Source organism: Solanum verrucosum, unplaced genomic scaffold (genome assembly GCF_900185275.1).
Source record: "Solanum verrucosum unplaced genomic scaffold, falcon-dt-bn FXZP01000234.1, whole genome shotgun sequence".
NCBI lineage: Eukaryota > Viridiplantae > Streptophyta > Magnoliopsida > Solanales > Solanaceae > Solanum > Solanum verrucosum.
Window position 1 is genome coordinate 1,593,210 of NW_026020440.1, and position 60,272 is coordinate 1,653,481.

Genomic DNA, 60,272 nt, shown 5'->3' on the forward strand with positions numbered 1-60,272 from the left:
TAAAATTGTGTGAGTGTACGTGGTGGTTCCCCAACTCATTACGAAGGTCGTCGAAAAGTTTTTTGAGAAAATAGTTTTTGGGGCTCTAGGGCGCCATATCCATTTGCTAATACACATGAAAAATCGAGAAGTTTGGGTAATACCTTAAAAAGGGCCTGTCAATACGGATATAGTCGTTTTAAAAAATTATGTGATTATATGTGGTGGTTCCCCAACTCATTAAGGAGGTCTTTATAAATGTTTTTGAGAAAACAATTTTGAGTGCTCTAGGCGTCATATCCATGGGCTAATACACATGAAAAATCGAGGAATTTATAAAAAAGGGTCTTTATATGCGAAAATATGCATTAAAAATGGTGTGAGTATACGTGGTGGTTCCCCAACTTATTACGGAAGCCCTCATAATTTTTTTTTGAGAAAAAAAAATCTTTGGGTGCTCTGGGGTACCAAATCCATGGACTAATACACACGAAAAATCAAAGAATTTGGGTAATTTCTAAAAAAGGGCTTGTAAATGCAGATATAAGCGTTAAAAAATTGTGTGAATATACGTGGTGGTTCCCCAACTCATTAAGAAGGTCCTCTTAATGTTTTTTGAGAAAAAAAATTTGGGTACTCTGCGGCACCAGATCCATGGGCTAATACACACAAAATCTCGAGGAATTTGGGTAATTCGTAAAAAAAGGACTGTAAATGCAGAAATAGGCATTAAAATTTGTTTGAGTATACGTGGTGGATCCTCATAAAAAAAAATTGAAATTTTTTTTAGATGCTCAGGGGCACTAGATCCATGGGCTAATACACACGAAAAATCAAGGAATTTGGGTAATTCCTAAAAAATGGCATGTAAATGTGGAAATAGGCATTAAAAATGGTGAGTATATGTGGTGGTTCCCTAACTCATTATGGAGGTACTCATAAAGTTATTTGAGAAAAAAAAATTGGTTGCTCCAGGTCGTCATATCCATGGGCTAATACACACAAAAAATTGAGAAATTTGGGTAATTTCTAAATAAGGGTCTGTAAATGAGGATATATGCTTTAAAAATGGTGTGAGTATATTTGGTGGTTCCCCGACTTATTACAGAGGTACTCATAGAGTTTTTTGTGCAAAATATTTTGGGTGCTATCGATGAATTTGGGCAAGTCCTAAAAAAGGTTCTGTAAATGCGGAAATAGGCGTTATATACGTGGTGGTTCTCAACTCATTATGAAGGTCCTCATAAAGATTTTTGAGAAAAAAAAATTGGGTGCTCTGGGTGCAGATCAATGGGCTAATGCACTCGAAAAATTGAGGAATTTGGTAATTCCTAAAAAATGGCCTTTAATGCGAAAATAGGCGTTAAAAATGGTGTAAGTATACGAGGTGGTTCCCCAACTCATTATGAAGGTCCTCATAATTTTTTTTGAGTGCTTCAGGGCGCCAGATCCATGGGCTAATACACACGAAAAAGTGAAGAATTTGGATAATTCCTAAAAAAGGGTTTGTAAATGCGGATATAGGCGTCAAAAATGGTGTGAGTATATGTGGTGGTTCCCCAACTCATTACAGAAATCTTCATAAAGTTTTTTGAAAAAAAAATTGGGTGCTCCGGGGCGTTTTTATCCATGGTAAAATACACGAAAAAATGAGGAATTTGGTAATTCTTAAAAAAGGGCATGTGAATGAGGAAATAGGCGTTAAGAAAATGATGCGAGTATATGGGATGATTCCCCAATTCATTATGAAGCCCATCATAAATTTTTTTGACAAAAAAAAAAATTGTGCTCCGAGGCGCCAGATTCATGGGCTAATACACACAAAAAATCTAGAAATTTGAGTAATTCCTAAAAAATGTCTGTAAATGCGGAAATAAACGTTAAAAATGGTGTGAATATATGTGGTGGTTCCCCAACTCATTACGAAGGTCCTCATAAAATTTTTTGAAAAAAAAAAATTTGAGTGCTCCAGTGCGCAAAATCCATGGGCTAATATACACAAAAAATCGAGGAATTCGAGTAATTCCTAAAAAATGGTATGTATATGCAGTTATAAGCGTTAAAAAATTGTGTGAGTATACATGGTAGTTCCCTAACTCATTACGGAAGGTCCTCATTAATGGTCCAGAACATGAGGCACTATATGAGACTGCTACAAATTAACATGAGTACTACTTTACACTCTTTTTTCGGGTCGGGCTTCTTATACTAATCCCAGCCCAGCCTCGGGAATAGTTGAACAAATGAGAGGTTGTCATGAAGGGGTCAAAGGTTGCTCAAGACCCCTTTTAACCTTGCCTGCTTGTATTATATCACTATTCACTCGCCTGTCTGACCTGTTTTCTGGTTAAAAAAAAAATTATGGCAAGCGTCACCCTTACCTACCTAGCATTACATCTTGCTAACATATTGCATGCATATTAACTTTGCCATTTAGCAATGGTGGATTAATATCCATAGTCACCTCATTTTATCACCCCCAGGCCCCAACTACAGAAAATTAGTATAGTTTGGTGTAAACATCATATAATTCGAAAGGGTAATAATGTACTAACACCTTACAACAACAATAACAACATACTCGGTGTAATTCCACGAGCGAGGTTCATGTATTGGAACATGCCTTGTGCAGGTAAAATATATCATTTTAGCAACAATACTAGGATTTGTAGATAGGAATTAGTTTGTCCTCAACTTCGAAAATTGAACTTCTTTTCCCTTTAAGAAGTTGGCATACCAGTATGCAGAAAGCTTTGGATACCTTCTTAATTCGTTGTCGTCCAAATCTACATAGTAGAGGCCATAGCTCAGTACATATCCACCAAGTAACTCAAAACCATCTAAGAAGCACCACGCGAAATACCCTCTAGTATTCGATCCATTCCTGCATTATCACGGAGAGTGAGCAAAAGAAAAGCTTTTACCAAAGCCAACAGATACAGTCAATAGCTAGTTGTTAGAGGGTACCTAACAGCATCAAGAACACTCCCAATGTAGGCATGCATATATTCTATCCTCGGCGTGTCATTTAGTGTCCCATTTCGTAGAGTCTTTTGACCTGCCAAAGCAAATCATTCTAAGCATCTGTAATACTTTACATTTCAGGAATTTGAAGAGAAGTACATAAGTAAGAATGTTTGCTGCCTAAAATCCTCATGTTAGCATCCGTTTAGTCTACCAACGGTGATTAATCCACTAATGTTGTATTTAAAGTTATTTGAATTCAATGGAACGACAAGCAGAAAATTATTCCAATCTTTGAGTACTTTAGCTCAAGAGATTGTAGGTTTTCTATCAAAGAATCAGCACCATAAATAAGGTCATTAGAAAATATCTGATTTCATCTTGCAGCGTCCCATAACTAGATCCATATCAAGGGACCGTAACACCTTACATTCGGAATTCAGAGGAAACTACAAACTTCATCATATTCTTAGAAAAACCGCACCATAACAAAAGCTAGCTGTATAACAGGCATCTTGTTTTATATGAAATGAACTAAAACATAGGTGTAAAAACTCAGAAATTGGATGTGCATAAATCAAAGAGAGGGACGCGATTGGCGAGGACTCACCATTTTCTTGAATGTAAATCGGCAGGTTTCCATAAGCTTCTTTAAGATACTCCAGAAGTTCATAAAGACCAGAAGGTATCACTGGATACTTAAGTCATGAGACAATATTTAAGCGACAGTATATAATCTCGAAATATCACATAAGAACTTATTTTATTATATTAGATGCCTCACCTGATCTGCTGTCAATGCCTCAACTGCAGAAACCCAAAAAAAACAAACATAAAATTAGCAAGCTCATTCATATCACATAATCCATCATAAGCAGATAACGAACTAGATTATGCAACTTACCGAGGACATGACTCTAGATAAGAAAATTTGGAGGCCGAGTATTGTCTAGTTCCCTTTTCAATATTGTTATTATTACTCTCCTACTATCTTACTCTTAGATTTTAGTATTACTACTTGTTGTTTCCTGTGCTTCAGTTGTCGTATTATTTTGTCAACATGACTTCTTTTGCTACAGTATTCGCTTTACATACTTGTATTTTTGTTGATATGCTTTTACTTAATCCAAGGGTCTATTGGAAACAACCTCTCTACCTTCACATCACAAGGCAGGGGTAAGGCTGCATACACACCACCCTCCCTAGACCCCACTTGTGGGATTACGTGGGTATGACATAACGGTCAGAATTCGTGAGCATTTAGTAAGAAATGGATTTCATACGTGAGACCTCTGCCGCCATGTCAGCACCGAAGTCCCTGCTATGCTTTTCAATGCTGGAAGGCCTGTCCTTCACAGATACAGTAATGTAGTGGTTTAGGCCTATGAAGTCAACTGAGCCCTTAACTAGCTTAGCTTCATATGTGGTGAAGGTTGGAATTCTTGCCCCGGCAGCCTTCTTCATTATACAGGGATAGTCTCCAAATACGAAAGGGTTCATAATCCTGCAGCAAAAAGTTAATTGTTGTAAACAAATATCTCACTTGCAAACAACAACATGCTCGATGTAATCCCACAAAGTGGGGTCTGGTTACCTAGGAGGTAGAGAGGTTGTTTCTAAAAGACCCTCAGTTCAAGAAAAAACAGTTCAAAGAAATTCGGAGAAGGAAATAATAACAAAAATGAAGAAACCACAGCAAGATACTATAGAAAGCATGACCAAACATTCTGAAGAGTAACTACAACAAAAAATACGACAATAGTAGTACAAGAAGTGGCAGATAGCAACAGAAATCTAGTAACAAGAAACTACATGAGTAATGCTACGACTACTAATAGGGAAGAAAAATACTTTACTTGCAAAGGCAGGATAAATGCATTTAACATGCTATCAAAGGTTACTTGCTTTAATTTACAGGTTACTAGTACCTTTATTTTAAATGACCCGAGAGTGTATGGAACGTTTACACTATCAGTATATAGAAGTTAAACTTTGATTGATGTGGTAGTTAATAAGGCAAGAGTTTATATGTGTGGCAAATACAATTAGCCAATGAAATCCTAAAACTTACCAACCAGTATAAAATTCATTTACTCGTTGTGCTGCAATTACATCAGCGGTTGCATTTGAATAAGGAACGGACCACATACCATATATATTAAATCCCACGAAACCACGTTGAGTGGACTGCATTTCAAAATTTCGCTGTCATTAGTAAGCACAAGTCTTGTAGTAAAATTGATCGAACTATAACCTCAGAGACTAAAATGCTAAATCATTGCGACTTAAATAATAATACAGATGAAAGTTATTTATTGCTTCTAGATTAAAATCTTTACCTTGTAATTTCTCCTGTACAATTTCATTGCAGATGAATGCGCAAGTAACGTGTTATGAACAACCATATATGGCTCAGTAGATGAATTCCCTCTAGAACAATTAACTGCAAAAGGCAGGGAACAACGTCCAGGAGGGGCGAAGCCATTATCATAACCTCCAATCGCATATGTATTGGCCTCATTAATGGTGGTCCAATACATCACCCTGTCACCAAATTCCTTGAAGCATACCTCTGCATATGCCGTGAAGTCCTTCCTAAAATCAAAAGAAAACTCTACTGTTGAAGTTAATCATATCCAAGTGTCCTTATACTCAAACTGATATATGAGTCTATCGACATTACACAATCTTTCGGCTTAACCAGCCTCCATATTCATCTTCAAGTGCCTGCGGTAGATCACTGTGAAATAGTGTAACGTGTGGTTGAATACCTGCAACATTGAAAGATATGAATGACTTTTTTAGTTTACCCGGAAGTGCAGCGTTTTGCTTTTCATTTCTTGCTATTATATGTAATCGACAAAATGTACTGAAATTTCTAAACGTTGGCATGGTCACAAAGAAATGTAGTTATGACCGTGGCTAATAAGTTCATCAATGTAATTGTTGTAAAATTGTAAACCCTTTGGATTTACAGGTCCTCTTCCACCTGAAAAGAGAACAAACACGGCATCAAAGGGGATGGAAATAAACAAAAATAATCTGAGGTGTTTTCATGTAGCATCAAGGGGCTAAACATACCAGGAATAAGTCTAGACCACGAAATAGAGAACTTGTATGCTTCTAAGCCAGTGTCAACCATGAGTTGGACATCGTCCTGCAACAAAAATTTGATGAACTCAAAATGACTTTCTTAATGAAAAAACTGATTGTATTATAATGCTACCAACTCCTTACAAAATGTAGCGAACAAACATAGTATGTTGCTTGGACTCCACAAAAATGTAGACAGCTGCACGTCTGATCCTCCAATAAAAGGTACATCTTTGGAGGTCCGAGCAACGTAGCCATAAACCACCAATAAGAAGACACTCGAAGGTAGCCACACCTAAGGAGCATTATGCTAACGTGTGAAGGACCTAAACTATGTAAGATCAATTATAAGATGCTTAAACAAATATAATTCAAGAGTAAAGCTTAAAGAGCCTGAGTCAAATGCTTTCTTTGGCATGTTGTTGAGAAAATTGAAAGATAGGAACTCGAAACTTAACAGGCATGTTATTGATTCTACATCTATAATTTGCGCGTTGTAACTGTCCATTTTATTGCTGTCTAAACTATTGAGTATTGACTATACCAAATTTTGTTATATTACGTTATAGCGATCAGTAAGAAGTAAAAGACTCAGATTAGAACAGAGTGATTGTATTCACCTTGTATTTGTGGTAAACATCACATGCTATGTCTCCATTGGCTCCACCGGAAAAACCTGGAAGCAAAAACTTGAAATATCATATGCCAATCTGCAGTTAATCTAAATACCTAATTCACAACATTTGTTTCCTGATAAAGAGATAAGTCCAAAAATAGTATATCCCCTTGATCAAATGTAGACCTATGGCTATAAGTAGTAGTATAACAATGTTCTGCACTCGGGCCTGTTGAGGATATAATTAAATAATAAAAGTGTACTTTCTCTAACAGCTTAAACTATTAGATGAGATGGTCATTCACTTTAACAAGGCCCAACTGAAGCGCGGACCAGGAGCACAAACATGAATGAACATGACTATAATATCATGTAAAAATATGACACAGAAGTCTAATTCAATTCCCAAAGCTCTCTCTCTCATAAAGGGAGGACTGCCTAAATCAATATAAACAAACCATCAATTAATCCATTCTCCAACTAATGCGAGACTCTAATCCACTCTAACAATGTGACATAGCTCTAAGTGACAAATACATGAAGTCAATCAGGCCAAAGCGAACAATACATGTCAACTATCTCTAGTTTCAAGATTATTGAAACAGAAACTCAGAAAGAGGTTGCAAAGCCAAATGATTCATTATTTAGGAGCATTACGAAAGTATTTCAAAGATAGGATTATCTTGACGTAGGGCCTAAATCAACCTAAGTTAAATGAAGTCTCTATCGTTCTGCTTTAAAAAATCAGATATGAAACTTCATACACCTTAAAGTTCATATGACAATACAGAAGCAGAATTGAAAAGATTTGAGAAACAAAACCAGCATGAGCAAAAGTGTCCCAAATACTAGGTGTCCTTCCATCTTCAAATGCTGCCCCTTCAACCTTTTTATTCAAAAATAACCAAACCAAACCAATCAAATAATGAACACTAAATCTGATTACTATCAAAAAAAGAAAAAAAAAAAACTTTTGAAACTGACTTGATAGGCAGAAGTTCCAGCACCAAAAACAAAGCCAGGAGGGAAGTCACCTCTGCTATAATTGTCCACACAAAAGACTGTCACCAGTAACCATTGGATAGAAAAAATCAGCACCAAAAAACTGAAATTGGATTGTAAATTTTGGAGCATCATCATTCTTGTACCCTCAATACTTCAGTGTCTTTTTCACTAGACTCTGAAACACCATATAGTAAAAATCAGATTTGTTTTTGTGATTTTTTCGCTCTAACTATTAGATGTTCTGTTTTTCTATATGAACTATTATCATTTATAACACATATTTCCTCCATCCCAATTTATGTGGCTCTTTTTGGATTTCGAGATTCAAACAAGTTTATTTTTTACTGTAAATTTTTCATACATCTTTTAGATATTTTGAATTGTCAATTACGTAGTTTTTACGTAGTACTTTTTACTTAGTTTATAAATATATAAATTTCATTTCACAAAATTTGAAGATTTCATGTGTAAATTGTTGATCAAATTTAAACTGTTTGACTCTCGAAAAATGAAAAGTGTCACATAAATTGGGACAGAGGGAGTATTAACTATCAACTGTTATCTTTTTAAATTTGAGTGATGGTGATATTTCAATTAGAAAATTGTTCTGTTTTTTTCTATTTGAACTATTATCATTTATAACACACCTTAACTATCAACGGTTCTCTTTTTAAATTTGAAAGATGATGATATTTCAAATAGAAAAATTGTTCTGTTTTTCTATTTGAACTATTATCATTTATAACATATCTTAACTATCAATTGTTCTCTTTTTAAATTGAATGGTGATGATATTTCAGATAGAAAATTTATTCTATTTTTCTTTTTGAACTATTATCATTTATAACACACCTAAGGTATCAATTATTTTCTTTTTAAAACTTGAATGATAGTGATATTTCATAAAAATGAAATTATTGGCGTATGCTTAATAAATAGATGCTAATTAATTAGGTTTGGTAATGAGAAAAGTTTCATCCACAATTGTCAAATTAAATTATCTTGGGGAACCACCTATATTGGATAGTGCACGCCCACACTATTTTATTTTATTTTCATTTCATTTTACTTGGCCTATATTTTTTTTTAAAAAAAAAAACTCTTAACTGGTATGAAATTGAATAAAAATGTTCGTCAATAATTTGATCCAAAATATTCATGCAACTAATAGTTTCATTCGAAAATATTTATGTTGTTAATAATTTGATCTAAAAATATTTCCATTTAGATCAAAAACATTTTTGCCTGATAAAAATTTTATTTTTTAAAAAATACATTATATTTTTATTTCTTGATCTTGTTCAAATTGAAGTAGGATAAAACATTTGCTAACATATTCTTTGATTTTAAGATTAATATGAAAAAGGGGATAACTCCATCGACTATACTTTAAAGATATTTTGTGTTTTAAATTAATGTAATAATTTTGGGAAAAAGGATAAATATATCCCCGAACTATCACAAATGGTATATCAATACCCTCCGTTATACTTTAAGGTTGTATATACCCTTACCGTCAATATTTTGGATCATCTATACCCTTAAGACTAACAGATTGACACATGACATCATCTAAATAACTAACCTGATTTTATTTATTTATTTATCCAAAAAATTTGAAAATCCACCCATTTTCTATAATTTACCCACCCATGGCCCAAATTAAAATACCATGGCATTTAAAACTAAAAATAAAAAAAACATAGCTTTTCATCTTCATTAAAAATCAAATAAAAGGAAAAAATGTTCTTCAATTCATTTTCCAAAACTCACAAACAGAAACCCAGAAGCATTATTTCAATCAAAATCAAGAAAACCAATTTCATTTTTTTTTTGTTGAAATCAATTTATTATTTATTGAAGGGGGTTAAGAAAATACTACCACCATTGATGGACTTCAAGCTTTAAAGTGGGACTACATTCAAATAGAAAATTTCAAGCTCAAATCAATTTGTTATTGTTGAAAGGATTTGAGAAAATACTATCACCATTGGTGGACAAAGCTTCAAGCTTTAAAGTGGGTCTACAATCAAATCGAAAATTTAAAGCTCAAATTGATTTGTTATTATTGAAAGGTGTTGAAAATATTTTTGAAATAGATGATGTACAAAACACCCAATAACCTAGATTCCTACTGTGCTAAATGAAGATGAAGATTTTTTTTTTTTTTGGCCAGCAAGCATAAAGCTATAAATTTAAAGAATTCGAAAGACACACAATTGACATAACTTGTCGGGGATGTTACATGTTGAAGCTGAATGGAATATGGAAGGTACAATGTTTGAAGTGAAAGTGATGAAAAAAGTAGTTTTAGTGCACAAGTCATCTTCTTTTTTGAAAAATGAGTTTTTGATTCCATGGTTATGGTCAAGGGCGGACCCACGTGTTGCTCAGGGGTTCACCCGAACCCCTTCAAAAAAAAATTACATTATATATATAAGGTGAATTTTCTGGATTTATGTGGATATATATATTCTGAACCCCCTCAATGACAAGGTGAAGGAGATAGCCCAGTGGCAGCTCCCTTCAAAGTTAAGCCTGACGTCCAGGGATCGAATCCCTGGGTTAACGTTTTTTTTTTAGTTTTTTACTTTCAGTTTTTTTTTTTGTTCCAGTTCCGATTTTAATGTTTTTTTTTAATAAAACGTGCTAAAATGTGATGTTAAACCCAAAAAATTCAAGGGTCCCAACTCCCATACTCCCATTCCTAAAAGCTGATAACTTTTTCACTTTTCAAATCCCTAAATCACTTTCTTGTTCTTCCCCAACTCAAAACTCAATTATTAAAATCATCTCCCATAATATTCTATTGTTGATTGTTTCATACTTGATACTTCATGCTTGAATCTCACATTCAATTCGAAATGAAAAATCAAAACTCATGCTTATTGCTTAAAAGGTAAAAGCCTTTTTCTCTTCTTCTTCTTTTCTTTCAATTTTCAAGAAATTAAATGGGTCTTTATTTTTTAAGGTTGTAGACTTGTAGTATCTCTGATTATCTGAAGTGGAGGCTCAAAGCTAAAATTAAAATGGTTGATTGTTTGTCTTTTCTCCAAGGTAAGCTTTTCTCTCAATTTTCTTGAAAAGTTCATCTTTCTTGATTGAATATTGACTATCTTCATTTTAAATTGTGAAATTTTTTTGATTGTTTTTTTCTATTCTTTCTTTGATAGTCGTAATTAGATTGATGAACCATTTGAATTTTGATGGTAATATCTAATGTAATTTGTAAAAAGTTATCTTTAATGCATTTAACAATTAACTATTTTGTATAGATTCATAGTCAATGGAGAAGTACTTTTTTAAAGTATCAAATTCAAGTTCTATTACTCAGAATCAACCTAACTGGGAAGAAAATGCTAATCATTTGGAAGTACCATCATACTCTTCTCAAGAATTTGATTTAAGTTCTTTAAAGGCAGATCCAGGTGAAAGAACTCAAATCTTGGAATTTCATCCAAATCACCGTGACGCTATTAGAAGAGCTTATCTCCAAAAAAAACCTTGTCAACCTCTATTAAAAGAGTTTCCACAAACAAACATTTTTGGAGATGTGCGTCGTTTTAATCATAAATGGTTTGATAAATTTCCTGATTGGTTAGAGTATAGTATAAGTAAAGATGCAGCTTTTTGTTTGTATTGTTATTTATTCAAGCAAAATAACAATCTTCAAGGCGGAGGTGAAACATTTTTGAGTGTGGGGTTTAGAGGTTGGCATAAAAAAGCTAGTTTGCAAACACATGTTGGTGGGCATACTAGCATTCACAATCAGTCAAAAAGAAAATGTGAAGATCTAATGCGACAACAACAATATCCATACATGCTTCATTTGAGAAACAATTTAATCAAGATAAGCACGGGTATCAGATCCGCTTAGCAGTTTCAATTGATGTAGTAAGACTTCTTGTGAAACAAGGCTTGGCATTTCGAGGTCATGATGAATCTAAATTATCACTTAACAGAGGTAATTTTCTTGAGATTCTTTCATTTTATGCCCAAAAGTGTGATGAAGTTCGTAAGTTTGTATTAGAAAATGCTCCTCAAAATGACCAAATGACTTGTCCAAAAATTCAAAAAGATATTGTAATTGCTTGCAAGATTGAAACAATTAAGGGCATCATAAAGGAACTAAATGGTGATTATTTTTCCTTATTGGTTGATGAATCTTTTGATGTTTCACGCAAGGAGCAAATGACGGTTGTTTTACGATATGTTGATAGAAGAGGATTTGTGATGGAGAGACTTCTTGACATTGTTCATGTTAAAAATACTAGTGCTTTATCTCTAAAAGAAGCAATTGTCAATTTACTTTCTCAACATTCCTTGAGTCTATCTTATGTGTGTGGACAATGCTATAATGGAGCAAGTAATATGCAAGGTGATATCAATGGCCTTAAGATGTTGATTAAGAAAGAAAGTAGATCGGCTTATTCCATACATTGTTTTGCTCATCAACTTCAATTAACTCTTGTTGGTGTTTCTAAAAGATGTCTTCAAGTTGGAGAACTTGTTCATTTGGTTTCAAATATTTTTAATGTTTTGGCGGCTTCTTATAAACGTATGGATGATTATCGAGAATCTCAGGAAAAAATAATTCAAAAAGCTTTTGATATGGGTGAGCTTAAAACGGGTAGAGGCTTGCATCAAGAAATTGGTATTTCTAGAGCTTGCGATACTCGTTGAGGATCTCACTTCAAATCTTTTAATTGTTTTATTCTCAAGTTTGGTACAATTATGGACATTCTTGATAATATTGTTGAAACTGCACATTCTATGGATGAAAAATCCAGGGCAACATGATATATCAGAATTGCTCAAACTTATGAGGTTGCATTCATGTTGCATTTGATGAAAGAAGTTTTAGGAATTACTAATGATCTTAGTACATGTTTACAAAAAAAGGAGCAAGACATTGCAAATGCCATGCTACTTGTTAAAGTGGCCAAGAGAAGGCTATAAGAGTTGAGGGAAAATGAAAGATGAGATTTATTTGTTGTTGAGGTTTTTGCATTTTGTATCAAGTATAATATTGTGGTGCCTAATTTTGACGAGCCGTATGTTAATTCTGGAAGATCACGGCGTAAATCTGCTGATTATACTGTTTTTCATCATTATCGTGTTGAAGTATTTTGTAAAATAATTGATTGGCAATTGCAAGAACTCAATGATCGTTTTGATGAGGTAACAACCGAGTTGCTTTATGGAGTTGCTTGTTTGAATCCGGTAGACTCATTTTCAAGTTTTGATATCCAGAAAATAATAAGAATGGTTGAATTATATCCTAATGACTTTGATGAACTTAGCATGTGTGCACTTGAGAATCAACTAGCGAATTACATTATTGATGTCCGTGATATCGATAAAAGGTTCTTTGATTTACATGGGCTTTGTGATCTTTCAAAAAGATTGGTTCAGACAAAAAAACATTCATGTTATCCTCTTGTATTTCGTTTGGTGAAATTCGCTTTGCTTCTGACAGTTGCCATTGCATCCGTTGAAAGAGCTTTTTCGGGAATGAAATTTATTAAGAATGAGTTGCGAAGTCGAATGAATGATGACTTCTTGAGCGGTTGCATGGTTCCTTTTATGAAGAAGGATGTGTTTAAGGATGTTTCAACGGATGATATTATTTTGTCTTTTCAAGCAATGAAACCTCGTCGAATAGTATTATAAACGTACTTGAGAAGTATTAGCACTGACCTCTTTTGGAGTTTGTAGTTAGCACTCTAGTCCTAGATTGACATATTGTAAAGGGCTAACTTTTTGTTTCACTATAATCACTCATGTTAGTTTCGGATTTCTTGTAACGAAACTAACTTTTTGTACCTATAAACTATATACTACTACTTCCTTGAAATTTTATTTTGTTGGCTTATTTACACGTTTATACTTTTATTTTTCGAATCCCCTAAACGAAAATTTTGGGTCCGCCACTGGTTATGGTGGGTTGAGAAGAATAAAGGGATGGTTTTTGATGAAAATGAAGAGTGGATTTTGGCACCACCCATTTTGGTTGTGGGTCGGGTAGATTTTAATTTTTGGGTAAAAAAATAAATAAAATCGGGTAAATCATTTAGATGATGCCACGTGTCCATCCGTTAGTTTCAAGGATATATACAACCCAAAAGAATGACGGTAAGGACATATACATCCTTAAAGTATAACGAAGGATATTGACATACCATTTATGATAGTTCGGGGTATATTTGTCTTTTCATGTTTTATGTTCTTATGATTGTAGTATTTTAAATTTAAAACTAAGAATTATATCACCAAATGTTTATCCTTTTTTAATTCAGAAAATATTAAGAAATAAAATATTTTTTATTTTATCAGTAAAAAAAGGATTTTATCGTTATCTAAATAAAAATTAATGATAGATTACTATGATCTTACCTTAACAATGAATTATAATATTTTTATTATGAAAAGAATGTGTGTGTTTTTTTAAAACAATAATACGTTGATTAGGAAAATGTCATTTTGCCCCAACACAATACAGTACGATATAATACAACACAATACAATACGATACATTGTCGTTGATGGTGTAATGACGTCTCACTACCCATAACGGATCCAACTATGCATATATAAGGTTTGCAATGTATTCAAGGCAAATGCAAATCCCGGCTTTTGGACATCAGGATCTGCATTTATTTTGAGGCTAGAATTCGAAAAATAAAAATATAGTGTCTACGTATCCTTGTACAATGATACGCGATCAATCTTATTTGCAAAAGTTTGCAACAGAGAAATTTGTGAAATCCCTAACTGTGATTGTAAACACAATATTGAGAAAAAAGATACTCATTGAGAAGAATGAAGTAGTAATTTATCACTATGTTTGTAGCTTTTTCCCTTCAAGAAATTAGAGTACCAATGTGCAGAAACCTTTGGATATCTTGTTAACTCTTTGTCATTCAAATCCACATAGTATAAGCCAAACGCAGATTCATACGCGTTGAATAACTCAAAACAGTCTAAAAATGACCATGTGAAGTAGCCTTTCACATTTGATCCATTCCTACGAAGTAAAAATACGAAGAAGTCAAGGGAGTACTTCTGATGAACACCTTCGCGTCTCTCATTAAATAACAAAATGTGTAATGTGAAGACAGGGAGGGGGGCTTACCTCACAGCATCAAGCAAATTGCCAATATAAGCTTGCAGATATTCTATCCGAGTTGTGTCATTTAACGTTGCATTTCGTGGTGTCATTTGACCTGACAAAACAAACAACACCAGGCTTTTTAGAATACTTGTTTTATGGTAGCCTACGCGTATAAAACAACACGATTGGGCTTGTTTGTGTGTGAATGAGAGGAACGAACCATTTTCATGAATATACATAGGTGGATTTCCATAAGCTTGTTTGAAATATTCTAGTACTCCTTGCAGACCTGGTTCTGTCACTGAATACTGATACAGAACAAATTTTCAATCGAAAAATAAATAAACATAAACAAGGTAAATTGCACACATGTCGCGAGCCTCACCTGGCCTGGAAGTGTACCACCATTTTTCACTGCATAAATAAAGAGATAGAAGCATTAAGTTTTGAGATCAAACAAAGAGAAACTGACGTTGGAATTTAAGCTGAATAGTGTCTTCTATTGTCAATTAAATGGATCACGTTATGTTTATTTTGATCGATGCATTAGTCATTTGTTCTTACATATAAATTCAAATGCTGAATCGGCAGTGAAGTCTCTGATATCATTTTCCAGGCTGTTAGAGCTGTCTTTAACGCGTACTGTCATATAATGATTCAGAGCTATGAAATCTATAGCCCCTTTAACTTGCTTAGATTCTCGTCTCGTGAATTTGGGCAATCTAGAACCAGCATTCTTCTTCATTATATCGGGATAATCCCCAAATATCAATGGATTCACAAACCTTCATTGAAGATAGGAAATTTATTAGACGTTAAATGTTTGAGATAGTCGAGATGTAAATAAGCTAAGAAACTTCTTCATCTTACCAGCCGAGGTAAAAATCATTAGCTCGTTGTGCTGCAATTACATCAGCTGTTTTATTTGTATAAGGAAGAGACCAAAACGCGAAGAGATTTAATCCAACAAAACCATGTTGAGTTGACTGCATTGGAGCGTGTACACACTATTAGCAAACATTTGGGGATTTAGTACACTAGTAAATAGTAATCGCGATGTTTAAAGAATCACCTTGTATTTTCTCCTGTAGAGTCTCACCACAGCTGAATGCGCAAGCAGTAAATTATGACCTGCTATGTAAGGCTCGGTTGATGAGTTACCAATAGGGCAGGGTCTCATTCCGAAGGGCGGGGAACAATGATTTGGAGGGCTCATTCCATTATCATAACCGCCTAGAGTGAATACATTAACCTCATTCAAGGTAGTCCAATGCAAAACTCTATCACCAAATTCCTTGAAGCACACATCCGCATAGGCAGTGAAGTCATCGCTAAAAGGAAAAACATCAACAATCATGTTATATCATTCCAAATGTGTAGCAAAACATGAACTAAACTTAAAGTACTCTGCATCACACATTATCTTTCGACTCATCCATCCTCCATATTCGTTTTCAAGTACTTGTGGCAGATCACTATGACATAGAGTAACGTGTGGTTGAATTCCTACAAATTAAGGAAAAATAAAAACACAACTCAGTCAATCAGATAAGCCATAGATCATTTCTCAACTCAGAAAAAATTAGAACTAGTGCTTATGGAAATGTGATCTTTACCATGACGGACGATTTCATCAATGAGATTGTTGTAATACTGCAATCCCTTAGGATTAACAGAACCTCTTCCATCTACATAGAGAAAAAAAATCAAGTATGAGAAAGAAAGATAAAGCTTACAACAACATTATATGTACTGAGTAATTGAACAAAAGAGCTTACTAGGAATAAGTCTCGACCACGAAATGGAAAATCTATACCCTTCCAAACCTGTATCAGCCATGAGTTTTACATCTTCCTGCAATAGACAATATTTAAAGGCAATCATATTAATCATCAATTATGTGAACTCGAAGTTAAATTGATCATGTTTCCTCTCCTGTACCTTGTATTTATGGTACGCGTCACAAGATACATCTGCAGTAGCGCCTCCATATCCACCTGATGAAAATTTAGGCATGGAACTTGTACCATTTAGCTACAATTGTACCTCTATCATAACGATCTTCGAAAATTATCTTTTTATTTAGTACAACTACAATCATAAGTGATTAAGGAGAACAAACCAGCATCAGCAAAAGTGTCCCAAATGCTTGGAGTTCTTCCATCTTCAGATGCTGCACCTTCAACCTTTCATCAAAACGAAGCACGAATCAAGTAATTACTCTCTACTGTATTAGCTACTAAATTTTGTATATCCATATACTAATCGGACTTAGCTTAGAAGTTATGGATTCACGTGAATTAGTATTTTACTGTGAACTCAGTTTTTACCGTATATTATTTACATTTTGCAAGTTAACTATTGTTATTGACGTCAGTGTATATAAGTTAAATCGTACATTTTAAATAAAAGTTACTGACTTGATAAGCAGAAGAACCGGAGCCGAAGACGAAAGTATCAGGGAAGTCTGTTCTCCGGACGCCGAAAACTAGGACCGGAAAAACAAGCATCACCGCCGTGAATATACGTCGGAGCTGGTGGTTCGTCGGAATTGTCATCCTTCTTCTGTGTCAGTGGAGCTGCCGGCAGCCGGCTCTGCTTCTTAATTGGCAATTATTAAGTACTCTTGTAGCTTCCGTAAAGCTTGTTATAGTAACATATCTCAATTTTGTCTTATACTACTATAAATTTACAACTGGATGAAAATGTTATTATAGAGCAAATTAGCAAGGCGGAACCTTAAGGAAAATACTTTATTCACGAATATTTGTATGAAATTCACCAAAGTTTTGATGCGTATCAGACATTTTCATTAAGAATATTTCATAGGGATATTTCGACCAATAAAGATTTTATGAATAAAAAATCCAGCACTACAAGATATGAAAAAATATGAGAATCCTTTTTTTTATTATTTTAAGATGATTTTTGTTAATTTTGATTTTTATTTGTGAAATTTGCATAAATAGCATAAGAGAAAAATATTGCAAAGCATTCTTTTTTTTTAAAAAAAAAAAAAAACTTTTGATAATAATAGGGTTCAAAACCAACAATGTTAGCCTGGAAAAGCATTTTCATAGTCCCTTCCTTACCACTGAGTCGTAGTCAATTTTGTTAGGAATCACAAGTTAATATACATATATATTTCTTTAATTTTCTAATACAAATACAAGGTGTACGGAAAAACTATTAAGTTCATTCAAACCCCACTTAGTTCCACTCTTGATCAAACATCCCAAATATTGAAAAGTAATTAAGTCTTTAAGACTAATGAAGAATTGACTTAATGAATTGTTAATAAAGGGCGAATATTTAGGGATTAATAACAATAAAGAATACGATTCAATTGTCAAAAACAAACGCTAGATTTAAACAAAAATTAATAGTCACTCAATGTTATTCAATAAGAAATGAATCTAGATAATAATATGAATACTTCTTTTTGAGATACTAGAATCATTTTTTCAATAATTTCTTCATCGGCATGGGACATTTCATTCATCATCACCCTTTTCACGATACGTGCATATATTATGATACCATATCAAATTAGCTTTAAAAAAAAAAAAGAATTATCTGAGCCTTATAAGAAATGCAAAATTTTATTCATTCACCAAGGTATGATATTTCATTTATTCATCATTAACTATCACTATATACAAATCGTGAAGGACTAAACCACTAGAATTAAGTACAAAACTTCAAAACAGGTCATGATCAGGTTTAATTTTTTTAAATTGTTTTTAACCTAACGATGAATTTAAACGATACTATACAATAGAATTCAAATAACAATCAAAATAAACATTGCATTGAAATAAAAAATAAAATTATACTACATTTTTAAATAATTTTTTTAATATAATTTGAGAATACTCCAATTAAAACAATTAAAACTCAAAACACTTTAGAAATAATAGATATTTACACATTATAAAAATCATAAAATTTATACTGTGCATAAATTCCGACACACATTAATAGTAGTCTTGTGTTTCTATATCATGCTGATTTGATAACCTGCGAAAAGTATTAGGAAATTGAAATAATTACTTTTTACCTTATCAAATTTAGTTCAATTTTTTATGGCTATTTAACATCACTAATATTTTATATTACTATAATATCTATCATCATTGCATAGAAGTTTATTATAAACTCATTTTTGTTATTATTGTGGTTGTGATCATACTAGACAATAATAATGTTTTGGTGCTACATGAATGAGTCGATTTAGCAACACTTATTAGTGGAAGCAATCGAATATTTAATCAACTTTACACACTTTTGTCTAGCACTCTCTTGCTCTTAAGAGAGAATTTAAACAAGAACAACTATCCAAAATACAAAATGCTCAAAATGGGTTGAATTATTGGGTCATTAACCCGCTTAAATACTATTGAAAAAATTACTTGACTGAGTACTTTTTAATAAATAATTACTGATTTTAGTGATATTTTTTATTTATCATCATTCATAACAATATTATGGTATATATGTATTATAAATGTTTTAAAATATATTATGCTTCTTTGGTAAAAAATAATTGACACAATGTTGTATAAGTGTATTAAAATATGTGATAAATGTACTATCCATCAATAAAACTTGTATTATATGATCTTTATAAATTGTTCTATGTAATATATATTAAAACTGTATTATAAGTGGAGGAAAATGATATTACTACTAATGGTAAATATTTTCTTAATATAACATATTTATTTAAGTTTTTCATTATTATTTGGATTGAAATGGATTGAATTGAAATGAGTTATAAACCGGGTCATAGCCCCCATCCTAATTCTTACTATATTTTAAATTTAAAGTTTGTTTTCTTATAAGTACCTAGTAAAATGTTTCCCCATTTGGATTTAATTTGATATAGGTTATTTAATTTAGTGGGCCGGATCGAATCAAAAGAGGGGGGAGGGGGTGAATTATTTAGGAGAAAGTCGGTATTTTTGTTTGATTTCAGGAATTCCATCCATAATAATAGGGACATATTTGAATATTTACATAACGGCAGGAGTATATTTGGTTCAATAGTATAACGACAGACAGACTTAACTAAGATACTCCAAATGTCAATCACTTCACTATTAGCATTAATCCTTATTACTCTTTGCAATAATTAGCATAAAAACAACTAACATTTGAAATAATCTATGTTGCTCAAACTCTTCAAAAATGGCAGCGGACGCATGTCGGATTCTTTTTGGAGAATCCGACACGAGTGTAGCATCGAAAGTGAAGAGTCCGCTCAACTTAGAAATAATACATCATTATTGTGAAGATACAAATGAAACCACAAAATACTTATTGTGAAGAATGAAGTACTTCATCTTCAATCTGAAGAATTTCACTATGTTTGGAGGCTTTCCCCTTCAAGAAATTAGTGTACCAATGTGAAGAAAGCTTTGGATATCTTGTTAACTCTTCGTCATCCAAATCCTGAACCATATGCATCCAGTAACTCAAAACAGTCTAGGAACGACCACACGAAATAGCCTTTCACGTTTGATCCATTCCTAAAACAGAAACAGAACATCATGAATATCGTCTAAACATAATTACTTCGTAAAATTACAAGCATGGCCAGAGCTGGAGGGTGCAAGGGTGCCGGAAACATATATTGATGTATAGTAAGATCTTGAATCCTCTTAGCTTCTTCGTGTGTTTACTTCTCTGTATTTTGAATCCTTTAGTAAAAATCCTGACTCTGCCAGTACTGGACTTAAAAGTCTAAGATGACTAGTTGGCATGTGGAGATTACACACTTCTGATCATTTAAGATCACTAGATTGCAACGACGAGATGCTTAAATGCTTGATCTATGTGTTTTAAAAAACGTGTTGTGTGAAAAAAAAGGGCTTACCTCATAGCATCAAGCACAGTCCCAATGTAAGCTTGCAGATATTCCACCCTTCTTGTATCATTTAACGTAGCATTTCGTCTTGTCATTTGACCTGGAAAAATAAATCAGAGCGAGCTTTCTCAGACTTAATTACTTTAGGCGAAAAAAGCTTCTAAACCAACTTTCAAAAGGCTTAGAAATCCGGAGTATGACAAAGAGCGAGAGAGAGAAAGAGAACCATTTTCGTGAATATATATTGGAATATTGCCATAAGCTTGCTTGAGATATTCTAATATGTCTCCTAGTCCCGGTTGTGTCACTGGATACTCAAACTGAACAAATTGTCAAATGAAAAATTAAATAAAAGTTATATAAACAAGGCAAAGTCATCATAGATTCATGTATGTTCGCAAGACTCACCTGATCTGGTGGAGAAATCTTCTTCGGTGTCTGTACAAATTCATAATGTTACAAAAAAACAACATAAGAAAGACGTTGAAGTAGTGATTTTTTTCATGTCACGCTAATATATAAAGGAGAACGAAGCTGATTGACGTCAGCAGCTTGGTAAAAGAAGATTACCTTGATCACCAAGCTTAAGATGACTATTATGTTTAACTGTCAATCGAACAGATCAAGTTAAGAGTAAGTCGTTATTCTTACATATAAGTTCGAATGCTCCGTCAATGGTGTAGTCCCTGATTTTACTCTCAAGGCTGCTGGAGCTATCTTTGACATGTATTGTTTGATAATGATTCAGGGCAATGAAGTCTATAGCGCCTTTAACTTGCATAGACTCTTCTCGTGTGAATTCGGGCAATCTAGACCCAACATTCCTCTTCATTACATCAGGATAATCGCCAAATATTAAGGGATTGGCAAACCTGCATTGAAAATATGAATTATGACAACATTCCACAAGATCAGCTTGGTAAGAGATGCTAATAGACCAAGAAACTTCTGCATTTTACCAGCCTACGTAGAAATCATAAACTCGTTGTACTGCATTTATATCAGCTGTTTCATTTGTACAAGGAAGTGGTCGATATGCAAAGAGATTCAATCCCACAAAACCATGTTGAGTTGACTGCAGCGACACACTCACATTATCAGCAAAAGTTTGGGGCTTAAGTATAATAGTAGTTAGTTCAGAAGGTGCTACCTTGTATTTTCTCCGGTATAGTCTCACTGCGGCTGAATGAGCAAGCAGTATATTATGAGCTACTATGTATGGCTCGGTTGAAGAGTTACCTATGGAACAGGATTTAGCTCCGAAAGGTGGGGAACAATGATTCGGGGGTGTGATCCCATTATCATAACCACCTATAGTGAACACATTGACTTCATTTAACGTAGTCCAATACGAAACCCTGTCACCGAATTCCTTGAAGCACACATCCGCGTAAGCAGTGAAATCATCGCTAAAAGGGACACACAAACAGTTTTTACACATTCAGTTAGATGTAAAAGAATACAGTAGCCAAATCATGAACTAAAATTAGAAGTACTCGATCTTCATCACACATTATCTTTCGACTCATCCATCCACCATATTCATCTTGAAGCGTTTGTGGTATATCACCGTGACATAACGTAATATGTGGTTGAATTCCTACAAAATATAATCAGACAAGTGATATATCATCTATTACTAACACGCGGACATTTAAACTTGAAATTGAAAAAGTAAGAACTAGCACATAAGGGGATCTGTTTTTAACCATGACGGAGGAGCTCATTGATGAGATTGTTGTAATACTGTAACCCTTTAGGATTAATCGAACCTCTTCCATCTACATGATTAAACAAAAACAACGAATGAGACGAAATATAAAGCTTATTACAACCTCATAGATACGATTGTACGAAGTAGTTGGATAATGTAGCCTACTTGGAATAAGCCTCGACCACGAAATGGAAAATCTGTAGCCTTCCAAACCCATATCAGCCATGAGTTTTACATCTTCCTGCAAAGAAACAAGCAGTCTAACTGATAATCAATTACATGAACTCAATGTTGAACTATCTTCCAGACCTTGTATTTATGGTATACGTCACAAGATACATCCGCGTTGGCTCCTCCATATATACCTGAAAAATTTAGTGTTAGTACAATCTAGTGTCATTTGTTGCTGCAGTACGAACAGGGCATAAACATTTTCCCATACCGTACCATAATAATCCTCGAAAATTATTACTTCCTCTATCCCAATTTATATAACTCACTTTCCTTTTTAGTCAATCCCAAAAAGAACGATACATTTCTATATTTACTGACAATTTAACTTTAAAATGATCATTTACCCTTAATGAAATAATTTAGACCCAAGTTTCAAAAGTCTTTCTTTCTTTCTTAAATTTTGTATCAAGTCAAAGTAACTCATATAAATTGGGACCGAGGAAGCATATGATTTAGCAAAGTGAAATGTGATTACAAATCTATTAATTTAGCCTGCGAAAACTACCATAATAAGCAAGCTAAAAGAAACCATATCTTCATATTCTGAGATTAGTAGAGTAAACCACAAGGATTGAAGAGAACAAACCAGCATGAGCAAAGGTGTCCCAAATGCTAGGCATTCTTCCATCTTCAAATGCTGCTCCTTCAACCTTTCGATAAACGTACCACATCGTCAAAGGTGGAGCCAGGATACCGTAAGGGGGTTCAGATGAATCGTTTTTGTTAAAAATTTACATTATATACAAATAAAGTTAAAATTATCTTTTATATATATAAAGTAGATGAATTCTCCGCTTTCTTCGTGTGTCAATTACCTCTTTATATTTTGAACCCACTTAGTAAAAATCTTGGCTCCGCCATTGCACTTTGCACAGAGTTTAGCATCTACTTTATAGGTATTTGCTAATCAGTAATCAACACTATACATCTATACACTGAAAAACTCATGTATGCACAAATATATTTTCTAGTTATCTTATTAGCGTATTTATTGTGTAAATTATGATGCGCGTGAACGTATGGTCTCCCTGCATAACTAGGGATTTCATGTACTTATTATCTACATTCAATATAATATTATTTGTTACCACTTATATTCCAAAAGCCTCTGATCGTTACACTTGGTTAAATATTAAGTTTTTATCTAGAGGAAAAGGAATCAATTCACATCTAAAACATATGTTTTAGAAATTCTAGATGCGTCTTTGATAAAAAAATAATATTCTTTTTATCTCAATTTATGTGATGTAGTTTGACTTGATACATTTTATCCTTAATGAAATGATTTATAACCACACAAATATCTATTACTTAGTAGGCGCTTGGCCATGCGATACCATATCACGATATGGTATCGTGAGATGGAATCAGCGTTTGGACATGCGATTTTACGCTGATTCCATCTCATGATTCCATATCATGAGAGGTGATACCATATTCTCCAAAAACCATGATATGGAATCACCATGTGATTCCATATCATGCTTTGAGATATTTTAATACAATAATTGATCCATGAGTTTATATTTTGTTAAAACAACCCCACATTTATATCTACTAACCATTTGTTTCATATGTAAATAAAATTTATAATCACATCATTACTTTTTAAAATTATTATTCTCACCGACATAAAATTTATTATTCTCACCAACATATAGTCACTTTAACTCACACCTCACGATTGTGAAACTTTTCAACATTCACTTGAAACAATTAACCGGCATGTTAAAATAGTTGCCGAGGCAATTAGCAAGATGGCACCAACATTTATACAACCAAAAAATATGACTGGTGTACATTCCAAAATTCGACATAATACTCGATTTTGGCCTTGGTTTAAGGTAAAATTTCAATCTCATTAATAAATTTATTTTATGGCCTTAATAAGTGAACATTTATATTTTATGTGTAAGTTATTAGTATTTAGTTACATATTTCCTATCAACTTTGTTTAAAGAGATAATATTTATTTTATGACTTTGCATTGTCTTGGAAGCACTATTTTTATTACTCTTACAAGAAGTGCATTCTATAATGCTTCCAATTTATTTTATGTTCACTAAACTAATATTGATGTATTTTTTATTTGATAGGATTGTGTTGGTGCGATTGATGGAACATATATAGAAGGGAAGGTTCCTAAAGCGGTGCAACAAGCATATCGTAATCGCAAAGGAAGAACATCACAAAATGTCTTATGTGCTTGTGATTTTGATATGCGATTTACCTTTGTTGCTACTGGTTGGGAAGGTACTGCACATGATAGTAAAGTACTTGAGAATGCACTTGTTGAACCAACGTCACAATTTCCATTTCCGCCACATGGTAACTTTAAATTACATCCTTAGAATAAATATTATTTATTTACACAAAGTTGTCTCATTTACGTCACATATGCTTTTAGTAATTCTTTATAAAATATTTTTTGGTAGATAAATATTATGTTGTTGATGTTGGTTTCCGAAACACAAAAGGATTTTTAGCTCCATACAAAGGACTACGCAAGTTCAACGTGAGGAAATTGTTCGTATTATGTGGGAGGATTATATTAAAGACTAGTACACTACAATTTATGTTCAATTTTTTTTTTATTAAATTAAAGTTAGATGAAACAATTACTTAAATGGAGAACAAATAACTTTATAATAATTTATTATGCGATGTTATAATTTTTTGTTTATTTGATAAGATTGAATAAACAATTGGGGCTATTTTAATAGTTTTACAATTTATGAGATTTTTATGTTTATGAGAAAATATATAACACAAAATTTTCATATCGCATGTCCAAACAAACCTTCAATTTCATCTCATGATTCCATATCATGATACCATATCGCATGGCCAAACGGGCCCTTAATTTAGACCACAAGTTTCAAAAATGTATCCTTCTTTCTAAAATTTCATCTCAAGTCAAAAGTATGAGTTACTTCGATTTCACACCAAGTTTAAGAAAGAGAGGAAGATTATTGAAACGTCTGATCTAAAATAAGTGATAGATTAAAAGGAGCATTTTTAAAGTTAAATTATTACTTAATAGTAAAATATGTCATTTTCTTTTTTAGACCAATTAAAAAGACAGACCAAAAAGGTATACTTTTCACATACATATAGCAATATTCTGTGAAGAAAATGTTGGATTTAGTTGAATGCATGCTAAAAATTAAATAAAACAATCACATAATGATTGATGGTTTAAAAAAACTAACTTGATAGGCAGAAGAACCGGCACCGAAAACGAAAGTATCAGGAAAATCCGATCTGCGGACATCACCGGCGCCGGAAAGTACTATAACCGGCAAGTTCGCTGCCGCTGCAATAATAAAAACAAGTAGTATTGCCGTGAAGAGATCCCGGAGCTGCTTCGCCGGCGGCATTTTTGTAATTTGTGTGCTGGGCTCTGCTACTATTCGGCATCTCTATATATTATTGTTTTCCCAAATTTTCAAACTGCAACAATAATTAATTTGCAAGTGGTCATTTGTTTATGGAGAAAATGTATTAGTGGCAGCCACCAATAATTCTCAACTTCTCCATTAATTATTAATTTCATTTTCAAAATATTGACAGTGTTAAAAATATCATTTTACTTGACTAATTTAAATACTTTCAATATTTGTGTTGATTTTTTATTAAGAGTTCAATATTGAGGTCACTTGCTATATCATCTGATAGATAAGGGGTGTATCTAAGTTTAGTTTTAGAGTCCGTTTGAATTGACTTAACTTTTAAGTCAAAAAATAAAAAGTTGAGGCTTTTGGTTTTGTACTTATTTTAAGTCATCTTCTAGCTTATTTTAAGTTATTTTTGATTTATTTTAAGTTATTTTTTATATTTATCAAATACTTTCAGAAGTAAAAAATTGACTTAAAAGTAGGTTTGACTAACTCTTAAGTCAATCCAAACACCCTCTTAGTCAGATATATAAGAGTGTTTTTAAGACTTGTTAATAGTTCGAGGACGAAACTAATAATTCGCTTTGAATTTAGGGTGTTTTCAATGTTGATGTATTTTATTATTATATTAATATGAGATGTAGTGCTAGTATTATTATTATTTTTATAGTTTGTGAATAAATAAATTTAAAATATTAAATTAGTCTGATTCAATTTAATTTTGAAGATTAATTAAATTGTCTTCCATGAAGTAAAACATAACATATAAAAATGAACATAAATACTAACATTCCTCTATTTCAATTAAGTGTATTACTTTTCATTTTCAATTCCGATTATGCATTTAGGGTCTGTTTGGAAAGTCATCAGGGAATTGAAATTGGTGTAATTACTACGGTAGCAATTATCAATCTGGTAATTACACAACTTAGTAATTACGCTGATTTGTTTGTTTGCCATAATGTAATTACATTATAATTACAAGTGTATTGTTTGATTGCACAAGTGTAATCATAAGGTTATATTGAATTTTAAAAATAAAAATTAATTCTTAAAAATTAAAAAATTATATTAGACAAATAAGGATCTTTATAAATGATATTAAATTAAATATTTACGATATATATTGTCTCTTGAAAATATATTAATTAATAAACATATGTTTTTAACTAATATTATAAAAAATAATTGATTTATATTTTCATTAAATTAATTATAAAAACTAAAAGTACATTATTTCCATGAACATCATGACATGCATGTTTGACAAAAAGATTAATATCATAAATATAATGTCATAAAATTATAAAACGTTTGACAAAAAGATAATCTATCAAGTCTAACTTAAAAAATAGCACTTAATGTAAAATATCGAGTCAATACTCCTAAAACAAATGAAATGGAAAATATAACATAAGTTCAAAATTCAAAACAAAAATTTAACATCTTATGACACATTTCAACATAAAATACATAAATATGATTTAAAAGAAAAGAAAAACATAAGTTCATAATCTTTATTCAAAAATGAATTCTACTTTAATTTAAAAATTAGCAACTAACAAAATTATACTAGATGGTTTTTTTAGAAGATACAAAAAATTGCATGGAATCACATAAAGTAAAAGTTGAGAATAAGAAGGAAATGGTATATAAATGATATTAAAAAAATATTTTTTTAAATAGTATTAGAATAATAAATCAAAACAATTTAAATTAATAAAAATAAAAATACATTAAAACGAAAAAAATTAAAACAAAAATAAAAGAAAGAAATTAACAAATAAACATCTTGTAATTACACCATGTAATTACCATCAATTCACAACCTCTCCTTGTGAATTGGAGAGTGTATTTACACTCTACCAATTACACCGAATTACTTGTTGATCAGGTAATTACATGCCCAACCAAACAGGACAGACAGTGTAATTACATCAAATCCAACTACCAGGGTGGGCTTTTCAAACAGGCCTTTAAAGAACTATGCATAATTTTAATATAAAATCAGAGTCAATAATCAATATAATATCTCCTTGATTTAAAAATGTCGAGATTCGTTTTTGATACTTTCTTTGTTATAATATATTGATTTAAGTCATCTACAATCAATTAAAGTTATTCTTATTATTCACTTAGACACTTTAACTAGGACTAGTACCTATTAGACACTTTAATATTAAATAAATATGTATCTATGGAACATAAATGGAAACTAACTTTAAAAATAATGTGCATGTGATTCTTGAAAAAGTCACAAATAAAACTATGACATGTGGCATGTGGGTTCAATCTAATCATAAAAAAAAATCAATTTAAGAAATTAAAAACAATTTCAACTATTAATAATTCAAAATGTTAATCAATTAAAAGAAGAAAAAGAAAAATTTGCCCCCTCCCCAAACCCAACCCAGCTAACCCTTTGGTCTTTCTTCTTTCCCCGGCTCACGATTGTCACCCTGTTCTCAACTCCACCAGCAAGATCCATTTTTTTTCTTCTTATTATAAACTATGGGATTAAGCATGATATAAATAGTGAAATTAACATAGGCGTATGTAGGAGGGGATCACTGGGTTCACGTGATTTCATGCTCCTCTCCTGAAATCATATATAGTAGTATTATATTTTAATTTTTTTTATTAAATATAGATGTGTGAACCCACAATCGAAATATCATATAATGCAATGATGATTGGGTTTACCTCTTAGTAAGATTAGAAATTTGAATTTTATATCTATCTTGTATTATTATTTTTTCTAAAATTAGGTAACGCCTCTCTAAATGGTTATTGGTAGCACTTTTGACATTTTAATTAATTAATCATTTCAATTTTGGACCTATAAATTTAAAATTTTAACCGTTGTCAATGATACAAACCTAAATGTCAAACCGATTAGATCCACCTTTTCATAATAGTACATCCATCATTCCAAAATCCTAGATACGCCTCTGGTGAAATATTATGACGTATGTGTAGCTTAGCGGAGCGACGTTTGTGGAAAATAAATTAATGTTAGTGAACGACGGCGAAGAGAAATCGAGAGTGGTCAAGTTATTTCTGTAGAATTCTCTAATATCACTTTAATAAATTTAATGGGTTTACATTTTAATTTGAGTGATGATGTTTGGTTAAAATGACCAGAAATAGGAAACTGACGGACGTCGGCCCAACTTTTTAAACTCCAATATCGAAATCTTCTTTCTTCTTACAAAGTTAATTCGTAGATTCAGTTTTTCTTAATATGAATGAAGTTTGAGAACGGAAAATGGAGGAATTTTTAGGTGTTCAATAGGTACTAGTTTTGATTGGATGAATTATGCTGACAACTTTAAGGGTCGTGTATGATTTCAGCCTAATATATTTGTTTGATTTGGCATGTGTGTTGGTGTCACACTCATCTATTCTATGTCCGAATGGAACTTTTCCTCGTGAATTGCCTTCTTCGAGACATGATCACGGGGCGGGATTCATTCCCCTTCTTGCTCCACCAATAAGCTTTTGTAATAATAGTAGGACCCTGTGTTAGCATCTTAGGAAGTTTGGAATGAAGTTTTAAAAAGTTTTTTAAAAAATGAATTAAAGATATATAGAATATGCATAATATTTTTTTAATCTTATGTTCTTAAATACGTAATTATATTTCAGAACAAAAAATATTACTGAATATAAAAAATAACTCAAAACAGTATGTATATACAAAGTATACCACACTTTGAATTGCTTTCACAATACCTATCATTGTATTAAGGACATAGTTTAACTTGCACAGGCACACACAAATATAAGTATTCGATCGAGAACCGAGTGTACGGTCGAATGGAAATTATGAAAGATCTGAGTGCAAATTATATCAGAGACAAGAAAATACTAAGTGAGTTTTTCATCCGTCCAAACTCCAAACCTTAGTCGATGCAATTATTTAGTAATATGTACTCATTGAAATAGTTGAAATACATACATACAAGTGGATCTGACCACATCGTTATCAAGAGAGAAAAAGAACTTGACTAACATCAGGATTTCTTATAACTATCATCTTCTAAAACTGGTAAAACACAATATCACTACATGAAAGAACCTAAAATTTGATAAATTTATAAGCAATATCTTTCACAACCCTATATGTGCTTTTGAAAATACTTCAAATGTATCTAGAGCCTGCTTTGATCGACTTATTTTTAAGTGTTTTTAAGTCAAAATAATAAATTAAAATTCCTAACTTATGACTTTTGACGTATAAACTATAAGCCCATCCAAACAAGCTCCTAACCGTCATTAAGTTTCATAAGAGGAGCATTTTGTATAATGTCAATATCATACAATAACTCCGTGCATTTCATAGCATGACGGATCAGGTTAAACTGAGCTTGGTGTGGAGATAGGTTTTTGATCGTGAGCTAAGTGTCTCACGTTACGACTCATTTCAGATCATAAGGTCGAGCTTCAACCGAACATTTTTTCTCTCTCTCTCTCTTCCCCAGATGAAATGACTATTGCATAGTCAAAAGTCCTACGAGCTTCATTCCAAATGGTAGATTATATGAAAGCATAGCAAAGAGACGATAATGGAGAGCTCATTAGGCCCGCCATTTTCTCAATCGAAAATGAAAATTAGCTTCCTGAACGACAACCATTCAACGGGATTTCACATTCACTATAAGTAGAAGAATCAAATGAAGAAGAACTCGTATAAATATAAATACTTCATCTGTTACACTCTATAATGCAAATATGGCAAATAACTATTGTAAGCAATCACAACATAGATAAATCCCAAAACAGCCTAAAATGGCAAACAATAACCAAATGCTAGTCACAAAAACACCAAAATATCAGTTCAAGTTAACACGATTACCCCATAATTGGTATAGAACCAATTCAAGTATATAATGGCCAATCAGTCCATGCTCCAGAAACATGGCCATTCTCACAGACATAAGCTCGAACAACTGGTTCTCCATCATCATGGTACCCAAAATACCTCCTCAAACAGAAGGCTGAATGCAGATCCCATGTCTGTTTTGCTGAGCAAAACGCACAATTCAGATCGATCTTCTTCCTATTGCCATCATTAATCGTCCTCCATACCCTTGACTGCTTGAAATTCTTGAAAATCCCACGAAATAGCATGTAATTCCTCTTCTCCTCCATGTGAATACAACCAGGCCAATCACATATGTACAAACAATCCCCTTTGAATCTACTCGCTAGTAGCTTATTCCCCTGCTCACGGCTCAAATTCCATACCCCAGAAGCCAAATGTGAACAGGGCGATCTGTAAATTTTTCGCCTCTTCGCAAGCCTGAATACAGCCCAAAAAACAAATTGCTACCAATTAGTCATACAGAAATCAATACATACATCAACAACAACATACCCAGTGTAATCCCACAAATTAAGTGGAGTTTATGGAAGGTAGAATGCACGTAGACCTTACCACTACCTTAGAGGTAAAGAAGTTGTTTCCGATAGACCTTCAGCTCAAGTAAAATACAGTCCAAAGCAATATAGAGAAAAAATATAACTAAAATGAAGAAAGTCATGACAAAATACCATAGATAACATACAAATCATCCTAAACCAATAGTCATTACAAATAAAATATAATCGACGTGCAAACAAGGGTATGACCTAGTGGTCAATGAAGTGGTTAAGAACCATAAGGTCTCAAGTTCAAAACTCAACAGAGACAAAAACACTAGGTGATTTTCCCATCTATCCTAGCCTTGGTAGACAGAGTTACCTGGTAACTGTTGCTAGTGGGAGGTGGCAAGTATCCTGACGGCTAACAACATAAAAGAATACATGAAACAATGCTCAACTATCTAACTAACCTCCTACCCTTAGGAGTAAACAACGCTCAACTATCTAACTAACCTCCTACTCTTATCAGTTGTCTGATTAAAAACGCTCAACTATCTAACTAACCTCCTACCCGAATATGTGAAACAACGCTTAACTATCTAACTAACCTCCTGACCTTATCGGTATCCTCCATAGCATCCTATCTAAGGTCATTTCCTTGGTAAGATGAAGCTCTGTCATTCAGTATTCTCCATTGCGTCCTATCAAAGGTCATTTCCTTCTAAGGTCATTTCCATTCAGTATTCTCCCTAGCGTCCTATCAAAGGTCATTTCCTTGATAAGATGAAGCTATGTCATGTTCTGTCTAATCAATCTACGTCGACAGAGAGGTAGACACATTGTTTCCGAAAGCAAAAAACAAATACACATACATAATAGCATGAAAACTACATAATGCAAACACATAAAACAGAGGATGTATGTAATTTTACCTTGTGGGGGTCACCACTAGATTTGAGGGTTCCTCCTCGACGACCTCAATCTGATTTGAAGTCGATTCAGAAGCATCATAAACAGTATCAAACATAAGATCATCAAACAAAGACCAACCACAATCAGCAACTTCAGCAGAATCACTCCGATTATTATTACTCGATGAAGAAGGCATTAGCTGGGTCTGCAAACTATCAGATTTAGGCAAAACCCTACCCAAATAATTCTCATCCGGGCCAAGTTCACGTTCAAGCCCAAAATCAGAATTCTCCAGAAGAACACCAGCTTGATGAAGACCCGGACAGCATACAGCTAGCTTGTAAAGCGAAGACCACCCACCCAGAGGACACGAAGACGTCGAAGAACTTACTAGATCGGAAACAACAGAAGGAATAGTTAAAGAGCATTTCGATTTGTAGCAAATAGTATGAATCAGAAATGCAAATTTCGTAGAAACACAAGATAAACGAGTCCAGTTCCTTGGATCATCTTCTAGCTTGAAAAATATATTGAGAACCAAATCCTCAGAGAGTTTTGAGAAAAACCCATCAACTATACATGAATTCGACATCGAAAAGATGTATAGAATCAAGATCTTTGCCCAATCCAATGGAATTAAACACCAAATTTATTAGCATCAACACTTGCAACAAACTCAAAGAATGAGAATTTGGTTTGTGATTTTGTGGGCAAAAGGGGAAAGCTTTTTTTGTAAGTTTGTGGAATGTGTGAGGATGGTTTTCAGTGCCTGGTTGTTAGTTGTTTTAACAAAGATTCCTTATATTACTTTTTTTTTTTTTGCTATATTAATTAATAGATTATACTATATACTTGGCCAGTGAGTTATGTGATTCTTTCAAAAATATTTTATGTATATATTTTGGTAAGTGAGTAATGTGATTCATTTCACACCTCAGGAATTTCAAAAGTATTTTTTTATATATATATATATTTGGTAAGTGAGTAACGTGATTGTTTTCTCACCTCAGGATTTTCAGAAGTACAATTCTAGGAAATATTATACTATATTATATATGGTTTTTTAAAAGAAGTACAATTCTAGGAAATATTATACTATATTATATATGGTTTTTCAAAAGAAGTACAATTCTAGGAAATATTATACTATATTATATATGGTTTTTCAAAAGCAGTACAATTCTAGGAAATATTATACTATATTATATATGGTTTTTCAAAAGAAATTTAGGGCCCGTTTGGCCATGCGATATGGTATCATGATATGAAATCATAAGATGAAATTGAAGTTTTGTTTGGACATGCGATATGGAATTTTTGTGTTGTATATTTTCTCATAAACATAAAAATCTCATAAGTTGTAAAACTATTAAAATAGTCTCAATTGTTTATTCAATCTTATCAAATAAACAAAAAATTATAAAATCGCATAATAAATTATTACAAAGCTATTTGTTCTCCACTTAAGTAATTGTTTCATCTAACTTTAATTTAATAAAAAAATTGAACATAAATTGTAGTGTCCTAGTCTTTAATATAATCCTCCCACATAGTACGGACAATTTCTTCACGTTGAACTTGCATTTGTCGATCATGTGACCGAAAAGACGAACCAACATTGTTACTTTGAGCCATTTGTTGGTCAATATCATCCGCAACTATATTTTCATGCTCATAGACCATAAATATTTCATCAATACTTTGGTATTCTCGCAAATAATTATGTAACACTGCACAAACTATGACAATTTTCATTTGTATATCAATATCATAATGTTCATGCTTTGTTTCAGTATTTTAAATCTATTTTTCCAAGCTCCAAAAGTCCGTTCAATCACATTGTGCAGAGATGAATGCCTATAATTAAACAATTTTTTGGCATTTTGAGGCTCTCTTTCACTTCCTCGGTAATCTTGCAAATGATAGCGCAGTTCTTTGTATGGAGCTAAAAATCCTTTTGTGTTTCGGAAACCAGCATCAACAACATAATATTTATCTACCAACAAACATTTTATAAAGAATTACTAAAAGCATATGTGACGTAAATGAGACAGGTTTTTGTAAATAAATAATATTTATTCTAAGGATGTAATTTAAAGTTACCATGTGGCGGAAATGGAAATTGTGACGTTAGTTCAACAAGTGCATTCTCAAGTACTTTATTATCATGTGTAGTACCTTCCCAACCAGCAACAACAAAGGTAAATCGTATATCAAAATTACAAGCACATAAGACATTTTGTGATGTTCTTCCTTTGCGATTACGATATGCTTGTTACACCGTTTTAGGAACCTCCCCTTCTATAAATGTTCCATCAATCGCACCAACACAATCCTACCAAATAAAAAATACATCAATATTAGTTTAGTAAACATAAAATAAATTGGAAGCATTATAGAATGCACCTCATAAAAATAGTGCTTCCAAGACAATGCAAAGTCATAAAATAAATATTATCTCTTTAAATAATGTTGATAAGAAATATGTAACTAAATACTAATAACTTACACATAAAATATAAATGTGCACTTATTAAAGCCATAAAATAAATTTATTACTCAACAATTGGTTGGTGTGAGTTAAAGTGACTATATGTTGGTGAGAATAATAAATTTTATGTCGGTGAGAATAATAAATTTTAAAAAAGTAATGATGTGATTATGAATTTTATTTACATATGAAATAAATGGTTAGTAGATATAAATGTGGGGTGGTATTAACAAAATATAAACTCGCGGATCAATTTTTATTAAAATATCTCAAATCATGATATGGAATTCCCATATAATTTCATATCATGGTTTTTGAAGAATATGGAATCACATCTCATGATATGGAATCATGAGATGGAATCAGCATAAAATCGCATGTCCAAACACTGATTCCATCTCACGAAATCATATCGTGATATGGTATCGCATGGCCAAATGCCTACGTAGGTATCATGTTGACTTCAAATTGATTGCTTAAATGCCCTTTGAACTTTTGAAAGAGACATAAGGGTATCTTTGGCATGAAAGGAAAATATTTTTGAGATAAGTCGACTTTGCTTATTTTCGAAAATAATTTTCTTAATGGAAGTAGAAAAAACAAATTCTATAAGTGAGACTCTTATCCTTCTCACCCACCTGACGCTCCAACCCCTAGTCCTTGACAATCCTACCCCGCCACCTCTCGAGGCCCCACTCCCCATTTCTACCGTTTACTAGATTATATCTAAATGCTTTTCAGCTACTATTTTTTTAATTACTTACCAAATTCTAAAAAATAGATTAAAAATGGTCAAACACATATGTAGACCTTTAAACTTGTCACTAAATTTCATTTTGGCACTCCAACTCAATCTTATTCTACTTTAACCCTTCAACTCCAATTTTTATGTTCTATTGTGGCACTTCTAAGTGATGTGACAGAGTGTGTGCATCACACTTTCTCTAAGAGAGTGAAAGACATTAAACAATAAAAGATTATTGTAATTAGGGATATTTTTTAGCCTTTTTCATTAAAAAAATAATAACAGATTACCCTTCAACTCTATTTTTTTAATGTACCATTAAACACAAAATACTAATTTTATTATTTCGATATTTCTATATATGTTATTCAACTGCAATTTTGCATTTTAAAAATCGGCGTTCATCCGTTAGTTATTGTAAAAAATTAAAATTGACAGATGATCATTGATTAATTTTTTTTAAAAAAAGTAACAATTTCTTTTTAAGAGTTTTCCTATATTTTTGCGTGAAAAATAACCGACGAAAGTGCGTCGATTTTCTTTCTTAAGAAAATCAATGACAACCCAACGAAGTCTATCGAGTTTCAACATTTTTTTGTAGTGTTATAATTAGCAATGAACATGAGTTTTTTTTTTACTCGTATTTAGTTGAATGAAAAATTAGAAAGCTGATATTTGAGTTAGTCCAAATAGACTAGATATGGAAAAAAAATGCGGTGTTATTTAATTTAATTGATTGATTTAAAAAGAAAATCAACACACTTTCGTCGATTATTTTTTCACACAATAATGTACAGAAATTCTAAAAAAGAATATTTTAAAAAAAATGATGTTCATCCATTATTATTATTTTTTTAAAAATAAAAGATATGACGTTTGATTTTTAAAATGAAAAAGTGGAAATGAAGAACATAAATAAAAATAAAGAAATCATAAATTTAGTATTTTGTGTTTAAATGATACTATAAAAATTATAGTTGAAAGATTAAAATGGAACAAGGCTAAGTTAGCATGACAAAATGAAAAATGGGGACAAGTTAGAGGAGTTGTGTATGTGTTTTTAATTGGTTTTTGTGTCATGTCATGGCATGTGAAGTACACACATCCCACATTGTTGATTATTTGAAAAAAAGTGTCAAATGGAACATAAAAATTGGAATTGAAGGATTAAAATAGAACAAAGTTGAGTTAGAGTGTCAAAATGAAAATTAAGAACAAGTTTAAGGGTCTCCATATGTGTTTGGCCTTAAAAAATCAACTCATTCAAAGAAAACATTTTTCATGATAAGTATTCTGCTTCGTACCAAACACTAAAATAAGTTTGTAAACGATTACAAAACCAAATCTCTCACTGCTATTATTTTGAAAAGAAAAAAAGATAAAGAAATGCAGGCAACTTATGACCCACTTTCCCCAATAACGAACCTCATCAATATTGGGACGTCTAGTTCCCATTTGCCTAAAATCTCACTCATTCTCCTCCACATATATATATTATTCTCTTCAATGAAAAGAACAAACGTATCTTCACATCCCAGTTTTCCATATCAAAGATCACATACTTTAATATTGTCTCACCTTGCAACGTATCGTTTGAATCAAATTCTTGAAATTGACTCTGTGGCATCATCACCTTATTTCATAAACAAAAACAATGGATTACTACGAGCAAAGCTAAATAATACCCCCTCCCTTCACTTTTACTAGTTCACGATCAACTTTGCGCACCCCTTAAAGAAAAATAAATGAAGTGCATATGGATCATGATACCCATGTTAATTGATCACGCCCATAAATGAAAAACAATTAAGTAGCACTGAAGAAATGAATACCAGAGCCATCTGTAGACGACCAACAATAATCTGCAAAAAAAGGAAATTAAATTCTGTTTTTCACAATATCGCGCAGTTTAGAAAGGCTGTAAAATCTACTATATTGCAGTCTTTTACCAAGTCTTAAGAGATACAAAATTAAGTAAAAATAATTATTACAGTCTTGACATGATTCAATGACACAGAAATATTTTGATGTAAGCAGAGCAACAGACTCCTCCGGGACTGTGGACCGTGCTGCTCAAACACTATGATGGCACCCTCAATCACTGATGACTCCAACAATCTTACCTGTAAAAAAAACACGGGAAAAAATTAAACAAAATGATCAAAATTGAAAAATATACGACAAGCCACAGAAGTAAGACCTGGACAAACTCCGGCTACGGCTCCTACTCCGGCTTGGGCTTCTGCTTGGAGTGCGTCTTTTGGGGCTACTGCTGGGAGTGCGTCTTTTGGGACTTTTGCTCAACGGTTTTGAACGCTGTAATTAACCAAGTCATAATACAAAGCAATAGTTATGTAGACAAAGGAAAGAGAGAATACAAAAGGCCAGATAAGCACAAAAAAGAGAGGACATAGAAAGACAAAACGGATGATCCCAATATGTTTGAATTTTGAGGTATACCATTTACTTCAAAACATAGATTTGACTTACAGCTGGTGCTGGCGATCTGGACCTTGATGGAGATCTGCAAAATTTCCAGAAAGAACTTAATTTAATATCCCAGTACCGCCACTTATCAAGTTTCCTCCACAACTGCTTTGATTTCACTTCCACCTCAGCATGACCATAATGAAAGTAGCAATTTGGCAGAATCCAGAGTGGAAAATATGGCAAGTATAAAGCAATGCAAGTTACACCATTAAGACTACGTAATATTTTAAATTTGTGCAGTCACAGAGACCAATTAGCAGGATACCAAAAGAATGAACTAGTCTTTATTTCGCTTTGTTAGAACATGCTTCTACCAAAAAATAAGTGGTGATCCAAATTCAGGTGGCAGTTAGTTCCCCAGTCCAGCTCCACCATAGAATCCATGATCTTCATGATCCCAATCTAGCACCCATGGAACATTTCACGATGCTCATTAGAATAGAGACATCATAAAAAGACCCAAAGCTGCCATCTAGAAAACATCGTACCTCCACAACAAAAAGAGTTGCAGGCAAGACCATTATCCACTCAAGATCCTAATATGCAAATCCACAAACCGCCGCACATATCCAAAATCTAGAAAAACAAACAAGGTGACTTTTCATACTTATAAAAGAATGATAAAAGACGACACCTTGATAAGGCAGTATGCTTTCCCTAGAATACAGTTCCAAAAATAATTAAAGGAAATGAACCAATTCTCCGCTTAAAACACTAAACTTTTCTTCTTTTTTGCTCAGTCCTAAACCTTTCCAATTTCTAATTTAGTTTTAACAGACATGCACCTATCTAGGTGACCAGTTTCTACTGAATGGTTACACATTGATCAGCAAACATAGTTGGAAAATCCTGAAATAGCAGGAAACAAATGAATATGAATTCTTGTTTCATAGGGGAAAGAAAAATGAAGAAAAGAAGTGAGAAACCATATTTTTCATAATCATTTGTTCATTCTAATGGTTTGATAATGCCATTGCAAGTTCTAAACCCCTTAAAATCCTTCCTGAAGCAGAAGAAAGTAACATAAATGTAACTATACATTGTCCCACTAGAGTATGCAGAACTACACATTACCAAATTAGATTGCCGCCAGAAAATGCAACCTTTGCAAAGTTGTATTCTACAACTTACCCTAAACCATAATACCACCATTTGACAAATTACCAGAAGATTGTGTTGAAGGGACAATATAATTCAAACAATTAGGATTGGATTTGGAGTTTTATGCATGATATATGAGACTAACAGCTTCTCATTGCTATATTTTTTAGAAAGAAAAAGGGGAAAGCATTAAGGACAAGTTAAACAAAGAAGACTAAAGCACCAGGGAGTCTATGCCATTTCCATGTGAGCTTTGCAGTGAGCACATCAAACTAACAATAAGATAGAAGATAAAAGGCAAAGTAATCAACTGCAAGAGCATTTTAGATTTAAAGATCTTACATCAACAATAATTCAAGTACGAAGAACAACTTGAGAAATTGAAAGAATTCTAATAAATAATAAAGAATAAAAAGATTTGCAGTTTATGTAAATATTAACCTTGTACTATGTAATGCTTTTATACCCATCCCGCCACAAGAACAGAAAGAGAAAGCAGAATATTACCTTGAGACAGGACGTCCTTTTGACCCAGAACGAGACCGAGAAGACACAGACCTTGAACGAGATCTTGAGCGCTTTGAAGACTTAACTTTAGGAGATTTGCTGCTAAGACAGATATTAATAAGGCCCTATTTGCATTAAAGTAAAACCACTAGTCCAGACATATGTGTAATGTGTTAGACCTTTTGCTCTTGCTACGACTTCGGCTACGGCTACGGCTTCGACTAACACTCTTTCCTTTGGAGTAAGAACGGCTCCGACTGCGGCTGCGGCTTCGACTGCGGTCATATTCCTTAACCTGCAGAAGATGGAGGATTTTAGAATACCAAAAGACGGCATCAACATGATAATTGAAGAAATTGAAAAATGTATGTGTCATACTCGAATTGTCGCACGAGAAAAGGCATTCCGAAACTCAGAGTCATCAAGCTTTTTGATCTATACACATGAAAGGATAATATTAGCTGCACCTCTTAGTTGTATAAAGGAAAAAAACAAATATTGTAAACAGCATCAAGGTGAAGGAAACCCAACTAAAGGGAAGGAGAAAAGAGAAGATGGCTTACAGCATATTTCATGTCATCATAGTTTGTATAATCAATTATACCAGTGGTGCCTGAAATTCCAAACAAAGTTGTCAACATCAGAATAACTTATGGAACAGAAATGACAAAGTAATATGAAGATCAAAATGCTTCCTACAGAGTTAAAATAAGCATTGTGCACTTACAAATTAAGGCAAAGAATGATTTTGTGTGCCAATATGGGATCAGAAAAGTTTCGGAATAGTTAGATTACAATAGTTTTTGGTGAACTTGGATTAGAAAAATTTATGGTGAAGTTTTACAGAAAACTAAAAACAACTGTTGCTTAAAACAAAATTTGTCTTTTGCAAATCGCACCAAAATGTTTACTGAAACCAAAAGGAATCAAAAAATATAAATAAAAAAGATTCAAAAACCAAGTTTTCTCGGCTTCATCAAATGATATTTGCTTCCACCTAATTTTCATTCCCTTAAAAAATAAAAAGAGGACCCTCCAATATGACAAGTTCTGCACATGATCAGAAAGAGTAGAAATAAATCATAGAGGAGAAAATTGTGTGGGAACATTTTGGCACACTAGGTTAGCCTCTAGTTAAAGACTTCAAACAGTTGTACCAAAATAAAATTCAAAAAGAAAAGGGGAAAGAAATCCCAAGCAAAACACTATGCAAGCTAATGGGGTCATCAGGTGCATCAGATTAGCCTAAACAAATTTATCCAACCACCCACCCACCCATCATTAGGCAGCACCGTCGATTACCAGCTTTTAATTTGTCTTAAGGGATGATATTGTCCCCAGAAAAAGTGGGATAAATAGCAGGATCATAATCCAATTTAAAAACAAAATTGTATTAGTAGAGCAAAAGAGGACAATACATGGGCAAGGGCAAGACATTCTTAAATGGGAAGACAACAAAAATGAACATATTTCTTCGTCTTTTTCACCATTTCTTCCTGAGAGCAGAACTTATCTTGCCCTCACCCAGCCACCAACCAATGATGCCCCAACACCTATAGGTTTTTGACCCACCCCCGCCCTCAAGCTTGCAGCGACACTGGTCCCCCCCCCCCCCCGAGGAACCATAACCCACCACACTTGTGCTTCTTTCCTACTCGGTGTTTCTTTTATATCTTTAGTTTGCCATCTGTCCTCCCAATTTTTTGCTCCACCTGCATATTTTCCCCTCCAGTTTGTCATGATCTTATCCTGTTTTCATCAAGTAATATTATTATTAATATGTCGATGATTATTTCCTCTATATTTTTCTGAAGAGACGATTTCTCCTATATTATTTTTCCTTCTATAAACATTTTTCTAGACAAAGAAAGACTTATCAGCTTATATAAGAGAAACCAAAAGCGAGAAACCTGAAAACCCAAATTATGAGTCATAGATCTCCTATGTATTTTTCCAAATTCATCAGATATCCCAGGTATGAACCCACAGTTATTACCAAAGCTCTAAACATGGAAAGAATGACAGTAATAATAAGCAATGATAGACTTGCACCCTTAATATACTACTTAATCATAAACTCACTACTTTACACTATGATATAAAGAAAAGTTCATCCTTAACCTATTGCTAAGACAGGTCAACCACGATAAGCAAGAAAAGAAATAGTGTGTTACTGTAAAATTCTCCATCTTTTGGTATACAGTTTGTATACAGGGTCTTTTTCCAAATCATCAGTACAATTGTTGAGTACCATTGTAGGCTCACATCAGAAACGCATTGCTTGGTGTGTCATTGCAGGTTCCCATTCCACATGGAGGAGTTAGGTATGCTAGACATTTAAATCATTATACCAGTTCAAAGAGAACAAATAAATCTGTCTTTCGCTGTTTAAAATCTTACCACTCCCATCACGGAAAACTTGGGAGAAACAAACATCCCCAGCACGACGCATGTGATCCTACATAAGAAATAAAAGTTACCAACATTCAGAAATTACAGAATAATTTTTGAGGGGGGAAAGGAGGATCACTTTCTTGGTATGTCCCTATTATTCACAACTCAAAGACAGAGACTCACCTTGAGATCCTGCCACGATGCTGAATGGGGTAATCCTGTAACTAACACTGAAATACAACAAAAGATATCAAAACATAAGAAAGATATAACATGTATTACAATGTACAAAGCACATAAACCATAAGACACACCTCGAAAATCAGAACGTCTGGACACTCCTCCACCACGCTGACCACGGCCGCCGCCACCACCACCGCCGCTGCCACCATAACGATCATTTGATGATGAGTTACCACGCCCGCCATGTGCAAGCTCAACCTGCCAGTATGAGCAATTGTAATAGAATCAACATCCAACAAGGAAAATACAAGTAACCTTATGTAGATTATATGCTACTATAAGTATGACTGACCCGCAGACGGTGCCCATCAAAATCATAGCCATCACGACCACGAATAGCATCTTCAGCATCGCGAGCCTCTTCAAACTGTTAAAAGTTTGCCACCAATAAAAAGGTCAGAATAGCTTTTTAAAAGACACAGAGCATCCTGATCTAATGAAATCCATCTAAACCAAGGCATCTCAAACTCACCTCAACAAAAGCATAACCAGGGGGTCTTGGTGGAATTTTCAGCTCAATATGAGCTATCGGGCCATACTGCACTCACACATCAAATTTTTTATAAGTTTCTAAGAGTTGAAATCTGTTAAATTGTGATAGAACAATTACACATTTGCACAAGCCTGACAAAAAATACTCCAAAAACTTAACAATGATACACCTCAATCGCAAACTAGTTGAGATTGGGTATACTGAATTCCCTATATCCATTCCACTCTATTTATACCCATTTCACTCAAAAAAAATCTTTTTGTATTGAAGCATAATGAAATGATATCAAAGATCGTAGGGATCCATCTCGAGTATAAGCACCTTGTGAAACAGATCTTCCACTTCACGCTCACGAACATCACCAGGAAGATTGCCAACATAAAGTGTCCTACTCGACCGACTCATTGTTCCTGAAAAGGAAAACTACTGTAAATTGACTGACAAGAACAAAAAACAAGCACTTCCTGCAGATAATTGAAAACAACACTAACTTAAAACAATTCATACATTCTCTCTAGGGGCAAAACGGGAAAAGAAAAAGGAGAAAAATCTTCAACTCTTGTAATTATTCAGTTGCAAAGCCAATTTCAGTCACAAAACGTAGCTTGATCAGCTAGAACAGTAAACAAAGCAACTTTGCACAATTTTAGTGACATTAATTTATACAACCCGGACATTTTTGCATTGACAAGCAAGGTAAATGGGAAAGAAGGAAAAAGTTGAACTATATTTAGACGATGTAATGATGATTATATCAATTAAAGCGAGAAAAAAAAACGATTTATGTAACCTCCATTAGAGAACATACCTGGGAAGATCGAGAGCAGAAAGCTTAAAGAAGCGGAAATTTTGAAGATTAGGGTTTTAAGAAATAAAGTCGGGCGGGATATAGTGAAGAAAGCAGCATGTTCCTCATTTTTTGCAAACCACTCCTTTATGTTTATCTTTTAACACTTAGACCCTTGTAGTAAATCTTTTTGAAATTTCCACCAAGTAATTCTAGTTCATGAAAAATAATTACTACTCCTTCCGTTCAATAATACTTGTCTACTATTGACATTGTACACTTTTTAAGAAATTATGAATAGAAAGGTAATTTTATTATATCGATATTTAAATATAATAAATATAGTGTCTTGAAAAATGTAATAGAGAAATGACTGTATAATTAATGATAAGGGTAAATTAGGAACTAAGGGTAAAATTATCAATTGATTTCATAAAGTGGATAAGTATTATTGGACATCCCAAAATAGTATAGTGGACAACTATTGTTGGACAGAGGGAGTAGTGTTTATTATCTCTATTGTGATTTGATCCCGAGACTCCATGAATCTCAACGCATTTCATTAACCCTTAAATCCTATTCTTGGATGCAATTGAATTCATATTTAATGAGTAGAATCATAAGAAAATATTATTAATACTACTAATTTGTATTACTTATAATTTAGTATATTAATACTTGTAATTAGTGATTATTTAAGATAACTTATGGTAAAATGTTCACCTAAAAAAAGGTTATTTGGAGTATAAATTATATGATGTAATTTTGTTTAATGTAAAATTGCATTTGATAGGAGATATTAGGTTTAGATAATAAATAAATAAAAAGGATGCAAATAGATAGATTTTATGTGTATGATACTATTATTGTGAGTAGCTTTTTAATTAGGGTTCATTTCAACTTTAAAACTTAAAATATACTTTATGTCTGTATTTGTGAGATCAAGAATTGTGCTCACTCTTTATTAGTCTTTTTTTATATTATAAAAAATTGTTCATATTTATAATTTTATGAGTTTATTGATATTATTTCTAGTGTTTTTTTCTTTTTGTTAAGTGGCTATTTTATATATAAATGAAATTGATATAAGTTTAGAGATGTCATGAGTTGAGAGTATTGGTTGATAGTTGACCAGTAATGTCAATATTGTAATTAGAAACTTCTCTAACAAAAGTAGTTCTTGAAGTGTCTACTTCAACCGCATATGTTGTAAATATTGGAGAAGCTTCAAAAAATAAAGGGAGAAGGGTATGAGTTATCCCTGAACTTTATGATTTAGAGTTGATATACCCTCCGTTTAAAAAATGGCTCATATATGCCCCTGCCGTTATAGAAATGGCTCATATAAGCCCCTTTATTTAATGAATTAAAAATTCATTTTTTTATGCTTTAATTTGAGAAAATGCCATGTGGTTCTTAAAATACCCCCACCCAATAACTTTTCACCAACCCGACCCAATTGAAAACTAGAAAACCCCACCCACTTAAATAAACCTAACCCATTTCATTCTATGGTCTCCACGCTCGACATGAAAAAAATCAAAAACTTGTTAGGGTTTCAGTGAGCTCTAAATTGGCATCAATCAGTCTCAATATCGTTCAAAATCTTAGGTAAGTTTCGATTACTTTCTTCCCTTTTCTTTTAAGGATCTTTGGTGTTAGAATTATAGGGTAAAATGTGAGAAAAGTGTTACTAATTTTGTTCTTGATATTCTTTGGTTGAAGTGATATTCCTTTGATGTTATGTGTTTTATTTTGTCCATTTAATGATGCAGGAAATGGACATATTGAATTGGTTAAATTGTTTCTGCCGATAGGTGTAGACGTTGATTTGCGAAGTGATGTTGGAACACCATTTATATGCGTTGTAGATCACAGCCAGGAAGATGCGATTAAGGTTTTGGTAGAACACCATGCTAATTTTGATGCTCAAATAGGAGATCATAATATGTGTCCTCTGCTAGCAGTTGCGACAGTCGATTCTTTTCATTGTCTCAAGGCAGGGGATACTGTCAATGTTAAGGTTGGTAAAGGAATGTGGTGTGGTGAAATAACTCATTTGCTCGTTGCTGCTCGTAAAGGTTATGCAGAAGTTGTTTAATGCTTACTATAAGTTAGAGCTGATTTTACTATCGCTAATCAGGATGGTTACATGCCAATACATACTGCAGCTACAAGTGACAATCAAGAGTTTGCTGAAGTTTTATTGTCCGTCACACTACAGATTCAGAGTGTTCGCGAACAGACTGTAGACGGAGTCATTGCGTTTATGAAATCTTAAAATTCGAGAGAAAAGTTTGTAGTTATTTTTCATTTGGTTGTTTAGTTGGGTTCTTTTCTTCACTCCCTGATGCAAAAGGTTTGTAAATTTTTGAAATATAGTAGTACTTTGTAGGATCAAATCTTTTCTTAGAATTTAAATGCTAGATTTCAAGGCTATATTATGTGACTAAACTTTCTCATCACACTTGCAGTTTTGTGACTTACGTGCAATTCACTTTTGGTTCATTGTATTGATTTATGACAATTTTTATCACTTTTGGTTCATTGTATTGATTTATGACAATTTTTTATTCACCTTATTTGGTCTTATGTAATGATTTTGTCAACTTTTGTATTATTTAGTAATGAAAGAGAATCAAAAGCTCGAGGTAAAATGATAGAGAATCATCAATGACTCCTTGACATTCCACGTTAAATCAAAAATTCGAGGTAAAATAATTTATTCTACAATTATTTAAACTTCAGAAATGCTTCTCATTTACCAAGAGCTCGAGGTAAGATCACTGATCTTTCATCTTCGAGATTGACTCCAAATGAATATACGGCATTATCTGAACTATCTAGAAGTTCAAAGAAGTTCGTGAACAATGTTAATTTTAGTCGTAATTTAAACAACGCTACCAATCAAAGCACATAAATTTACTCTCTCACACAAAATACAATCAACAACAATTACACCAGATGCAGTAGAATATAATTCTCAATTTTCATAAAATTATCTTAACACAAGTTACCAATAAAGAAGATTACCCTTCTGGTGGTTAAACCAACCATAAATATCTACTATATGGTTAGCAATAAAAGAAATTGTTTGGATTTACATAATATAATACTATCCAAAATAACCACCTAATGTCAAAAAATGGATCAACTACACAATGACTTCTAAACTAGATAATCATCAGTATCCACGGGCCACTTGCCCTTCATTGCCATTTACTTCACTCTTTTCTTCTTTACTTCAGCTAGTAACTGACCAGTCGTGACTGTTTTCTTGCCCTTCCAAGTAGTCTTCTTTGGTGAATATGGTAGATCTGAAGGGGTCGAGATTCCTCTCACATCCCCTTTAAAAACAATCTTCTTGCTTCTCAGTCCTTCAAATATTCGAGACCTCTTTTCCATTTTTGTTTTTGTTTCAGAAATTACCATTGGACGCAATGTTGGATCTTCTTCATTTTCGATCTCAGGACCATAGGCAATCGACTTTTGACTGCTTGCTTTCTTATTTCTTTCATGTGAACTTTCACCGTCTTCATGGTCCTTCAGCCCAAAAAAATTATTGTGATTGACATAAACAAACACCTTTTAACTAAAAGAAAAAATTAAGAGAGATTACCTTATAAAATCCCTTAACATTGTGATTAAAATCACCACACTTGTTGCATCTTGTCACGACCCGGGAGCACCCCCTAGTCGTAACCGGCGTACTCGACCTCGAAGAGGTCTAATACAAGCCTCTTAGCATTCATTCATCGCATAGACACTAAAACCATAAGGAATTAAAAACTTTCTTTACCAAGAAAACATTTTTTTAAAAAAAAAAATAGCAAGCGGAAGACTTTCTAGACTTTATACATGATGTCTCAAAACCATCTAATACTTTAGAGTACAAAATTCGAGACTAATCCCATACACAACTTAAACAATACTAAAAGGACATAAAAGAACATATTGGGTATTGTCCTCGAATATATGAGGACTCACTAAGTCTTCATCTTCAACACTTAGAAACCTATCACATAGCCATGACATGTCATCATCTCCAAATCCCTACACTTTAGTCCAAAAAGGGAAAGAAAGGGGTTAACACAATTAAGTACTAAGTATGAAGACCATGCAAAAACATGCCAAAAAGGACATTTGCAATGAAGTAAAATGTTTTCATATCATTTGATAAAACATTTTCCTTTACAAGTATAAGAGACATAATACAAGTCAACATTAACATATAAGACCATAGCCAACCATACATATCCTCAACATATGTCCATATACAACCCATGATTAACTTTAAAAGAACACATGTCATTTCATTACCATAGGACCTCTACCTAATATAACCTTAAGACACACTTGAGTAAGACAAGAAGTGACAGCCCATACAACCTCTTCAAGCACACTTAAGTGTTCCTCAAGATTACCTTAGATAAGGACATTTCCTTTACAACATAACATCAATAGACCAACATTCTTTAAGAAACCATTTTGGAGACATTCAAGCACATAAGGGGACTTTCACATAATAGTCGTTAGACTTAGGGAACTCACTTTAGTATCTTCAAAGCCTACTTGTGCCATGTGTAGATAGCATCTCTTCCGACTACCTACACGTTGTAGAACCTATCCAATAACTAGAGTGCACATCTCACATGATGGGAATAGGCATAACCGACATAGACCATACTAGCTAGGTATGGAATTCAGAGTCTATCCTACTCCGTGGAGGTTGTTCTACTTGCCAAAGGTAGAACTAGTAAGCAACCCATGTAGGCACATGGTTTAGGAGATGTCCAAGGAAGTTAATTGTGCCTAATCTCATACTCAACTAGGCCACCTTCCTAACCACATCCACTCGGTGCTAGCCTTGTTTCCCATAGAGTATTCAATCACATATGTACTTAGAGAGGGTTCATTTTCTAGTTCAACCAACTCATAGTACCTCTTCCCAAGAAAAGCCCCATTTCTTAGTCATGGCCAATCAAGGTTCATAAGGATAGCTCATTTGACTTTCTTAGATAAGGATTATTATGCCGTTCCGGCTCCATCCATCTCTAAGTCTATCATCTCACTCAAGAAAGGAACTTCGCCCTAAGGCCCATCCTTCAAGGTTATACATTTACTTAGGAAAGTTAGACTTATGAAAGGGCACTATTTCTTAGTTCTGCCGATTCAAGTCTTGGGCCTAGAATTCCTCTTTTAGCATTTATAGAAAAGGCACCATTTCTTAGTTCTAGCCCATTTCACACATTCATGCATTCAAGACTTTAAGTAACAAGGAGGGACACTTTAGTCTACCAACCAAGTCACAACATTTTCATTTAAGGATACTTCATAATCCAACATCATTTCATATATACATCATGAGAAGTCATACTTTAACTCACAATGCTATCCACTTTACATATGATCATCACAAGATCACATAAAACTCATTCTCATCATACCTTCACATATAGCTTCACATAAAACTTTACATATAACTTCATATAGGACTTTACATATAGCCTCATATGTGTATAGTAATACAACAATATAATAACATTCATATAATGCCCTTCATGGCCTCAATTCACAATAATACAACAAATAACCACCTCCACCAAAAGTGGATCAAACCAATCAATAACAATTATATCAATACTAAGAGATTAAACCATCTCACCATTCTCCAAAGCCATAACCAACATTACTCAATTCCCTACTAATTCAACATTATTCATAAAGTAGGTCAACTTACCATCCTTTCAAAGCCACCTTCACCATTCTCATGACCAAACAATTCACAATAGAAAGCATAGGTAATCATGGTATTCAACTATACCATTTAAGCTAAGCATAAGCCCATAATCAACATGAAGACAAATTCACAATTTTTTTGCCCATTCAAGGCCAACATCCCACATCCTTCAATTCAATAAAAATTCTTAACAATTCACATATATAATACCATATATGAACAACCCATACCATACTAAGCACAATTTTTATAATCATCTACTCAAAATTAATACACCCACTTTATGGTAAAATTTAGAGAATTTGAGAAAACATGGGTTCATGGGGATTTCTTTCTAAAAACCATTAATAATCATTAATAACAATATAAATCATCATTTAAAACCCTTTTTATGCAAGAACCCATGCTAGAATCGAAATTAGGACTTTAGGATTTTTGAAGAACTTTGAAAATACTTTGAATTAGCTCTTTGATTGAAAAGGGAATCAAAGATAAAGAGTCTCCATACCTAATTATTGAAAAAGCCCACAAAAATCGTTGAAAGAAGCCTCCAATTTGAAACCCTAGTTCTTCCTTGAACTTGAGAGAAATATTTGAGAGAGGGAATGATTTTGGAAATTCTAATTGGAAGAATGAAGTTATAACCCTCGTTTAAATGATCTAATATACCTAAAATAATAAAAACAACTTAAAAATAAAAGCCCAAACTACCCCTCACTTAGTTGGACCCTTTTTATTTTTACAAGTTATTAATGCATAAAATCCATGTGAGGCTCTACTTTATCCTACTTCATTTTGAGGGGCGTTACACATCTCATTAGAGTTCCTTTTCTTAACTGCTTTCATGCCCCCTTTCTCAAACTTGCCTCATCAGTTTTTCTATTCTTTTCATCTTGAGTCTGTTAACAAATTTTACCATTTCTAGAGGTTCTATTGCTTGAGCAGGGTTGATTTTCCAGAATTGAGAACCCCTAACTGGTTGCAACTTTTACCTGTATGTTAACAAATAAGCCTATTTTATGTACCAGTAATGAACCTCTTTCAATGGTTCAGTTTTTTTATGCAAAAGTGCCTTGATGGCATGTTGACATGGTATTCCACCCAAGTCTCATAATCTAGAAGTGTATTTCTTCAACTCCAAATTCATTGTATGTGTCTCCATCTTTCACTTCATAACAACTCAACTGTACAAGTGGTAGCCATTAATCGATAGCATTGTACAATTTCATAGCCGTTGGACTGATATCATTTGGCCATTTTCTTCCCATTTTTTCACTTTACACCAACATATTCATCACCTTCACTCGAATTTCCTCCAACATTTTAATGATTGGTTTTTGTCTAGCTTCAAGTATCCAACTGTTGAAAGACTCGGTGAAGTTATTGTCTACCATTACATTCTTACATTGAGTATCAAAATATGCCCTACACCATTTAATTACAGGAAAATGAAAAAGATCACTAGTTAAATCTTCATCCACCTTTCCTAACACCTTCAAAGTGCCTTTGAATTCTTCTTTATATGTATTCCATGCACACCACCACATTAATTTTTTCTCTTCACCACTTCGCCATTTCTTACACCAGTTAGATTTTATATGCCTCATACATAACCTATGGTGTGCTTCTGGAATAACATTAGCTACAACATCCAACACGCCCTAAAAATCGAAAAGAAAAAAATCACAGTAAGAAAAAAGATAAAGAAAAGTCAATAAGAAAAAATATACTTTAAAGCTACCTTTTGCATATCAGACATAAATGTCACAGTTTCACCATTTTTCAGCTCCAAGAAAATCCTCAACAACTGAATAAACCATGTCCATGTTCCTCTGTTTTCATTTTCCACTACCACCCAAGCTATTGGGTAGAAATGATTCATTGAGTCTTGCCCAACCCTTACTAATAGTTGCCCCTTACATTTTTCTTTGAGAAATGTTCCATCTAAACCAATTATAGGTCTCAAACTTTTCCATCCATCCTTCAAAGCCTTGAAGCAAATGTACATTCTCAAAAACCTTCTTATGCCTTGTTCAAGTGCATCTTTAGAGATATTAATTACCATATCAGATCCTGGATTTGATTGTCTAAGTTCTTGACCATAAGCTTCAAGCCTATTGTAGTCATCTTTAAAACCGCCTTCCAACTTATCAAGAGCCATTGTTTTGGCTTTTTTTAGTTTGGATTTTAAGACATTCAACTTGAATTTTTTTTCAAGAATTTCTCTCATGTCTTTGATAGGGTATTTTGGATTGTTTTGAACTTCATCCTTAAAATAAACAACCAGGGTATGATAAGTTGCCAATGGATTAACAAAAGAATCACCACAAGTATGCTTAGGATTCAATGTTTTGACCTTAAATGTTGCTGATTTTCCATTCTTAGATATGAGAAGAGTAAAGGGACAACCATCATAACTCTCACACCTAATACTTTTTGTATCTTTTTTTTTTTTTTTCAACTTCTTTTTGTTAGCCATAGCATAAAAGCTAACAACCTGCCTAGCTTCTTGAATAGTCTTAAAGGTCATACCCATTCTAATTCCTTAAACTTTTCAAGTCCATCACTCACAACTCTCTCTTTTTCATGTTCATAAAGTTGAAGCACTTCAACATGATATTCAACAATTTCACAGTTATTGCCCATTTCATAAAGAGCATCATCCTCCACATCACTATAATCACAATCAGTTGCAGCTTCAACATTCACAGAATATGATTCAGTATGATCTATGATATTTGCGGCAAAAAACTCTCAATTCATGAGCATCTACGACATAAAAATTTATTACCTTGAAATCTTTTGAAAATAAGTACTGAAGAGTCTTAATTCCATCATTATCTTCAATTACATAATAAGTACCAAATGGACCAGTGACCAACAATTGTTGAACTTTCCTAAATCCAAATTTGAAAGTAAAACCTTCACACAAATTATCATGACAAACTAAACAAGTATTATAATACCAGGTGTGCTGAAATTTTATATTGTATCCCAGCTTTAGAGAAATTACCCAACTGCCCCCATAGTTGAAAATAATATCCACTTCTTCAATCATCCTTCAAAATGACACCTGCAGCAAGCAAATAACTTAGACATAGGGGACCACCTTAACATTTAACACCAACCACCAATTGAAAAATGAATTTTAAAATCCAAAAGGGACAATACCTATTTAGGGACCAACAAAGATTCCATCTTTGCATACAAAGAGATAAACTCATGTATTAAAGTAAGAAAATAGACCTTCCATTGACAGAATGTCAAGGGAAAAGCACATCGGTAAACTCAATTACACTTTTATCAAATTTTACCCTATAATTCTAACACCAAAGCTCCTTAAAAGAAAAGGGAAGAAAGTAATTGAAACTTACCTACGATTTTGAACGATATTGAGACTGATTGACGCCAGTTTAGAGCTCACTGAAACCCTAATAAGTTTTTGATTTTTTTCGTGTTGAGTGTGGAGACAATAAAATGGAATGGGTTAGGTTTATTTAAGTGGGTGGTGGGGTTTTCTTGTTTCCAATTGGGTCGGGTTGGTGAAAAGTTATTGGGTGGGATATTTTAAGAGCCACGTGGCATTTTCTCAAATTAAAGCATAAAAAAATAAAATTTTAATTTATTAAATATTGGTCTGTTAAGTAAAAGGACATATATGAGCAGTTTCTATAACGACAGGGGCATGTATAGGCCATTTTTTAAACGGAGGGTATATCAACTCCAAATCATAAAGTTCAGGAGTAAATCAAACCCTTTTCCCAAAAATAAATGATCATTCACAAAATTTCCCCGAGCGCTATCTTCATCTGTTACTCTATTTTGTTTCTTAATACATGATTGAGAGTTGAAGTCTCCAACTTCTGCATTAAGCATCTACATTCAAAGACGATGTTATTATAAGGTAGATGATTAGTTTAAATCATGAAGATGACATCACTTGATTCGATATTTATTCTTCGTGGCTGAGGTTCTTTTTTTTTAATAACTTCAGTCCATATAGGATGGTAAGTAGACTACTCTGAATTGTTGTGCATACACAAGATTTTATAAATTCCGCTATTCATCTGCTATATGGTCTCTAATCACCTCACCGATCTCTCCTTGCTTAGGTTGGTGACTTGGAAATCATCTCTATCTTTGTCATAATATTCGTTCTTTTGAGATATTACGATTATTTTTTTATATATAATATATTTTATCTTTAAAACCTATAAAGGTAAATTATATGTCAATTATTGATAAAAAAAATTCATTAAAAATAGCAACAATTAACCTTTCTTCTCATCATATTAAATAAATTTAGTTATGGTCGGAAAATTTCACTCTCATTCTTTTATGTTCTCATACAATTCATGTGAGTTGTTAATTAAAATAATGTATTCGATCTATACATCACGCTAAAGTAATGTATCCAACCTATATATCGCGTAAAATGATGTATTCGAGAATTCGATACATCGCGTAAAGTGATGTGTCCGATTGATTCATCGTATAAAGTAATGTATCCGAGAATAGGAGAGAGTATAATTTGTTGTAATTTTTTCAAATTGTAGGAAATTTTGGAGAATATGATAAAATAAGTTGTGTATTCAGGTAATTTTTCCCTTTTTGTATTTGCATCTTTATTTTAAACCAGTTTTCTGACACGTGCGTTGCACATGATTACCAATTTCAAAAATATATGTTATAGTAAATAGTATCGCTTATTTAAGCGAAGATTTGAATAATAAGCTTAGCAAAAAATAATATTGCAGATTCTTTTGTGAATGGTCAATGTGGATCGTCATGTATAACTCTTATTCACGCAAACCTATGAAGATGGTCAATGAAAAAATTTATTAGTTAAATGCAATTATGTATATATTTATTTCAATTTGTGAGGTTCAATCATGTAATTAATCTTATCTCACTAATATTACCCTATAGATAATATTTATTTTATATTTTTATTGTCATTTAACCAGATGTGTTTTGCATGTGTTCTACGTTAAATTCTTTAGATGTCATATGAACACGTGAAGAGAATAACTACATTTTATATATTCACATATTTTCACATTTGTTGTGAGTTTTTTTTTTAAATTAAAAAGAACGCGGAAAAACATTTTAAAATAATACATTTTGAAATTAGAAGATCTCATTAACTTGATAATACATTTGTGAAATATATAATAATTTAATTTAAATACAAATACCTACTCAAATATAAATAAATATTTGCATTAATGAAAATATTTATCTCATAAAATTAGCTATTAAATAAATAATAAAAATTAAACTAATACAGACTTCAATTGCGTTATTCCAAGTTATATGAACTTTTCTTCGTTTAAAATACTTAAATATTAAGTAATAGAAAATAAGTAAAATAAAAGGGCAATGTTTATATAGTAATAACTATTTTGAAGCAAACTTCCTGAGAGTCTAAATCAGATAAATAGCATTGATAAATAAAATCATTCTTTTGTCTTGAGCATCAAAAACAAATCGCGACAATTCTCTAAATTTGGAAAAAGATATTCAAAGGCATATATCTTCATCACAAGAGAAATTGTCAACAAAAACAAATAAATTTAGACTACATCATGTTAACTTCATATATTGGAACATTACATACTAATGTATATATTAAGCAAAAAAATAATTATTATATCATCAAAATTATATTATTTTCCTCAAGTACTCGAGGTTATGGAATATACCCTCTTAGGATAGAACGACTTACTTCATCGGAATAGTGGTACCTTATATTCTGCTAAACTTCGAACTCACTCAACGACAATAAATTACACAAAAAAAATTAAAATGCAAGAAGAAGAAGAGTAGAAGATTAGAAAAAATTATGGTTGAAAAATGAGAGGAAGTCCCTCTATTTATAGTCAACAAAGGGTAGTAGGAACAAATTTTTTTGTGTTTTATCTAAAAAATCATGACATTTTCGAGAAGTCACAACACTTTGGAAAAGTCACAACTTATTGAAAAAGTCACAACTATTTGGAAAAGTCACAATTCTTTGGAAAAGTTACAACTTATTGAAAAAGTCACAACCTAAGTTAGGAATATTATAGTAATTTAACATTCAAGTTAGGAGTTCATGTTTTTAAGGTAACTAGTTTTTCGAATTATCAATTCATAAAATTTAAGCGATGATTTCAATAATAAGGTTTGCACAAAATAATATTGAAGATTCTTGCAAATTTCCTGACAATATAAATTACATAAGTAACATTGATAAATAAAGTCATTCTTTATATTGATCATCAAAAAAACAAACCATGACAATTCTCTAACTCTTGAGAAGTTTAATAATTTTGGAAAAAAATATTCATAAACATATATCTACATCACAAGAGAAATTGTTAACAAAAACAAATGAATTTATACTACAATAAGTATTGAATTAATACAAACCTCAACTAACGTTATTACAAGTCATATAAACTTTTCTTCGTCGAAAAATACTTAAATATTAAAAAATATTAAATCAGTAAAACAAAAGGGCAATGCTTATATAGTAATAACTATTTTGAAGCAAACTTCCTAACAATCTAAATCACATAAGTAGTATTGATAAATAAAGTAATTCTTTGTCTTGAGCATCGAAAAAATTAATCGTGACAATTCTCTAACTCTTGAGAAGTTTAATAATTTTGGAAAAAGATATTTAGAAGCATATATCTACATCACAAGAGAAATTGTTAACAAAAACAAATGAATTTAGACTACATCATGTTAACTTCATATGTTGGAACATTACATACTAATGTATATACTAAACAAAGAAATATTATTATATCATCAGAATTATTTTCCTCAAGTACTCGAGGTTAAGAATATACCCTCTTAGGATAGAACAATTTACTTCATCAGAATAGTAGTACCTCATATTCCGCTAAACTTTGGACTCACTCAACGACAATAAATCACAAGAATATTTTAAAATGCAAGAAGAAGAAGAAGAGTAGAAGATTAAAAAAATTGTTGTTGAAAAAATGAAAGGAAACCCCTCTATTTATAGTCAACAAAGGGTAGTATGAACAAAAAAAATTTGTGTCTTATCTTAAAAGTCATGACCTTTCCGATGAGTCACAACCCTTTGAAAAAGTCACAACTTATTGAAAAAGTTACAGCTCTTTGGAAAAGTCACTACTCTTCAGAAAAATCAAGTCATGATCTCTCCGAGAAGTCACAATCCTTTGGAAAAGTCACAACTCCTTTGAAAAGTCACAACTCCTTGGAAAAGTCACAACTCATCGAAAACTCACAACCCTTTGAAAAAAGTCACAACTCATCAAAAGAGTCGCAACCTAAGTTAGGGATATAAATTTAACATTTAAATTAGGAGTTTATGTTTTTAAGGTAATCTATTAGGAGTTATGGATTAAAATGATTATTATTTCATACATTACTAATTATATCAATTATGTGATCTAAATGAAGTATTAATAAAAAAAATTTAGATGGTATTATGGTATATATAAAAGATCAAAATAGTCCAACCCAAAGACCATTTTGATCAGTAGAAGATGGCGAGCGGGAGAGCAGTAGAAGCCCTTCGAGCTTACAGATCAGTGTTGAAGGCCACTCACAAAGCCTTCGCCGGAGATACTTTCATGCTCCAACAATCCGCCGCCGAGGTCAGAAAGAAATTCGAGGAGAATCGCCACGTCTCATCGGAGGCTGATATTCAGAGGCTATTGGAGGATGCAACTGAGGCCTCTTCGTTCATATCTACTATGATTATCCAAGCCAAAGCTACACCTTCCGGTGCTTTCGGTATAAACCCCCAAATCTCCATATTATTGTGTTTATCAATGTCATTTGCGGTTTTTTTTATATTATGCTCTGGCGCACACCAGGTGTTTGTTTTATTGCTTCAAAGACATATTTTTCCCTTCATTGAAAGCATATGATTTAGATTGATGTGAAACTGAAACCGCAGCCGCTACCTTTGGCTGCGCACCGGGTAAAACCCCGCTCCTATGCAATAGCTCGCAAACCACATAGAAGAGGTAACCCGCACAAAGCAAGCCTGGTGCGACGAGCTCGACCTAGGCAAACGCATGTTTCATGATGACATTTTTAACAAGATTAAAATTACATACTAGAGCTTAGTTCAATGACTTTATGTAATACTGAATGTGGTTGTGTTATTTGTTAGAGCTCAGGTCAATATGTTCCTAGGTTGGTACGATAGCTTACGACTTTCCCAAACCTCTAAACTGCACAATTGTAAAGAACAAGTTCAAACAATAGCTATTGCATTCATCATCTTACTTTGAATGGTGCTATCTTTTTGTTTCATTTTTTTGTGGTTTTTTAGCTTAGACCAAATACTAACTATATTGGGGACTTCTGACTTCAATTACCTAGATAACTGCCATAGTAACATTTAGTGAAATTTTTAAAACTAGACTTAGTTCCATAACATAAAACTGTGGCTGGATCAGCCTAAGTGCAGTCTCTGATATTTGTAACAGTGTCTAGTCGATAGTGCCTAAACATTAAGTTGGGACTACACCACTAGTAGATAATGCCTATTCACACTCTCTAAAGTTTTAGTGCCTAGGCACTCTCTAATGCTTTTAAATCTTTAGCAGCGCGTGGGCACCAGTTATTTGGTGCCAAAACACTTTATATTTAGAGTATGCTAATTTTGTTTAAGATCTTGCCTCCATAACCCATCAAAAGGAAATTTCAGTAAGACATCTCCAGTCTCCACTAGTAAATACATGACCATTCAGAAGTGTGTTGTGTACTTTTCACTGAGACACATCTCTTTGGAATTGTCTGATTGGTGATCTATAATTGGCAAGTTACAAACTTTCCTTTTCTTAAAAAAAATAAAAAAATTGGCAAGTTACAAACTTTCAAATATTACTTTTGTCAACTTGTGGTTAAGTCGAAATACCATAAGTTTGGAGGCTCTTATTCTAAAGAGCCTTGGGAACTATTCGATCTCATAAATGTAAAACTCAATCATTGTTGATTACCCTCTGCAACATCTTTTCACCGGTCAAAAAACAATGTAAAAAACTCAAGCATTGTGTCTTGTGAGTGTTGCCTAAATCCATTAGGAATCCTGTCATGTCAAATAACTTATGAAGAGTAGTGATTCATTGTATCTTGGTTTCTTACTTTCTTTCTGTTTACCATCCAAATTTCCTTAATTTGCAAAGTTATCAGTTACACTTATTGAAAGTATGTTCTGTAGAGAGAATGATCAAGGTAAAGGGATTAGACTATTTTGGTCCTTTATATGTACCCCTCAACAGAAATAGTTCTTAATGTATATAAAAAGTGTATAGTTTGGGTCTCATACCCTTAAACTATGATTCCTCCTTACATATCTGTTAAATTAAATGGATTTCAAAGCACAAGAATTTCCAAGTTCCAGTCTCAAAAATTGAGGCTCAGATACGACATTTTTCTTGGACAAAGTTCAATTCCCATGTCTGCAAAATCACTGGTTGCATATAAATTTTGCCAAAATACTGTGTTGGATTGTTTCAGTGCCCAATTTTGTTATTTGAAGAAGATTGAAAAAAGCTGAACGAAAGTTTATCATAATTCCCACCTGATTTTGGATAATCATCCTCATCCTTTTTGTGTCCTTTGGAACTGCAGGTTCCTCATTCCCAATTTTCTGCTCCCATGTTGAGCAGTTCAAAGGTACCGGGTTATGACCCGGTACTTTTGACGTGGAGTATAATTTATATGTAAAAAATCACGAAAATTGCAATAAATGATTGGGTATGAACCCATAACTTTAAGAATATAATGGGTTCAATGCTAAATTTTTTTAATGTGGAACCCATAAAGCAAAAGTGTTGTGCTTTAATTAATGTGTGGGGAGTCTAAAGGAAGAAGAATACAAGGGAAATCAGAAAGTGAAGGAAGCACTGGCAGTACGTAAGTAAAGAAAGAAGAAGAAGTGGACTTTGTGGAACTCACAGCAAAGCTAGAAGTACTACTATCAAATTGAATTGCACCATTAAGTTTAAACATTGTTTTAGTTTTGTACCATTAGTTTTAGGACATGAGATCAAAGATGTCCACTTTTTACAAACATTAAGAACCATTTCCTTTAAGTGGTGTAAATATGAAGGACCAAAACAGTCCAACCCCCGTACATTAAAGGACCATTTTGATAATTTTCTCCTGTTCTGTATCTGCTAAGTTTCCTGATGCTCTTTCCTTGCATTGATTCACTTCTGCTGCTTCTTTGACAAAATATTGGAATGTTATTTGCTGCAGTGGTGAAGCCTGAGAAAGAACATGCTGGAGCAACGCTTGAGATTCCTTCTGAAGAGATTCTTAAGAATTCTGCTTGAGCATATTCAAGGAAGCTCAGAGCATTTAGACTGCTGTGCTAGCACTTTTATCTTTCATTAACCATAAGTTTGTCTTTTGAGTTTCTCCACTTGGAATTTTCTTGGAGATTCTGCTTTCTCCAAGGTCATGACGTTTCAGTCTTTCCTGTTTTTGTTACATTTAGGCCATAATTTAGTGGATATTGCATCCATCTATCTATAACTCTCTCCTTTGTGTCGCGACAATCACCTTAGAAAGCAAGCAAATGCAGCTTTTGCTTAAACAGGGCTATTGTGAATTTGTGATAAATGAATAAAAGGTTAGTTGGACTGTGTGTGCCACTAAATAGAGTTTAAATTTTATTTATTGACAGTGTAAAATATTTGCACAATGAGTGTAATATGCCTTGCTCCAATAGGGTATGATCCCCTTTTGCACCAACTAATGCACAATGTTAACATTTACCTATTATTGGCCTTTATGTGATCCAATTGTGTTAATATTTTTTAATTGATCAGTGGATAAAACTCACGAGAGGATAATAGTAGCACAAAGATCCTCGATCTTTTGCCTAAAGAAATCACTAGCATATAAAGTCTTAGAACTCATACATGGACTGATGGACATAACTGCTATACACCTTTCAGGTTCAATCCTGTTGACAAACTTCTACTTGGTATACTTAGTTTTTAACTGATC

The 60,272-nt window shown here is 32.9% G+C and overlaps 8 protein-coding genes and 1 pseudogene across 11 annotated transcripts; 3 read left to right on the forward strand and 6 right to left on the reverse strand.

Moving 5' to 3' along the window:
* Positions 1-2,658: 2,658 nt before the first annotated feature.
* On the reverse strand, positions 2,659-7,776 carry LOC125808250 (beta-glucosidase 22-like). The gene is given in 12 exon segments (XM_049487967.1): positions 2,659-2,863; positions 2,947-3,037; positions 3,554-3,680; positions 4,234-4,447; positions 5,015-5,130; positions 5,283-5,538; positions 5,627-5,714; positions 5,861-5,932; positions 6,025-6,100; positions 6,657-6,712; positions 7,475-7,538; positions 7,637-7,776. Coding segments are annotated over 9 exon segments (1,230 nt in total). The 5' UTR covers positions 6,086-6,100; positions 6,657-6,712; positions 7,475-7,538; positions 7,637-7,776.
* A 3,167-nt stretch (positions 7,777-10,943) lies between these two features.
* On the forward strand, positions 10,944-12,340 carry LOC125808251 (uncharacterized). The gene is made up of 2 exons (XM_049487968.1): positions 10,944-11,085; positions 11,508-12,340. The coding sequence occupies exons 1-2, from the start codon at positions 10,944-10,946 to the stop codon at positions 12,338-12,340; spliced, it is 975 nt and encodes a 324-aa protein (XP_049343925.1).
* A 51-nt stretch (positions 12,341-12,391) lies between these two features.
* Positions 12,392-13,330, forward strand: LOC125808252 (uncharacterized). The gene is made up of 2 exons (XM_049487969.1): positions 12,392-12,448; positions 12,680-13,330. The coding sequence occupies exons 1-2, from the start codon at positions 12,392-12,394 to the stop codon at positions 13,328-13,330; spliced, it is 708 nt and encodes a 235-aa protein (XP_049343926.1).
* Positions 13,331-14,453: 1,123 nt separating this feature from the next.
* Positions 14,454-26,019, reverse strand: LOC125808209 (beta-glucosidase 11-like). 2 transcript variants are annotated; one of them, XM_049487930.1, is made up of 14 exons: positions 25,801-26,019; positions 23,175-23,238; positions 22,664-22,719; positions 22,568-22,595; positions 16,550-16,597; positions 16,388-16,459; positions 16,190-16,277; positions 15,844-16,102; positions 15,642-15,757; positions 15,336-15,556; positions 15,157-15,185; positions 14,992-15,079; positions 14,793-14,883; positions 14,454-14,684 (listed from the first exon to the last, which is right to left on the reverse strand). In XM_049487930.1, the coding sequence occupies exons 1-14, from the start codon at positions 25,966-25,968 to the stop codon at positions 14,468-14,470; spliced, it is 1,545 nt and encodes a 514-aa protein (XP_049343887.1). In that variant the 5' UTR covers positions 25,969-26,019; the 3' UTR covers positions 14,454-14,467. The 2 variants fall into 2 exon arrangements, with proteins under 2 accessions (XP_049343887.1, XP_049343888.1); XM_049487931.1 differs by lacking the exon at positions 22,568-22,595 and having other exon boundaries at positions 14,461-14,684; positions 16,550-16,625.
* LOC125808222 (cyanidin 3-O-glucoside 5-O-glucosyltransferase (acyl-glucose)-like) lies at positions 20,049-21,717 on the reverse strand. Its single transcript, XM_049487946.1, is given in 7 exon segments — positions 20,049-20,217; positions 20,219-20,302; positions 20,650-20,740; positions 20,867-20,960; positions 21,049-21,078; positions 21,292-21,512; positions 21,600-21,717. Coding segments are annotated over 6 exon segments (501 nt in total). The 5' UTR covers positions 21,367-21,512; positions 21,600-21,717; the 3' UTR covers positions 20,049-20,090.
* A 4,644-nt stretch (positions 26,020-30,663) lies between the features above and the next one.
* Positions 30,664-33,098, reverse strand: LOC125808217 (phytochrome A-associated F-box protein). The gene is made up of 2 exons (XM_049487941.1): positions 32,286-33,098; positions 30,664-31,291 (listed from the first exon to the last, which is right to left on the reverse strand). Exons 1-2 carry the CDS (start codon positions 32,855-32,857, stop codon positions 30,868-30,870), a joined length of 996 nt encoding a protein of 331 aa, XP_049343898.1. The 5' UTR covers positions 32,858-33,098; the 3' UTR covers positions 30,664-30,867.
* A 4,251-nt stretch (positions 33,099-37,349) lies between these two features.
* LOC125808218 (serine/arginine-rich-splicing factor SR34-like) lies at positions 37,350-43,623 on the reverse strand. 3 transcript variants are annotated; one of them, XM_049487942.1, is made up of 14 exons: positions 43,538-43,623; positions 43,051-43,139; positions 42,709-42,774; positions 42,529-42,603; positions 42,308-42,434; positions 42,177-42,223; positions 42,000-42,057; positions 40,163-40,212; positions 39,978-40,034; positions 39,779-39,894; positions 39,600-39,698; positions 37,992-38,025; positions 37,702-37,817; positions 37,350-37,624 (listed from the first exon to the last, which is right to left on the reverse strand). In XM_049487942.1, the coding sequence occupies exons 2-14, from the start codon at positions 43,132-43,134 to the stop codon at positions 37,621-37,623; spliced, it is 933 nt and encodes a 310-aa protein (XP_049343899.1). In that variant the 5' UTR covers positions 43,135-43,139; positions 43,538-43,623; the 3' UTR covers positions 37,350-37,620. The 3 variants fall into 3 exon arrangements, 1 of the variants encoding a protein (XP_049343899.1); XR_007441714.1 differs by lacking the exon at positions 37,350-37,624 and adding an exon at positions 38,480-38,567 and having other exon boundaries at positions 37,721-37,817; positions 37,992-38,393; XR_007441713.1 differs by lacking the exon at positions 37,350-37,624 and having other exon boundaries at positions 37,721-37,817; positions 37,992-38,567.
* A 3,061-nt stretch (positions 43,624-46,684) lies between these two features.
* On the reverse strand, positions 46,685-50,339 carry LOC125808220 (uncharacterized; annotated as a pseudogene).
* Positions 50,340-56,710: 6,371 nt separating this feature from the next.
* LOC125808226 (mitochondrial zinc maintenance protein 1, mitochondrial) lies at positions 56,711-59,788 on the forward strand. Its single transcript, XM_049487951.1, has 2 exons — positions 56,711-57,035; positions 59,517-59,788. The coding sequence occupies exons 1-2, from the start codon at positions 56,786-56,788 to the stop codon at positions 59,591-59,593; spliced, it is 327 nt and encodes a 108-aa protein (XP_049343908.1). The 5' UTR covers positions 56,711-56,785; the 3' UTR covers positions 59,594-59,788.
* Positions 59,789-60,272: the final 484 nt, after the last annotated feature.

Excerpts from the sequence above, each read along its gene's own strand:
- LOC125808226 (XM_049487951.1), top strand. The coding sequence starts at position 56,786 with ATGGCGAGCGGGAGAGCAGTAGAAGCCCTTCGAGCTTACAGATCAGTG. Across the intron at positions 57,036-59,516 it reads TACACCTTCCGGTGCTTTCG|TGGTGAAGCCTGAGAAAGAA; the intron begins GTATAAACCCCC and ends TATTTGCTGCAG.
- LOC125808217 (XM_049487941.1), bottom strand. The coding sequence starts at position 32,857 with ATGTCGAATTCATGTATAGTTGATGGGTTTTTCTCAAAACTCTCTGAG. Across the intron at positions 31,292-32,285 it reads CTAGTGGTGACCCCCACAAG|GCTTGCGAAGAGGCGAAAAA; the intron begins GTAAAATTACAT and ends GGCTGTATTCAG.
- LOC125808251 (XM_049487968.1), top strand. The coding sequence starts at position 10,944 with ATGGAGAAGTACTTTTTTAAAGTATCAAATTCAAGTTCTATTACTCAG. Across the intron at positions 11,086-11,507 it reads TTCTTTAAAGGCAGATCCAG|ATAAGCACGGGTATCAGATC; the intron begins GTGAAAGAACTC and ends AATTTAATCAAG.
- LOC125808252 (XM_049487969.1), top strand. The coding sequence starts at position 12,392 with ATGGACATTCTTGATAATATTGTTGAAACTGCACATTCTATGGATGAA. Across the intron at positions 12,449-12,679 it reads CTATGGATGAAAAATCCAGG|TATAATATTGTGGTGCCTAA; the intron begins GCAACATGATAT and ends TTTTGTATCAAG.
- LOC125808209 (XM_049487930.1), bottom strand. The coding sequence starts at position 25,968 with ATGCCGCCGGCGAAGCAGCTCCGGGATCTCTTCACGGCAATACTACTT. Across the intron at positions 23,239-25,800 it reads CCGGTTCTTCTGCCTATCAA|GTTGAAGGAGCAGCATTTGA; the intron begins GTTAGTTTTTTT and ends GTTTATCGAAAG. Across the intron at positions 16,103-16,189 it reads TGGATGAGTCGAAAGATAAT|CGATGACTTCACTGCCTATG; the intron begins GTGTGATGCAGA and ends TTTTCCTTTTAG.
- LOC125808218 (XM_049487942.1), bottom strand. The coding sequence starts at position 43,134 with ATGAGTCGGTCGAGTAGGACACTTTATGTTGGCAATCTTCCTGGTGAT. Across the intron at positions 42,224-42,307 it reads CAGACGTTCTGATTTTCGAG|TGTTAGTTACAGGATTACCC; the intron begins GTGTGTCTTATG and ends GTTGTATTTCAG. Across the intron at positions 40,213-41,999 it reads AGTTTTCCGTGATGGGAGTG|GCACCACTGGTATAATTGAT; the intron begins GTAAGATTTTAA and ends TTGGAATTTCAG.